The sequence below is a fragment of the Pleurodeles waltl genome, chromosome 1_1 (assembly GCF_031143425.1).
Source record: "Pleurodeles waltl isolate 20211129_DDA chromosome 1_1, aPleWal1.hap1.20221129, whole genome shotgun sequence".
Lineage (NCBI taxonomy): Eukaryota > Metazoa > Chordata > Amphibia > Caudata > Salamandridae > Pleurodeles > Pleurodeles waltl.
Window position 1 is genome coordinate 782,623,994 of NC_090436.1, and position 72,089 is coordinate 782,696,082.

Genomic DNA, 72,089 nt, shown 5'->3' on the forward strand with positions numbered 1-72,089 from the left:
AAAGTGGGTTCCTATGGAAACTAAGCGAGGGTGTGGGGGAAGGGTATTAAACAGAGTGCAGTCTGTTTGTTTACATTAGAGTTGTTTAGACTCATTATGTCTGAATGACAGTTTATTTTCCTAGTCAGGAGTTTCCTATGAAGTGTAGTGTGGTTGTTAAGTATTGCAAGTACTAACCTAAATATCTTTTTAGACCCCCAAACTTATTAGTGAATTTGTCACAAAGTTACACGTGGGACCGCACTGAGGGGCATGATGAAATCGTGAATACACTCATATACCGCATCATATTTGGCTTCTTGACAGAAGTGCAAGAAAGGTTAATATACACTAACTGTTGAGAAATGGAATAACAAAAGTACAATATGAAAGGGACATTTCAATTTGCTACCTTTGACAGTATTACCGAGTACAAAGTTGAAAAGGTTGCCATTAATGGTTGCTTTGTATGAGAGTGGTGTGCCATTGTCATGCGTAGTTTTCACATTTTCTCTGAGAGTTCAATCTATCCAAGAAGGTGAAAAAAATCTGACCAACCAACTCAATTTACAGGTATGTGAATCAGTGTATTTAAACAAAATGTGATTGAAAGGGTATATGTGTACATGAGGTTGATAAACGTTGTAAAGAATATACAAAAGAATTGTGACTGCATGAGGAGATCTGAGTGGGTGTGTGAGTGCTTTTGTAGGTTTATAAATGAATGGGTCAGTGTGTTTTTGGGTGTGTGAGTATGTGCCTGAGGGTGAGTAGCAGCCCTGCCAAGTTTCCCAGGTGCATAGGTGATGTGCTGCCCTAGTTCAGGTGTTCTCTATGAATGCTCTGACATGTAGTATTGTTTCTTCCATTATAACATGGGAATATAAATATCAGAATTCAAAGAAAAAGACCTGGACTAAGGAATATATCATGCATGGATCTGGGAAACTTGGCAGCCATGGAGTAGGCGTGTGAGAAGTTCCTTAATTATGTGTTGCCCTTGAATTGATGAATGTGCCCATGTTGTTTTTCTATGTGGTCAACTTGGCATTAAAAATTCTTTGATATGCTGTGGAATTCTAGTAAGTTCAAGTTACTGTTTATGAAGGGTGTAGGCAAGTCCTAGGGCAGGATGCCTTTTATATGGTATATGGTCTGGGAGTTTGTCAAAACAAACTGTTGTATTATTTGTAGCAAAATGCTGTGACGTGCTCTGAGATAATCAGGGGCCTTGTCTGCACCAATACAAAATCACAAATAATTAAAATAGTTTACTGATAATACCATACCCTTCCTCATGAAAAACTGCTCTGCTAAGGAATTTTACCTTCCTCCTACCCCCAAAGACTTTTATTTGTTCTGCCCTTGGGATGCACTGAACACAGATTACCACAGTAACTTCTCTATGGAGTCAACACAAGAGCAACAGAAGAGAGGCCTACAGCGTGCACTGGCTACAGCAGGCAACGTAAATGCTTTGTTGGGTTGAGACTGGAATAAAGAGAAGCAGCTCAAGACATGCTTTGATTGCAGGCAGCTAGGGTAAATGCTCTGTAGGGTCCACCAAAGAATAATAGAAGAGCAGTTCATAGCATGCTCTGGTTATAGGCTGCCATGGTAACATACTAGAGACAGCCTTTCAAGGAGTGGCACAGAAGCAGCCCAGGGCGTGCACTGGTTATAAGTAGCCGCAGCAGGGTGTTGTGGTGTTGGTTGTGTCGGTGGTGGTGATGGTGGGTGCTGATGATGTGAAGCTGTCGTGCATGTGTGCGATCTTGCGGTGGAAATAGTTGGAGAGGGAGTTGCAGAGGTCTTGGGAGTGTGGAGGGTTGATGGTGCAGGATTTGGGTTTGGTGAGTTCTTTGATGATGGCAAAAAGTTCCTTGCTGTTGTTTGTGTTGTCTATGCGTTCTTTGTAGAAGGACCGCTTGGTGGTCCGGATGAGTTGGTGGTGTTTGCGCATGGCTGTTTTGAGGGCGGAGAAGTTGCTCATTGAGGGTTCTTGGCACCAGCCTTTCTCAATTTTTCGGCATTTTCGTTTGGAAGAATGAAGTTCGGTGATGCACCAGGGTGCAGTCTTGATGGTGCAGGTGTTGTTGTTTATTTTGAAAAGAGCGAGGGAGTTTGCGCAAGTTTCTAGCCATCGTGTGAGGTTGAGGACGGCGGCATTGGGGTCATTGGTGCTAGGAGGTGGAGCTTGTGCGAGGTTGGAGATCAGGTGTTCTTTGGAGATCTTGTTCCACTTGCGGTAGGGGGTAGGATGTTGCTGGTGGTGGGTTTCAGGAAGGAGAAGTGGACGCAGTGGTGGTCAGTCCAGTGGAGTTCGGTGGTGTGCATGAAGGTGATGTGGCTGCTGGAGGTGAAGATGGCATCTAGCGAGTGTCCGGCTGAGTGGGTGGGTGAGGTGACCAGTTGCTTGAGGGAGAGGTTTGCGAGATTGTCCAGCAGGGCCGTGGAGTTGCAGCCGTGGGTGCTTTCCAGGTGAAAGTTAAGGTCACCAAGGAGTATGTAGTCTGTGGAGGTGAGGGCGTGGGAGCTGATAGTGCCGGCAATGGTGTCACAGAATGGGGGGGTGGTCCTGGTGGTCTGTAGATGAGGGTTCCTCTTAGGGTTGTGTTGGCGTTGCTGTGTACCTGAAAGTGTAGGTGTTCTGCATTGTCTAGGGTGTTGTTGGTGTTGGTGGAAATCTTGATGGAGTTTCTGTGTATTATGGCGATACCTTCTCCTGGTCTGTTGGTGCGGTCTCTACGGGTGATTTTGTAACCTTCTGAGATGGCTATGGCGATGTCGGGTTCTGATGAGGAGTTCATCCATGTTTCAGTGAGGAAGGCGATGTCGGGAGAGTTTGTGGTAAGCAGGTCCCAAAGCTCGATGGCGTGCTTGTGGACAAGCGGGTGTTAAGGAGGATGCAGTTGAGGTGATTGGGGGGTTGGTGTTGTTGTGGTGCTTGTCGGTGTTGTTGGTGTTGGTGTGAGTGCAGGAGAAGTGGCATGAGTGGCATGTGAAAGGTCCGTGTGTGTGTTTGGGGTTGGCCTTGGCGCAGGCGGGGTGCTAGCCGGGGTTGAGAGCAAGGAGCTCTGAGGAGGAGTAGTGGCGCTTGGGGGGGGCTGGAGGAGCGTGGACCAGGAGAACGGGCGCTGGGCGCGGTCCAGGCATGGACGGGCGCAGACAGGCTTGCCTCTGGCACGTCCCTGGCATGCCAGTGGCGCGGCCGCTCAGCAGCCGCCATTAAGAAGGTGAGGTGGGAGGGAGGAGCAGCTGGGAGGCGGGAAGGAGTGTCCAATGGGAGCACGAGAGGGGCGGGCCGCAGGGGACACAGCGGCTGGGTCAGAGTAACCGGCGAGAGCCAGAAAAGAAAAACGGGCACAATTTAGAGCGCATAATATGAAGCAGTGCAGAAAATGGGCACAGTTTAAGATAAAAACAGTGAGTAAAACGAAAACAAAATTACAAGAAACGAAATACGAATTATAGAAAACGAAATACACGTTACAAGCACACTAGACACGCCTACCACTAGGCACCAGAGATGAGGCGCAGGAGGGTGCCTGCGGGTGGTGGAGGGCCTCAAACTTCTTTTTGCAGCAACTGCGGGGTCAGGGGCACGGAGGCAGGCTGGTGGAGCTGAGTGTACTCCTGGTCCAAAGCAGGTTAGGAGGTCACACTAGGCGCTGCGCAGCAGCTGCCATTAGGAAGGGGAGGTGGGAGTGAGGAGCAGCTAGGAGGCGGGAGGGAGTGTCCAATGGGGACGCGACGGGGGGGCCGCAGGGGACGGAGCGGCTGGGTCAGAGTAACCGGTAAGGGCCGAAAAAGAAAAATGGGCACAATTTAGAGCACAAAATACAAAGCAGAGCAGAAAATGGGCACAGTTTAAGATAAAAACAGTGTGTAAAACAAAAAAACAATTACAAGAAACAAAATACGAATTATAGAAAATGAAATAGATGTTACAAGCACACTAGACACGCCTACCACTAGGCACCAGAGATGAGGCGCAGGTGGGTGCCTGCGGGTGGTGGAGGGCCTTGAACTTCTTTTTGCAGCAACGGCCGCCATTAAGAAGGGGAGGTGGGAGGGAGGATCAGCTGGGAGGCGAGATGGAGTGTCCAATGGGGGCGTGAGGGGGTGGGGACACAGGAGACGCAGCGGCTGGGTCAGAGTAACCGGCGAGAGCCGGAAAAGAAAAACGGGCACAATTTCGAGCGCAAAATATGATACCAATTACAAGAAACGAAATACGAATTATAGAAAACTAAATGCACGGTAAAGCACACTAGACACGCCTACCACTAGGCACCAGGGATGAGGCGCAGGAGGGTGCCTGCGGGTGGTGGAGGTCCTCGAATTTCTTTTTGCAGCAACGGCAGGGTCAGGGGCATGGAGGCAGGCTGGTGGAGCCGAGTGTACTCCTGGCCCAAAGCAGGGAGAAGTGCCTGTAAGTGATGCAGCTAGTTCCTGAAGCTTTAAACTGTAATTTGGATTGTATGAACTGAACTGGCTGGGTCCACAACGAAGTTGTCAAGACTCCAGCTGGTGGCTGAATGGTCAGGCGTGCCCCATTCCCGAGATGCTATAGAAAACTGGAATTTTATGCAGACATTGAGCTACTACTACTAGGTAAAGAAAGTTTCTGAAATTATATTATTTAGCACTATCCCACAGATTCAGATAATACTGTTCCTATCCCCGGTGCCCTTCAGACACCATATGGCACTACTTATTATACAAGGACATGTTCTCATGAGAAACTACCCAATAGATGAGGCCTTGGGAACATTCACTTTCAATGAAACGGTGTGCCACTGAGCTCTAAAGAAAAGAAACACCATTCTGTACTTGGGAAAGTTGTATTACATCTCTAGCAGTGTTTCCAAAGTTATTTGCATACCAATAATCTGTGAGACAAGGACAAAAAGAAATTACACGTTGAAAAGATGGTTGCAGACAGCACAAACCATTTTGAAATTGAGGCCTACATTAGCCAGTGTTAAAATAAATACAGTCAACTTCACAGACATATTATTCGTTTATGTTTTAATATTATAATCTATTTAGTCCACTTGCTGCTCCTTTTTTTGCAGCACATTTATCTGGTGCAAAAATGAAACTATTCAGCCTTGTTGCTTCAGTGTGTAAGAAGGGTGAGGAGCATGTCATCTAATTCTCTGCAAAATTTCCCTCATCCTGCACCCTCATTTCTTTTTATCCAGAAAGAGGTTTGACAAATTATATTGACACGTACAATTGTTCCTTTTTAACCGACGTTGTTACCACTGAAAACACACCATGTGATTTTGCCCCTGGGTGGGAGCAAAGCCAATCTGCCATTGTAGAGTTTTGCCATCAGGTGGCCCCCTTCCATCGTCCGGTTTATTTGACACTGCCACATTGAAAGTTAGAGAAGGTTTGAGGAGCAAAGCAAAAGAAGTGCACAGTCCCATTTGTGTGTACTGCACAAGCAGGGTGCTTATTTGCTTTTGAAATAAAAAGGACTTCTGACAGGTGGTGTTTGCACAACATAACATTCAGGTTCCAAGATATGTGCATTTCCTTTCTAAAGTAGGGGACAGGGACAAATCAATAAGTCTGTAGAGTACACAGTGTGATGCCTGTACTTAATAGAACTTCAATTATCAACCTCTTTAGAATAGCACTACAGAAGAGGATCCAAACATTACCCTACTGAAATATTCTGATAAATATACCAGCAGTTATCATAAACTTTAGGTAAATATAAATGGCATAGCAAAAAAAGGCATACAAATTTAATCAAATGTAAATAACTAGAGGGCAGCAAGAAGAACCCTGTGGTTTCCTGAAGACAAATAAAAGTTATAGAGTGAATACTAATCTATACGAGGTCACCTTGGTATCTCTCATGGTCATCTCTCAATTCTTCAAGGGAATTATAGGGACCAGTGAAAGACCACTTGAGCAGCAAGTAGCTGGTTTCTATCTGACATACAATTGAAACTTCATCCTTTCATTCCTTCCTTCCACATCTTCTCCTTGCAGAGACATCTATAGGTTCTTCATTCTTATCATGACTTGATCTGAAATGTCTCAATCATTCTCTCTTATGGTGTGCATGTTAAGGATATTGTTCAGCAACCCTCTGAGCTAATAAACAGTGGTGTGTTGGGAAGGCATACAGACCTCTGGATCATTAACTAAGACTGTTCCACAATTCTTTGTGCTTCTCCTGTAATTGACAGTGATCACATTTCAAATCATGACTTATTAGAAGGATTTTGTGGTGGATGTGTGAGAGATTTATCTCTTAAAATGGCCCTGTTTTCATAGTAGACGCATCTTTTTAATCAGGATGACAGGTCAAAATATATTTCAAAAACATCTAGCAGGGAAGGCAACAAATTTCTAGAGTGTGTATTACTGGTTTGGATGTAGGTGTTATCTACTGTCCCCTGGAGAAGATATTGTAAACAACAATGCCTTGAGCTTTTACTTTTTTTAGTTATAATTTGATTGACAGACATAGCAGCTTAAAGACAAGCAGAGACAGAACAGGGGTCTGGAATTCCCCAGAGGGTAGGTGTCCGTGTCCCACATCTGCCCCCTGGGCCTGGCATTTTAGGAAACAAAGCATACTGGTGAGTATCACAACCACATGTCTCATTTTGTCCCATGGAACACTTATCAATGTGGCACTGTCAAAGGTATGATTCATAGTCCAGTGGTTCGCATGGCCATCTTTGCCAAACTATTACCCAAAAGTGAAGCAACTATCATTGTACTCTAAAAGTATTTGAACTCAAGAAGACAGTCACAAACCAGGTTGTTTTTAGAATTCAAGATGAAGATCAACAGACCCTTTTTAGTAACAGCAAATGTTATGACTAGGCAGAAGCTGCCTACATCAAGATGATCAAGGTAAACTATTTATGAGAGGAAATTCTAAGGCTTGATGGACAAAGATAGCGAATGTGCCATTTATCAAAAACCTATGGATTATAGAGTAGACTTGGCAGGCAGACGCAATAATGGTAGGTTACGGTGAAGGTATTGTAACCTGGATCGAGTGCACCTGTGGTACATCACATGATGGTTGCTAACATTAGAGTTGTGAGCTGCTAGGTACTGACATTACTTATAAAATGTGTTTTAATGACATCTAAATAGTTGATAGGATCAATTTTAGTGAATTGGACTTTGGAGTAAAGTTAACTCTTTTGGTTTAGAAAAAGGTGCAAAATTCCATGCATCCCTTTTGAGAACCAAACTGTTGTGTTTTGCAGCATAAGCATTGCCATCTGTTTATTGTGTGATTACCCATCCCACCCCTCGTTTTTGCATGAAGTAAAATCACCAAGTTATTATTAGCTATTATTATTATTAGCTATTATTCCCCCTCTGCATTGTGCACCATGGTTTTAAAATATTTTAGCTTTTTAATACATCGAAGTGACTAGTTCCCGAGATTTAATGTGAGATTTTAGTAGGCAGAGAAGAATCTCAAGGACAGGTGACAGAAAGCTGGGAAGCAGGGAGCAATCATAGAGAAAACATAAAAATCCCACAATAGGAACATTCATTCGTAATTCACTGAATGCTCTGGCCCCAGAGCAGCACAAGTTTGCGGCTGCGCTGTGGTCAACGCATTCTACGCAATACGGAAAATTGTCCCTGCTTGTGCTGGTGTGCTAAAGGAACTATAACTCGTGCCCTCGCCATGCACTGCTCATTACCTCACATATTACGTAACTCATGACATTTACTGTGACATCATTGATAACATCACTGACATTCTTGACAACAAAACTGTGCATGGCACGAGCATGAGCTAAAGTCACTTTATGAAACGAGTTACAGTTATTTGAGGTAACTATGACTGGTGAATTTCAGTGTATTAGAACTTGTAAGATGGTACACCTAACTATAATGTCCTGTTAACACGTCCTTCTATGACAATTTATTACACATTAGGACTCATTTTAGGCCAATAAATCTTTTGACCCAGTTGAGAGACACCTAAGGACAAGATAACTAATCAATATATCAATCAATACGTCAATGATGTCATCAATATTTATCACAACAATACATTTCACTTTAGACAAAGTCATTAATCAATTCAAGACACTACCATGACCTTGCAGTCATGAATAACCACACCAGTTTAGTAGAATTTTATGAGTTTTTTTCCCAATTAGTTACAATTATAAAAGTAGATGTGTTAATCTCAAAACCAAGAAACATAATAGCATTGTCTCGATATGGCAACTTTGATAAGATTTCATTAAGGCGAGAATCACAAATATCAAAACATAACACGGCGTAAACATAAATCAACTTTAGCAGAGTATCATCAGTGTGTCAGTTCAACAAAACATAGATTCAGTTGTTTGTCTATTTGCGTCAGTTTTAGTGAACACCTGTCCTAACCACTGATTAGCATTAGCATGTTGGGCTTCATGCAAAACAATTTAGAACACCAATTTGGAAAACATCTAGCTATGGTCCCTGTCAAAAGTAAGCAGTTGGTACCTAGAAAGGAAAAGCAAACAGACAAATTACAATTTCATTGTCATAGTTACCCTCCAAGGTTTAGGTCAGCAATCAGGTTCAGTCTTCGTCCTCAGGACATCAGTCGATTCGCCATCAGTCAAAACTCAGCTCCTGGGCAAGAGGGGGCACTTCCCTCAGAAGGAGGTAAAGTGTAAAATGGGCAATTCTAAGAAAAGGATGGTTTAAGTAAAGCCAAAGTAAGTCACCAAATAGAGTGACAAAGTTTCTGGATAAAATCAATAGCATTCCCTATCTAATTCCAAATGGCTCCCCGTGTCATGGGTTTTTATCCCTTTTTCGTAGTACATTCCCCTAAAATTTTATTGGTCATACCTCACTATCTTCACCCAGTTAGAAAACAGATTATGTCATTAATCTTTTACCCCATATTAGTTTACAGGCCTTTCATTTGTCCATTTAATTGACGTCTTCAGAGGTAGCACGTCCGGTATGATTTCATCCTTCTTTAATTTTTTGCACATCTTTTGGTCAGTAGCTCCATTGTCTTCACTGGTTTAAACGACCTTGTACATTACATTAATCTACACTGTTGCATTTTGACTAACATTTTCTACAAGCAATATGAATTTAATGGGAACGGATCTACTATGGTTACATTCATCCTTCTAGTTTGAAGAAAACAAGAGTTCATGTCCTTTTGCGAGTCAGCACACTGCAAGTTAGGAAAAATACATTTAATATGAGAGCCAAGCAGCTAAGCTTCGGCTCATGATAACTTAAGGCCTACAAAATGTATTAGCACAATTTCAATAACGTAATCATTAATAATTAGTATAAAACGTATTCAGTATAATAATTCATAAACATTTAGTTATTTTATTATCTACGTATACATTGGCGGCCACTCCCGGTGGTCACATTTCAAGTGCACGTTTAAGCAAAAATTCATTACTACAGTTTCTATGTGGCAGTATCACACATTAATTCATAAGCATTTCATGGTAATATAGATTATATAAGCTACGCTCTCTCTGTCCCATTAACCTTTGTTTTTTTCAGTGAATGTGTATATCCATATATGTGTTCACAATTTCATGAATAAGTTATTAGAGTTTCCAGTAAAAACATACTATTGCTAGACTTGGGAACAACGTGATATTAATTATATCAGTTATTTTCCAGTTTACAGAACACAAACAGTGACTATTATTTATCTTCCCCAGAGTGTTAGTAGTGACAACTGAGATAGGTATAATATGCATAGAGAGACATAGTTATATGTTATTTTTGAGATACAAATGGTTTGTATATTTAGTTTTATGTACATTTCGGTTTCATAACAAACTACAAATAGTTGGTTACTCATTGCTAGAGTTCAGGTATAACTATTCACAATGCTAAGTACCTTAAGTTCTCTGAAATACAGAGCACTTAAGATATCTATCTTTTACAGGAACTCACTGTGTAAGAACTCACTACATTCTGCCAGGGTCAGACTAGATCAAAAAATAGACCTCGGCACCACAATAAAAGTGGCCCCCATTAGCAAAGCATACAGCAGAATATCAGGCAATTCAACAGTAAAAACCATCCCACAGCTGCTAAAAAAAAACCAGGCCCAAACACTGATCTGTCAGACCAGTCCATCGGGCACTGCCTGACTGCTGTCTAGTCCAGTCCAACTAGGCATTCTGCAGACTTCACTGACCAGCTGAGTGTCGAGGCAGAAAAGGTGGAGTCCTGTGATTTCTGTTTTCTCTCTTATTCCATTCACTTTCCACACATTTGTCACTGGTCCTCCTAGTTCCTTTTATGTGATCAGTGGCGGAAGCTTCGCTGCTTTTGGATCATGCTCATAAGGTTGGTGCTCATCTGACACTTGTACTGTGTTCAGGTCAGTGGAGTAACAAAGGCCCCGCGGTGCGTGGGGACCTTCAGCACAGTAACATGGCCTGAGAGCTCCTGAGTAAATCCGGAGGGGGGCCCCCTCCATATACTTTGCAGAGGTCTCCCTCAAGTTTTGTTACGCCAGTGGTTGAGATGTCCACTAGTTAACAAGCATCCCTCTACTCACCTTTTGGGTATAGACGTTTTTCCATCTAGCTCACACAGTCTATGTTGATCTTTAGTGCCACGTGCCTAGATACTCTAATCAACTTTGCTTCGACCTGACTAGTTCTTTCTATATGAATCCTCGGTAACTGTTTATTTTCCCGGGTGCCCAGCTATGTTCCTTCCTGGTCCTGTACTCCTTCTCTTCCCCCTCTGCATTGTTATTTTAGGTACCTTAGTCCCCCTCGTCTGAAAGTCTTTAGTCCCCTTGCAGTTAAGCAGTTCAGAAAATTTTGTGAATGGCCAACTTGACGAGCCAAATTAACCTAATCCCCTGCTTCTGTATCCTGTTCATCTCTGTAGGGTTTTATTCTGGCACAGTTTTGTGTGACACAGGATCCTTTCATCTGTGTGGCATCCACAAGGACACTCATGCACTGCTCTGACAGGGACAGCTAACCACTACCTGACAGGTGCACAGCGAGTTCAACAAGGTCATAGTATTCAATTCAGAAGCGCGCATTCGGCCACCACGGGGATGAACGATTCATGCCTATTGAAACTGCGACCGCTCATGGTCTGGAAGTATAAGAAACACCAAGTTTATTATTCATTGAAAAATGAAGCACACTGGTGTACTGGCCCATTGTTCCACTACCCTGCTGCTGCGCAAAACGAAGGAGTCCCTTCTAGTCCCACGCGCTAACCAAACTACAACCTGAATATCAGCCAGTAATTCACCGTGGCTTGCTGTTCATACATTTACGTACTCCCCGGAGTATTTTTTTAATTCGGTTGTGTTTTGAACGTGGATGTGTTTACCTGCGCTGCTCGGGCTCTTCTCAACTGTTCTGGGAAGGCATGCAGCCTCGATGGGGCACTCAAACCCTGAATTTCATTCCTTCATTCCTGAGCATAGAAACTCTCTAATTGTTTCTTCTGCTGGCCTTTGAAGGCGCTCCCCAGTTAGCTGGTTTTGTCCCGGGCTTGAATAACCGCAGACATTCCTCCTCTTTCAGCTCTGGGGGTCTTTGTTCCTGCTAGAGGCCGGTCAGTCGGTGGGCAGGAAGCGGCAGAGGCTCTTCAGTCGAGTCCCTCTCAGCGAGCAGATGTCTTTGAACGACCTCTTTGCAGGGTCTCTCCGGAGACAAGAGCAGGTTACCCATTGGCTGCGCGCCGCAGCCTCGCGCGGATAAAAAGAGGGGAACCTCGGTAAAGAATGCATTTTTGCCGCGCAGTACGTTTCATAAATTAACAAAGCTGTGAAAATGCATATTTACAAAAAGACATTTATGCTTGATTTTGGTCATGTGTTAAAAAAATATTCGCCGATCCCTAATAGAGTGTTTTTTTTAAACAAATGAGGTGCAAAAGGCCTGCTAAATTAGGTTTCTTTCTGCGATCTGCACCTGGTGCTTGTAGGAGATACCCTTCGTGTGCTGCTGCTGCAGGGCCATCTGCATGCGAATCTGGTCAGCTTGTAAATGATGTCATCCTAATTAGCAAGGGTTAATGTCTGCTTTCCTGCAGAGGGCTTTGGTGAAGCAATTACCATCCTAGGGGGGTCAACAGGCTGCAATTACATGGCTTTCACAAATTGAGATAAACATCTTTTGAATTCTCCAGGCAAGACAATCACATCTCTAAACTTTTTCTTCTTGACCTTTCACAGCGAAGGATATTTTGACAGGTGATCGCAACCTTATTTGTATTTTTCTTTCCAGCTCAGCCTAAACCCTCACTCTGTTGCAGCACACTCAAATCCATTAGCTAAAACTCTCAGGAGAGTCATAGTGATGCAGCTGCAATGAGAGTCTGTTTGAGAACAAAAAGAAAAGATGTCAAGGTAAAAATTAAACATCTATTTTTCAGTAATTAATCTGCCACTAGTTTAAGAAGAACTACAAATCTTTACATGGTGTACTTTCCACAGAAATAGTCTTGATTTACATACTGGTGTAATGCCCTCTTATATATGGTCAGAGGTGAGTCAATGCAGGAGCCTGAGGTACTAGAGCCAGGAGGCTACTTTAGGGATTATTTGTTTCCACTCTTACAAACATGCCTTGTATCTTACCAGAAAACTGGTCGATCTAAATTGATCGTGTCTCCAAGCCAATATCACTGCTGGAGATACACCAGCCAGTCGACCATCTTCTGTTGGTGTCAGGCAGTCTATGTTTCAGGCAATAAACATCAAATTATGAGCTAGTGCTTTATCCTCTCATATGAAATTTCCACAGAGGAGCTGAGAATGTGATGATCAAAGAGGCTTCCCACAGAATCGAGCAAACTCTTCCAAGTTTAGGCCACCATGTCAGAACCACTTCTATCCATAAGCAGCCAATCTGGCGTGCAGGAGTCAAGATTAGGCCCTTTGCACTACTGACGCCATGCGCACAAGAAAGAAAACAGCTGAGGCAGTGAGACACTGAATACTTCCCAACTACCTACTCACTTTTGAATGCAGATGGCAATAATGACTCCAAAATTCCTCAGAAAATAAGGGAATACAGTGAAGTTTTGGTTCATAGGGATTCATGTTCATTATTTCGCAAAACAAAAAGCCAAATGTTCCTTTGTGTAGGTTTAAATGGATAATGTTTAAACAGAGAATGGCCTAGCTGTCTGTCTCCATCCAATGAGGATCCTTTGTCATCCTAACATATGCTACCATCTCATACATGTTTAGGTCGAGCATAGCAGCGCACATGCGCTGCTTTTCCAACCTGTTGGTATGCATCTGGATTTCTTACAACACCCACCTCACGCCCATTTAATTTTATTGTGTTGTGTTCTTTACTTTAAAATTGTTGGTACTCACTTAACATGGCACACACTTTTCTGTGGATTTGCATGCTGCTTGTGCAATAACTACCAGTGGGTGGAGCAGAGAATCTTAAGGAACTGTGTTTTGACTTAACCAGAGCAGGTTTATTGAGTTGGCAGTGGAGACCATCCTCCCAAATTAATACCCCATTTCTGACACCCATTGATTTAGGACGAGAAGGTAAAACCAATATTGGCTTCTGCCCTTTGATTTTGACTGGATCTCAGTAATTCCAAGGCCCAGCAGTTTCACTGAGTGCCTGACACAAAGAGAAGTGGGAAAATATTGTCATAAAACACAGGAGCAGAATGACAGCTGCAAGAACAGATGCCAGATGAGATATGATAAGGGAGCGTCAGTGGCATAAAAAAACTTGCAAAGCAAGTGCACATTTTCAAAATAAAAAATAGGATGCCCTAATGCCAGGGAATCCATTATGTCATAAAAATGAGGTTTTGGTAAAAGAAAAAAGCAAGTGCAGGCCACGTGTATATTTTATGCTTTCAATTGCCTTATTAGAAGAAAGATGCAAATTATGCCATTTGTATTGTATGAACAGTACATGAGCATGCACATCATAGTAAAAAACCCATCAAGCTGGCATTGTAAGGCATAAACACAGTCCAGCTCAGAAGCACTCGTCTTTGACGTTTTCCGAGGTGTCCCAAATATGGGACAGAATCACAGCACCACCTTCTTAAGAGAAAAAAAAATACTTTCTGAAGAGAACTGGAATTGCCACACAACGGCACCCTGTCTGGTCGCAACAGTCATGATCTTCGAGATCTACAGAAGGTCATGTCATATTCAGTAGTTCAGAACCATAATGGCAGCACCACATAGTCTACGTAGCAAGACATAAGTATCAATATTTCAAGAACAATAGTTTTTATCTGCCCCAGTGGTCTGTATAAAGCCAAGTTAGGGCCTAATGTATTAATGTCTTTTAAGTTCTAAGAGTGATCACAAAAAGCAGTATCCACTGTCATTAAACACAAATGTTTACTATTGTAACATGCATTTCGCGAGTAGCTTGCAGTCTGAATGCACTGCAGCATAAAAGACATTAATACGACGGATCAACTGCTGAATGGCACGAACATGTAACAAGAAACAGTGGACCAACCCCAACTGAGACCCCTTAGATACAAGTAAATAACAGATCCATTTGCCAATTATGAACACAATGAATAAACAAATTCATATGGCTGCTGAAGCAAAGAATAGTGTCGTACTTCCGTGCCACATTGTCCATCTGTAATGGTCATTTCAATTACAAAGGTGTTGTCTGTAATGGCAGGCGCTACCACACCATGAATACTCCACTCTACGTCACTCCACTGTACTCTGCACCATTCCACACCACTGCACACTACTCTGCACCACTCCTCTCCACAGCACTCTGCACCACTCCACTCTATGCCACTGCACTCTACACCACTTCATGCTATGCCTCTCTGCTCAACCCTATACTACTGTACTTAATGCCAATGCACTCTTCGCCACTATACTCTACACCACTGCACTCTTTGCCTATGCACTCAACAACAATCCAGTCAACGCCACTCCAATCTACTGTGCACAACTCCACTCTATGCCATTTTACTCTACTCCATTCTGCAACACTGCACTCTACACCACTGCACTCTATGCTGGTACACTTTGTGCTAATGCACTTTACTCTGTAACACTCAACTCTATGCCCCTGCACTCTATGCCAATCCACTGTACGGCACACTAATCTACACTGCACCACTACACCATTATACTGTACATCATTACACTCTATACCACTGTACACAACTGCACTCTACCCTGCATCACTCCACTCTATGCCACTTCACTCTACTCTTAAACAATCTACTCTTCCGCACTGAACTCTACACCACTCTACTTTTAACCACTGCACTCTACGCAATGCACTCTACACAACCACACTCTATGTCACTGTACTCTATGCCACTGCACTCTACTCTGCATCACTGTACTCTATGCCACTGCTCTGTATACCACTCTACTCCACTCTACACCACTGCACTCCCAGCCATTGAACTATACGCCATGCTGCTCTGCACTACTCCACTGTAAGCCACTGAATTATATGGCACTATACTCTACTCTGAACCGCTCGATGATACTCTACTCTGCACCACTCTATGCCACTGCACTCTATGCCACCTGAATGTACTCTGCACTCTACACCACTGCACTCCCAGCCATTGAACTATACGCCATGCTGCTCTGCACTACTCCACTGTAAGCCACTGAATTATATGGCACTATACTCTACTCTGAACCGCTCGATGATACTCTACTCTGCACCACTCTATGCCACTGCACTCTATGCCACCTGAATGTACTCTGCACTCTACACCACTGCACTCCAGCCATTGAACTATACGCCATGCTGCTCTGCACTACTCCACTGTAAGCCACTGAATTCTATGGCACTATACTCTACTCTGAACCGCTCGATGATACTCTACTCTGCACCACTCTAAGCCACTGCACTCTATGCCACCTGAATGTACTCTACACTCTATACCACTGCACTCTATGCTACTCTGCTCTACTCTGCGCCACTGCACTCTGCATTGCTCAACTCTATGCCACTCCACTCTGCACCACTCTACACTTCTCTACTCTATGCCACTGCACTCTACTCCACTGCACTCTGTGCCACTCTGTGCTGCTGTACTCTGCACCACTCCACTCTGGGCCACTCCGGTGTGCACCACTGCACTCTACTATGCACCACTCTAATCTACACCACAGCATTCTGTGACACTGCATTGTACACCACTGAATTCAATGCCATTTCACTCAATGACACTGCACTCTACAGCACTATACTCTTCAACATTCTATACCGATGCACTCTACACCAGTGTACTCTATGCCACTCCAGTCTATGCCACTCTACGAGACTCCACACTATGCCACTCTAATAAACAACACTCTCTGCCACTCCACTCTACAACACTCTACTCCACTCTTCGCCATTCCATTCTGTGATGCACCACTCCTCTCTCCTCTATGCCACTAACTTGTAGCCACATTGAACAGCAGCCATGCTGCCGAACAACATGGCCAAAACACATTGGCAAAGCCAATAGCTCTTGCATAGGTGAGACCCATTGGTTTTGCCAATGCAGTTCCCTTTATGATGGTTTTTCCCTCTTCCTCTTCCTTCGTTTTTCCACTTTGTATGTCTTCATCTCGCTTGTTCTTGGTTAATGTCTGATGCAGCATAATAAGTGCTGGTCACCAAAAATGTGTACTGGTGGCTCCTACCTGCAACTACCGGCTCAAATGAAGCACTGGCTGTGGGCTGTAACCAATGCACGGGTCAGATGTTACAGCGCGGTCCAGATAAAGATGAGTGACACCAATGAAGATATATTAAGTTTGTTGTAAAACAGGTAACAATGTCAGGATGCGACTGAGAGAGCCTGGAAGTACACCTGAGATAAGGATCAGTGGTGGTGAAATGCTTGTATACCTCAATCGTCCGCAATATATACTGCTGCCCCAATGGATATCGGTTCTTTAAGAGCTGATTATGTAAATCCAAACAGTCTAGGTTAATTGGATGCAGGGATCTGGTTAGAGGTCAGCCACTAAACTCACAGATACCAGCGACAGGTGAGTTCCATAAACTCTTGGGATAAATATACAGAGGTCCCACTTTTTGTCAAACTATTTATTTTCCAGAGCAAATTAGATTTTCTCCTCTCCAAAGTCAAAGTAGCCAGGTAGAGCGGTCTGGTGTAGAGTCTGTACCCTATTTAGTGGTGCTAACTTGCCTATCTGTACACAAGACAAAGGTAATGTCCCTAACCATGTGTGAGCATAAAGGGTATATCTGTTAATTTGGGAGACCTAAGTGAATATAGGGAGGGAAGTGGGCTACATCTCTATTAAAGATTTTTGGGATGTCGGTGATCACTTCCTGCCAATATTATTTCAGTTTGGGACATCGCCACAAAGAGGTGAGTTATTGGATAAGGAGGTCTTCTAATCTTTCATTAGTGCTGGAGTGTGGTATCTATAGGGTGATTTTTGTAGTATTGGGGGCGTAGGCCCTCATGTTAAGTTAATCACGACAAGGACACATAATTATGGTTATGTGAACTGGCCAGGGGCACGTGCGGGTGACACCTGTGATGGATGGGTGTGGTGTGATTGTGTAAACCAGCCCTCGAGGAGTGGCTGGTGGAAACACATCATTTCAGAAACACTCAAATGAATCCTGTCGGACGCTACATCCCTCCCAAACTTTATTCAGAAAAAGAACAATCAAGTCCAACCTGTGGGGAAGAATAAACACTAAAACAAACACCACTGAGTCTGTACAGGCAGTCCACCGGACATGATGCATGGACAGGTGCAGCTGGGGGTACCCAGCATCACGGCACACCTCCGTAGTTTAACCAGACTGGGCACAAATGGCAGTGTTGAAGAAATCCAGATGAGGTTACAGTTCTCTCAGGCACTGTTGGTCCTGTCCTACCTGGTCTCACCGTGTTGGAGTCTATTTACAATGTCCACTGGGATGTCGCATCCTGAGCAGTGGTGAAGTCTAATTACAGAGTTCCCTGTGGGCGCATCAGGAGGGGGTGGGAAGTCCACTGCAGGGATCTCTTTGAAGGCGTTCAGGCTCCATGGATAGCAAATCCGCAAAGGCAGAGGATGACATAGATGAAAAGGTGTCGACCTTGAAGGCCTTGGTTCTTCTTATGGTCTGCTGGTGGAGCAGCTTCAGGCTTCCCTCTCGTGCCATGGCTCCATCATGCCAGATCCTCAAGCCCTTTTTGCTGGGCTGACACCGGATTGTGTGAACTGTGCAGGGCCTATTGCAGGCCGAGTGAAGGCATCGCTGAGTAACAACCAACAGGACCACATCCAAGTCACACTTGGAGCTGCAAGGGTGGTTATCACAGGGCCTGTGTAGTCTGCCCATTAGGCCTGGCAGGTGCACTGACCTTTGTCCAATAGTCTTTGGGTGACCAGTCTCCATCTGTGATCCTCAGTTCTTCCCGGTGCCTGTCATGCAGCTGCTTCTGACACCTCTCTCTTGTCGGGATTCCCCTCTCACTGGAATTTCCTTGAGGCCCTTGCCTCTGGATTGCCACAGGACTGCGTGGGCTGTGCTGGCCTCTCGTAGGCCGCGCCAAGGAGGTTGCTGCAGAACTCCCAACAGGGCCACGTCCAAACCTCGTATAAACTCAAGAGTGGGTGGTCCAATGGTTGAGTATGCTCTCTCCAGCAGGCCTCTTGTTCACAAGGGCTTATGGCAGATTTCCAGGTGGTCAACCTCTCATGGTGCCAAAGATGCCTTGTAAACCTCTGGTCTTTTGGCAGACATGCCGCTCCATCCTGTTGGTGCAGTGCTCCTTAGGTGGTTCGGGTGATGCACCTGGTATTGATGACAATCTTACCAACTAATAGTTTGATCAACAGGTGTTAGCGTCTTGCTTGGACCAGGGATGACTTGAGGGACTTTGTAACCACTTGCGGTTCTCGTTCAGCATGTGCATTTATTGCAGATATGCCATCTCTGTCAAGCAGCTGGTGACAGGTGTCTGGACGGTCGCACTGTAAAGTGTGGGGCCTGGACGCAGTTCATGCTTGCTGGTGGCTTGGTCCACCTGTGAAGCTGTCTCCAGTGACGTCCGTGCATCCCAGTGGCTGGCTTGTGTTGATGGATGCCCTCTCCGGTACTAGTATGAGTTCTCAGTCCTATCACTCTTCTGCGCACCTATGGTGTTCCTGATCTTTTGTGTGTCAGGTCTGTCAACCACTTTTTTGGTCAAAACCTTCTTCATGACATGGCGTCGTGCCACTTTCTTCTCTCTTCTCGTTTCCATTTTCTTTAGCGAGGTGGCGTTGGGCCACAGGGTCACATGTTGCATCACATGGACCTCTCGCTGGTTGTGTGCTGCACCTCAGATGGTGCATTGACTTCCGTTGCAGACTCTCGCAGGCTTTGTCCTGTCAATAGGAATTGATTCCTTTTCCTTGTGGACCTCACGCAGGTCCTGTCCCTTCCTCAGGAATGTTCTTGGTGATCCGCTCCCTGACTGAACGGTCCCCATTTTCTTCATCCTGTCTTCATTCGAGGGTGCAGTGCTTGCGCCTCAAGATGGTGCTGTTGCAGTGCTTGCTCCTGCCTCCGTTCTGGTTTGCTTGGCAGGATCAGTCACTCCTTATGACTTGCTCAATGATGTGCTAACAGTGGACATCTGGTGCTGGGGTGTGGCCAGCTGGTGCAGCCTTGTTCGAATTGGCATTGGTTCTTGTCCTCTGGGGCTCTCTCCCTGGGCTCCTGCCTGTGCCGTCAGGATCACTGGGGCACCCCTCTGCGCACCTCTCACCCTGCGCTGTCAGTGCTTCTTCCTGGGCACCCTCTGCTAGCACCACGTATGTCCTTTCCCTAGGCCTGCGGTGGTGGCCATTTACCGCTAGAGGCATGCAGCTCTATTTTCTTCATGTGGCAGCTGCTGGGAGGTGCACGTCGTGCACGCCCTTCTTATGATTTACGTGAGGATGGCTGCCTACTTAGGCATCATGACATGGGCTTTCGCTGGAGTCTTGGCAGCTTTTCATGCTTCTTGTGGGCATCGTTGTGGGGTTCACAGACTCTCCCTTCCAGCACTAAAAGGCAGCCTCCCAGGGTGTGTCAGTTTGATGGCCAGTCTCTATTTCGTCCTGCAGGGAAAAGTCAGTTTATTGCTGCTGGAGGTAGCAGCTAGCCGTTAGAGGAGCATGCACTGCTGTTCGCCAGTCTTTTAAGACACGGCAGGCCGGTTTGGGCAGGCAGCCCTTCATTCGCCAATGCTCTCCCTTCCTCTTGGCTCTTGACAGTTTGCCACCAGGGGGCACACAACATCTGTCAGCAGATCTTGAAGCCGGGATGTATGACGTCGTTCTTCTCATAGGCCGCTGTGCTGCCCAGATGAAGCTATGCGGGAGGAGAGAGAGGCACTGTAGGCTATTTATTTGTGGTGGACGGCTGAGCTGGCCTGAATTTTGCAGATGCAGTCTTTACTGTGTCCTGGCGCTGTGCAGAGAGCTGCTACCAGATGGCATTGTGGCCATCTCTCTTCCCTGGCCACTACCGTCTCTCATCTGACCGTGGACCTTGACAGTCACTGGGGATGCCGGTATGGGGCTTCCTTCTCTACTGTTGCAGTCCTTTCCTTTCCTCAGTGCCCGCTCCCTGGTAAGTTCAACTTTATCTCCACATACAAGGCCCACAGCCAGTGGCGGGCATCCACACTTGTCTTGCCTGCCGACAGGGCCTCAGCAGGAGTGCCTCTACTCCTGCACCACTGCCGGCCTGGCTCTCCCATTCACATTTAGCCAGGGTCAAGGCATTGAGGACATCGCATAGTATGGTACCCGGTCTTCTTTTACCAGAGGTACCATCAAGAGAGGGGGCTTGGCTCACAGCCTCTCCAGGGGAGCGCTTAGGCACTTTTGAGAGTGGAGCTGTCTGCAATCATTCACCTCCCTTTTCACTTCTTTTATGCTGCTCACACTTTGGACGGCAACTGGTGCACCGAGGGGTTGGAGACAAACAGTCTCCATTCTCACTTCCTTTGTAGTGCTGGCAGCTGGGCGTTGTTTCATCTCCACACGTGGGCATTGGTTTAGGGGGTCACTCTTTGTTCCTGCCACACGCTTCACTCCTTTTTCTTCTCCAGGGCTGGTCAGCGTGCTGGTTTTCGGCAGGCAGGGGCTGCAGGTGCATGCTTTACGGATGGCAGGTGTGGGGGCGCCTTGTCCATTTTCCCCTGAAGGGGCGACAGAACGGCCGCCGGCTCACACGTGGGTCAGACCCACTCATCGCCATTGTCGTGTTGGGGGCCCTAGGCCCCCATGTTAAGTTAATCAGGACCTGGACACATAAGTATAGTTACATGAACTGGCCCAGGGGCACGTGTGCCCAGCCTCTTTTATTGGCAGTGTCACCTGACCGGTGACACCTGTGATGGATGGGTGTGGGGTGAGTGTGAAAAACAGCCCTTGAGGATTGGCTGGTGGGAACACGTCATTTCAGAAACACAAGTATGAGTCCAACCAGACTCTATAGTTTTAGCAACGTCTCCTTACCTCAACACTGGTAGCATAGGTGTGAGTCCTATAGAAAATGCCCTACCATTATTTATCTGTGAGGGAATGGCAAGTTCTGCCTCCCACCTCCTCTAGGCCGGTGTCTTACCCGGCAGGGCAGTCTGATTAAAGAATTTACATTATATTTTTTGTCATTTTATTGGTAAGGACTCATCATTTGAATGGTGTGAGTGGTGTGCTGGTATGTGGTTTAATAATGGCATGCACCACCCAGTACCTGATGTGGAGATATCACCACTTTTCTTTCTCATGGACCCCAAATCGCACCCTGATCTGTTCAAACCACATAATGCCTATCTGATCAAAGAAGTTACCCAATTTCCTTATAGTTATCTTCATGCCATGCTAAGTGGTTTTCGCCTGTTAAAGATTGAGTGAATTTGGGGTTGCCGATCAAATGGGTAAGAGTGGAGGCATAAGAGGTCAGACCCCCTAGAAATTGAGACCTTGTGCCAGTCCATCACAGAAGCCCTGGTTATAGGGGTGGAGTACATCCCCTATGGTCTATGCTTTTTGTGTAGCCAATGCACCCTCTAAATGTTGATGTTTGTAGTGTATTGGTTGATGAAGCACCAGTGCATAGTATAGCCTCTCAATATCTACTTCTGGAACCTAGGACCAAGACCAAATGTATCAAGTATTGAATGCTTAAGGCCAGTGGGTGAGATTGAACTCTTTCTCTACGTCAATGGAGAGGAAGAGTGCCAGCTTTTTGGAGCAGGATACCCTATTGACTGTGTGTAAGATAAATTTTGTGTTGTTGCTACAACTCCTCTGTGGTATAAAACCAGATTAGTCAGGGTCTAGAAGGCCTTGCTGTAAAGGCCAAGGTGCCTGACTGTGAATAGCTTGCCATCAGCACTCAGGAGGGCTATTAGTTTGTAGGAGGGGCTTTCCAGGCTTGATCATTACCCTGATGATGGCTTCAATCATGGTGTCTGTAATTGTTCCTCTATTTCTGAAAGAGATGTACAGGCACTGAAGCAGCTGAGTTAGGTAGGATCAGAAGGTCTTATTGGAGGCTGGTGTGAGCCCAACTGTGCCAGGTGCATTATAGGTTGGAATTCAGCTATACAAAATCACCTCCTCTGTTTGGCTATCAGTCTCCAGTGTGGCTGTGTGATGGGATAGGAGCACCGTGGTGTGGACTGTGGAGAGGTACGTTTCTGTATCTGGCTCAGTAGCATTGCCTGCAGAATAAAGATTGCCATCAAAGTAGTTGAATGGCCTGGAAATGCCTTCAAGCTGCCAGCCTTATTGCCCCTCTATAGTACCATTGCTTATGCAAAGGAAAGCATAGTCTGCTCTATCCATATCTAAAGCCTTAAGTTGTTTTATAGCTAGTGAAAGCTGCCTCTAGATTTTGTGTGCCCATGTCTGCTTGCGTGCAGCCTTTAGCTCCCATACTTTCTTTTCCAATTCTGACTTCTTCTTTCTTCTATCTTTGTTGTATCTCGCTGCTCTGGCTATAAACTCTCTGTGAATTATTGCCTTAAGGGTCTCTCATAGGGTTGACTTAAGACTGTGAGGGGTGCTGTATGTACTCTTGGAGTTCCCGCAGTATCTCTTCCTTGATGGGAACGTTCTTAGCTTAACGTTCAGCCACCAGCTGTGGCCGGTGAAGATGTCAATGGAGATAGGTGAGTGTCCCCAACAGGGCAAAAAAATCCCATATTGGTCTGAATGGTGATTGACTGGTTGCAGGGTAAGCCTAGTAAGTAATCTAGTCTGGCATATGTTTGCCGAGAGGCAGAAAGGGAATAGCCCCAGGTAGTGGGGTTCTGGAGGTGCCAGAAATAAGCTAGCTCCACTTGTGGCAGCCATTTGGCTCCCTCAGCAGATAATGAGTCTGGCAGGCCTACACGCTGTGCTGATCTAGGTAGTGTCTGATCCAATATGATATTGAAGTCACTGCCCACCAATATATCACCGCCAAAGGAGGCATGACTAGCAAGAGGCTCTCATGTAGGAATTTCATTTGGGCATCATTTGGGGCATAAATTGTGGCTAAGGTGAAGGTGTAGTTGTTTATGGAGATCTGGAGGGATAGCAGTCTACCTGGAATCTCTGCTGGTGTGTTTTATACAGTGCCAATACATTTGTTATCTAGTACTGTAGCTACATCAGGTTTCTTACTGGGGTTAGTGGAGAAGTGTTGCCCAGTGAACCACTTTGATTTCAGCTGGCTCCAATTTTGTTTAATAAGATGTGTCTCCTAGAGGAGACATATGTTGCTGTTAGGGTCATGGAGCATGGTTAATAGGGCCAGTCTCTTGAGGCCCCATACAGTTAGACACAATACATTAAGCATTGGAGGTCACGTGTGTTGTTCTAACAAATTGGGCAATCCATGTTTGTAGGATGAAGTAGTCTCTATAGGTGCCTCAGTTCCACCGGGGGAGTGTGGGTGTGTATATGGAGCTCTGGGTTCTGAGGGAATGAAGTTGAAAATGACATAAAATATCTCTTGACGTGGGAGTAACAACAACATGTTGCTTTTGACTAAAGTGTACACCAAAACCCAAGGGATATACATTTTCAGTGTCAGGACCTGTCACCCCTTCCCAACTCAGTCATGGTAGATGCAATTGCTGCTGGTCCCAGCCCATTCCCAAACCATTCATGGTCAGGGCCCACAAAAGCTCATCATGGTATTCAGTCTATATACATCATGGGTTTGTAGTTATCTCCAGAGGTTCTGGCTCTGCTTCATTTCCCTGGAATTGAGGGATCACTGCATTCCTTCTTCTTAATGTCTGCTCTTCTCCATGGAGGCCTTATGGGTGTTTTTCTGGATGACTCTTGTTGTCCAACGTCTATATTGGCCACTGGGAAGATGCTTTTGCTCTTGACTATGCAGTGGGGGATAATCATTTGCCCAATCAAGACAAAGCAGGTTGGTTGATTCTGCTGGAGTAGAGTTGAGTGGTTTTCATTGTTCAAGATAAAAGTAAGTTGCAAGGGTCACCCCATTTGTTTTTTGTGTCTAGTCCTGCAGGTGGTTGGTTATATTTTTAAGTGAGATTCTCTTTTGGAGGGTGAGGGGGGACAAGTCTTGATAGCATCAGATTTTCACCACATCAAACATGATTGGGCCCATACTACTGACGGCAGTCATGATATTTTCCTCTACTAATATTCCAGAACACAAGTTAAGTTGCATTGAGGACTGTTTGACGAATTAGAGAGGCACCTGTTCTGTGGGTTTGATGTAGGTGGATATCATTGTCAGACAGTCTTGGGAGCATTTGCTTGAAGAGCTTGGTGACATAGCTTTCAGGGTCACCCTTTTCTATGTTGCACGGCACACCTCTGATTCTAATGTTGGAGCTATGAGGTCTGTTTTTGAGATCCTCTAGGTACACATGCGAATCAATATTCTGACCTCATATGTCCAGCACCTCTCAGCAAAATGTTTCAAATTCCTTCTCTCTGGTATCTCTGCAGTCCTCTAGGGTTGATACTCGTTGGCCAAACCTGTCCCAGTTCTGTTATGTTTTTTTGGTAACATCAGCATGTTGGGCCGCAAAATTGCTGCGTAGTTTGTTGAAGAGATCTTCCATTAAAAAAACGTGCAAGGGGGAGCTCAAGTGCTCGGTGTTCAGGGGTGATTGGGACAGGTACTTTTTCTCTGAGCTTTTTGGGTCAGATTCTTTCAGTGGGTCTTGCCTCCTGGAGGTGTATTTTTTTAGCACCTCTTTCAGAGTAGTGTTATTTTTGTTTTTATGGGCCACCATACTAACCCTGGGGAGCAGAAGTTGGGGCCTGCTGGGAGCAGAATGGCTGGGTCAACAAAGGGACTATGCATGGTGGGCCTGGTGAACGCTTTTCTTGTCTGTATCTTTTACTGCGAATGGACACAGAAAAATGGTGTTTGGAGCGCCGTGTCATTTACTTGCGGCCACCTCCACCATAGGCAGACCACTAGGGGTAAACTGTCCGAAAGTGGAGCCAGTCACTCAGCTAATCTTCTATGCTGAATTGCTCTTAACCTGGGTGTGGTATTAGGCGCAAGTTGTGTGGCCCCCATGGGCAGCCATTTTCCTTTCAAGGTGTAAAATTCTTTGTAACCACTACCTGCATGCATCAATCACTTTTGGTGTGACTGGTGAGGTAAAGGGGGCCCATCCCCCATCAGAATGCTTTTGTGCCCTCTGGAGGCGATTCTAATGCAGAGGAAGATTCTAGCCTTCATAGGCACTCTTTGCTCGTGGACGGGCCACCTGGATCCAAGCCAGCACTACCCGTCCATCCACAGCCTGTGCAGTTTACTGAGGGCCCCTGCTGGTATGAGATCCCAGGCGCACTCACCTCCTGCTAATGACTTGGGTTTGCTGGTCAGCATCTCAGGGGTGAGTCTGCCTGAAAATGCAAATGCTAGTTCAGTTTGTCATAGGGCAAGATGCATGCTTTAAAAGTGGGCTTTCAGGCCCTGCCGGCCCTAGGCTGCCATCCAAGCTAGTCCATTATATAGCAAACATTGTAAGGACTTGGCACTCCCACACATGGGGCCACTGTCTTTTCCATTCTGCTCGCTTCTCACTTACTGTGGTGTCTGCGAGGATACTCCTCTGCATCTCTAGAATGATTACTTTAGGGTTTAAATGCTTGTTCAGGTGTGGGGGTGGTGAGAGGCTTGCTTCTGAAAGGGCTGTCAGTCACTATCAAGCTCGGGTCGCAGCCCATGACTGCCTTAACTCAACGCAGTCACCATCTTGAAATCTCGGTTTGGCCATCCACAAAGCTGCAATGTTGTCTTTACTGTTTTCCTCCTGTTTGTCAACATCTCAAGGCTGCTCCCTAAGAGCTCGGGACCTTCACCGTCACATTGTGCTGGCATGGCTGGTGGATTGAGTCAGGAGTTGGAGCCAAGAGAAAGACTTCCTACTCACGTCACATAATTGCACATTGAGAGGATGAAGTGGAAAGGAAGACTAGATCCACCAAGCAAAGGAGATACACACATGCACATTACTAATTAAAGGAGAATTGGTTTATGCAATTGTACATAGTGGATAAAATAACTTTTCTTAGGTGCCTGTGACCCCTTTTGTGTGTGTAAGGACATTTGTTAATCATAGGCTTACACAAAGGGAGTCTTAGTGGCAGCCACTGTAACCTCTGAGTGCCAGTAGTTGAGAATGAAAGACACAGTAAGTGCAATAAAAATAGCCTTGCTTTTGGGTGGGCGTGATCTGATTTGTGAAGATGGCAGACTTACTGTGAACGTGCTCCGGGTCCTCTTCCGTTATCCTCCACCATCCGCACTGCCTGGGACACCTGATGACCCTGTACTAATGGCCTGTCCTTGTGAGAGGTGAGTACTCCAAATTTCCTGGCGCCTCAGACCCTGTGAGCTGTGAGCTGATTTCAGCCTGCATCAACACCAAGTGGCCCATCCCAGCATGGCATTCAGATGTGCAGCCCGATCATTCTGGCTTACAGTGCCCACTGTTGAGGGGAGCACCTGTGCATAGCTCACAGGCCAGCGGAGGCCAGGTGAATCCCCAGTGCATGGAGCGAACAGGCACTTTCCGGTACAGGGCTAGCCTGGTTGGTGGCCCAGCCGCTGAGACTCTGGAATTCTCTGGGTAGCGGCACCTGACTGCAACAGTGGAGCCACACAACATGATGGGATAGGCATCTGGGGTTCCCCTCCCCCTCAGGGCTTGTTCATACTGCACCCAGCCTATCACCTGGCCCACAGTATACAGGCCTGTGACTACTCGTGCTCCCCCTCACTGGGCAAGCAGGCCACAGGGCAGTAAATCTACCACCACGTATCAAGGGGCCTTGACAAGGAGCTGGAAAGTACTTTAGGTCCCCGGGGCACCTCCATGTGAACTCAGCTGTTCTGGCATAGACCCTCCCATGGCCTAGGGCCACTCAGGCCAGTAGAGATTGCGACAGCATTCCACACTTGAGTGGCAACTGCCTTTGCTGCACCGGTTCTGGTTCAATGTGGGACACTTTGTGTTAGTATGGACCAGACTGACTGCACTCTGGGACCTGGCCTAGCCATAGTATCACCTAGGCCCCCTGAGACTTGGCCTGAAGAATCCGACTGTCCTGTTGGAGACACACTGATTACCTCAGTCACCAGGACTTCCCATGCCAGTCTGCCTCTGAACTCCACTGTGGGAAAGGTATATGCTCCGGCCACCTGCCTAGTCACAAACTAAGATGTACAAGTGCACAATTGTGGCACCAGGCAGTGCAGGTCCCCCCTGCACCTCACTAGCTCAACAGAGAGCTCTTAAGCCATCTAACTTTGCAAGCCACCTACAGGCAATCCAAGCAGCAAGGGAGGTGGTGTAGACAACGGTAGATGAGATCAAGGTTGTTATCTTCCTCTTACGTCAACATATCAGAAACGTCACCAGCCAAGACATTGAAGGCCGAAAGCTACATATCCTCAGTGGAAGACAATATAAATACTCTTAAAAACAAGTCTCCAAGCTGTTGTCCTCCACATTGGCACTAGAAGAAGGGGCTGGTTTGTCAGGAACTGCCAACACCAAAAAGCTTCTGGAAGAATGGCTAAGATCTTGGGTTCCTAAGGACACAGTATTGTCGTGTTTTGTGGTGGAGCAAGCCCATAGGTCCTTGACCCAGAGGTCCCCACATGGATCCCTGGCATGCCCACTGATTGCCAAGATTCTTAACTATTGAGACAGGGATTTCACCCTTCAGGAGGCTCAGCGGTCACACCGGCCTTTAATTTCAAGTCTCTCAGATCATGATTTATCCTGACTACTACCGGGGGTTCAATAGTGCAGACACTCTTTTGATGAGGTTAAGCAAAAACTCCAAGCATTTAATCTGCAGTACATGCTTTTCTTCCCAGTGAAACTGAAGGTGATTTCTTTGAAACACCTCAACAAGACTGGGAATAGGTGGCGAAGAGAAAGGCTCTCTGCCAGACCGGTGGGACTGGAGATAGCACAACAATGATACCACGGAGTTCCCACCTCTCAGACCCAAAACCATCACAAAGGAAGACGCAAGATACCCCAAGAATCACACACACTTCTGCAATTGCTTGGACTCCATCGGCTCAGAAGGGGAACGCACTGCCACCCATTAAGAGGGGCAATCAAATGCAATGCCTGCACATCAGAATTATTTGAGGGTTTACATTATGTTTGATTTAAAGGTGACAGATGCTTTGGGGGTTGAAGTATGGGGAGGGGGATTTAGAGAAGAGGGTTATGTTATTTATGTTTTTCTGTTCTACACACCACCAGACTGGTCTTTTTTCACCTGGAATGTGCACATCACCAACACAGTGCCTAACACTACTTCTAGATTGGTCCACACATGGGCCAGATTGAAAGCTTGCACTTTTGTTTCCTCTCTTGAGATGGGCCCTTTCACCCTGATGATGTGGAATGTAAATGGGCTGAATGACCGCATTAAGAGAGGGGCAGTACTCCACTTGGCACATGGTCCTGTGGTCCTACTCTTACAGGAAACCCACTTGTAGGATACTAACTGCTCGTTTCTGGTCCATCACAGGTAAGACAGAATTTATCACACAGGATTTATACAGAGATCCAGGGGAACAGCAGTGTTCCTACATAAAACATTCCCACTGGTCGTCTCACAAGCTCACTTAGATCCATTGGGGTGATATGGCGTGGTAGAGGATACCGTTGAGGGCCACGTACCACTTTATTATCTTATACGGCTCGCCCTCCTTTGCACAGCACACCGTGGAGGACTTGCAGACAATTCTCCTCCAACTCCCCACGTGACCACTTTTATTGGAGGTGACTTTAAGAATATCATGGTTCCAGTGTCTGATTTCAAGGGCCCTGGTATGGCCCACGGCGAACGGTGGGTGGTTGCAGTGCTGAACTGAGGGCTTGGGCTTATGTGACTCATTGAGTGCATGGAACCCCAGGATGCAAGCTTACACCCACTGTTCTGCAGCGCATAAATCCCTGTCCCTCATTGATCTAATATTGCTCCCAGAGTTCGATCTCCCATACACCACTGGCTTGCAAATAGTACCTCGAGGTATCTTAGTCAGATCATTCCCTGGTGACCCTTACCTTTGGCCAGCAACACATGGGTCCTCACCTGATGTGACGGCTCAACACATGGCACTTAAAATAGGGAGAATTCAGGAACTTCGTTGCCAAGGAATATGGAATAGGAGACTACTATGACCTTAACCGAGGCCACAGTGAACTTTCCTGGCACAATGTGGCTGACCAGCAAGGCTAACCTTCGAGGATTAGCATGGTCTCACCTGAAAGGGAAAGATCCACCAAACACCAACAAATGACCCAAATTGAAGCCACTATCCTCAAACTAGAACGTATTGGTCAAATGAACCTGATTGACTCTGAATGTCACAGATTGGCGTGAGATTGTCCCCTCAACAACTAGCCCTCGATGAAGCCTGCCAGTGCTGGCTAGTATTGACAAGATGGGTCTACGAATGGGTGGACAAGTTGGGCAAGCTGCTCCACTGGATAGCGACTAAGGAGTGGCCTCTAGGATTATCACCTCAATAAAGACCACAGATGGGTCAGTGGCAAAGACAGCCACAGCCATTGCAGCCCCATTAGCAGAATAGTACTGTGAGCTATCTGCCCTGCAAGAACAGCCCCCAGGAGAGGTTCTCCCCACTGATGACTGACATCCCCATGCCAAAACCTACAGGAGGAAACAGGGCCTCCTACTTTGTGCAGAGTAAGAGTTTGGACCTCCCACTCACACTTGCAGAAAACACCCTGGCACTCTGCGACATGAATTCCGGACTCCAAGTCCGGACAGCTTCCCCTGGAATACTACTGATATTTCCAGATCCAACTGACAACTCCTCATCACCTCAACTTGTAAAAAGAGGTGATTGATAAGGTACATTTTCACCCTGAGCTTCATTTGGTTACTATAGTAGTTGACCTAAAGCCAGATTGATCACCGGACCATTGTGCATCTTATTGCCCCATATCAATTATTAATGATGAAATAAAAATATATGTTCAAATATTAGCCAATCACCTGCTTACAATGCTCCTGCAGCCAATTTACCCAGATCAATGTGGGTTCATGCCCAACAGGAGTACTCAGCATTGCCTCCGTGGAGTACACATAGCTCTGACCCGCCTCTCAATGCTTGGGAATAGGACCGCTCTTCTCCTTCTAGATCTTGAGAAACCATTTGACTCCAATAACTGGGCCTTTCTCAGTGAGGTTTTGGTAAAGGTAGGTCTAGGCCCTAAATTCCGGTTGTTCATCCAGATGCTATATTCCAACCCTAGGGGCTCAGGTCCACATTAAGGGCTCTCTCTCAGCCCCAGTTGCAATAGGTCATGGCATCCACCAGGGTTGCCCCCTTCTCTCCACTTCTCTTTGCACTAGCTAAAGAGCCTTTCAGCCTTGATACAATGTTATCCACAAATATGGGGATTCGACTGGGGTGTGGTGACGGAGAACTGTAAAACCCTATATGCGGATGACGTCCTTCTTTATATCTACTAACGATCCCACATCTACTACAGGTACTCGCCCTGTATGGAGACGCATCAGGACTCTGAATCAACTGGCCCAAGTCGGTCTTGACCCCACTGAACGGAGATGATTACTAGGCAGAGTGGCAATCACATCTCATAATTTGTAGACTTAGGCCCAGATTTATGGCCTTTTGATGCAGGGCAGCACAGCAAGTCACCTTGCTGTGCTGTCCAACATCAAAGGGAAAGGGCAGGAATGTGCTGTATATATGCAATATGGCACATTCCTGTCCTTTCCCACTGCAATGGGGCCATGTTGGCTGCCTAGTGCCAATGCAAGCACCCTTACACCATGGTGCAAGGGTTTCTGCCTTGTAGGGAGGATAGTTTTTGTACAGAAAGGGGCACCTTCCTGCACAAAAAACAATCCTGAATAGGCGCTTTCCTCTTTCTATGTGTGTTGCAGAATGTAGCACATGTAGAAAGAGGAAAAACGAGGAGAAATAAAGATATTTCTCCTTGTTGCACCTTCCCTGGGGGGACGTAAGGTTTTGGCACATCACAGGTATACAGCCTCTTCTAAATTTGGGAATGCATCAATTCTATGGGTCTTGTATGGGAACACCCACTGCAACACCCATGGAACGTCTCCCTTGTGCATAGTAAGGCAAGGCAACGATTTGCGCTGCCTTGCCTTACTCCATATCTATGAGGTCCACATCTATGAGGTCATTCAAAGCCATGCAAAGTAGCTTTGCATGGCCTCATATATATGGTGCAAAGGTTCTCTCATAAATATGCTCCTTAGTTCCCTCTACCTGGGGATGCAGATAGCACTCATACCCAACCTCAGCTGGAGTTTTTTTAATGTAACGCCTTTAATATTCCAGCTCACGACAGATCTCAACCAGTGGGCGAAGTTCCCCTTAACGTCCTGGGCCATGTAGCCCTGTTGAAGATGACTCCTTTGCCCCACCTGCTATACCCACTACAAAATTATCCTTGGCACCTGCAACAATCCTGGTTTAGCAGCCTCCTGACCAAAATATGCTCATTCCTATGGCTTAACCCCCACCTCCTCCGCATTGCTTTTGGCAAATGCACACAATCACCCTGGAACAGGGGAACAGGCATGATAAGACACCCACTTATATTATTGAGCGGCCCACCTGCTGGTGGTCAATGACTGGTTAAACAGAGGATGGGAGGCTTAGGCATGCTGGCTAGAGGTGGCCCCCTTGGGGCTAGATAACATCAAAGTTATGCCCTATAGGAATCCTATTCCCTCCCACCTTCCTGAACACACTTGAGTGGTCCTGTTGACATGTCACGCAGCACTGAGATGGACAGGTTGAGTCAGGAAGATCACATGCACAACTCTGCTATGGATGGGGCAATGACGACGACGCACATCCTCCTTACCGGGTGATGGGATAAAATAAGGATCATATGGCAGGAATCTCACATCAAAACATTCTCCACTATTCAAGAAGAATACAACTTGCACAGATCCCAGTTCCTTAGATACCTACAATTATGCCATACCTTTGACCAGCACTCTGATTCTCTTGTGAGCGTCCCTGAATACAGCCCCCTTGAATTCCAAATTCTGGGAAGCCCAACTGAAGGGAAAGGTATATATGTGATATGCAAATTCCTTTTTATGTATCTCCCCAGACCTGTTCACACCAGTACAATCCAAGTGGGAAGATTGGCTGGGCCCCCTAGACATTTCCAAGGGCATATCATTAAGGTTTAGACTTATCCAACACCAATTCTTACATATGGCTTACTTCACACCAGTGTGGCAGTAGCACGCAGGCAAACTGGTGACGCTGGCATGCTGGCACTGTCCGAACTACAAGCTTACTTCTTTTACACAGTATGGGATTGTCAGATGACTCCCTTCTGGCAAACCATTTTTATCTCACTATCTGTTAGGCCTGTTAGCTCTCGGAGTGGTTTCCCCTGTCTTTTGGCTTCTGACCACCTGTTTTTGACCATATGCTGAATTTTGTTTTTGCTGGCTTTGGGACTCTGGGCACTTTACCACTGCTGACCAGTGCTAAAGTGCAAGTGTCGTCTGTCTAAATGGTATTGATGATTGGCTTATCCATGATTGGCATATTTGATTTACTAGTAAGTGCCTAGTAGAGTGTGCCATGTGTGCCCAGGGCCTGTAAATCAAATGCTGCTAGTGGGCCTGCAACACTAATTATGCCACCCACATGAATAGCATTGTAAACTTGTCTCAGATCTGCCACTGCAGTGTCTGTGTGGGCAGTTGTAAACTGTCATTTCAACCTGGCAAGTGATCCCACTTTTCAGGCCCAAACCTTCCCTTTTATTACATGTAAGCCACCCCTAAGGTAGGCCCAAGGAAGCTCCATGGGCAGGGTGCAGTGTATTTAAAAGGTAGGACATGCACTGATGTGTTTTACATGTCATGATAGTGAAATACTGCTAAATTCAGTTTTGGCTGTTGCAAGGCCTGTCTGTCTCATACGGTAACATGGGGATTGCCTTGAAATCTCTTTTAAATGTAGTTTCCTATTGGGAGCAGATAGCGATTGGAATTTGCGGTCTCTGAACTCACAATTTAAAAATACATCTTTTGGGTAAGTTTTTTAAATTGTAACTTTGAAAATGCTACTTTTAGAAAGTGGGCATTTTCTTGCTTAACCATTCTGTGCCTTTGTCTGGCTGTGGAATACACATCTAGGTCAGGATGACAGTTGGGTTGTTTGTGAATTCACGCTAGGCAGTCACACAAAGGGAGCTGAGGTGTGCTCTGCATATCCTGATGAACCTTCCTGAGCTAGGGTGGTGGGAGGAGCTGACACTTGCACCTGAATAGGGCTGCGCCTGTCCTTTCATAAAACAGTCTCCAACCCCCTGGTGTGTGTCTTGGGACAGGGCAGAATCTTGTGCGCTACAAAGACTTTTCTTTGATGTTTGCCTATTTCAAAGACAAAAATGGGTATAAGTACTGGACCTGTGACCCCACAAAGTTAGACTCCTTCTGGGCTGAGGACATTCTACCAGGAAGAAGAGCTGGATGCTGTAGGAGGGACTGCCTCTCTGCCCGTTGCTTTGCTGTGCTGGCTTGCTGCTTGCTGTCCTGGGACTGGAAGTACTGGACTTTGCTTTCTACATCCTGCTTCCAAAGGTTCTCCAGGGGCTTGGACTGAGCTTGCCTCCTGTTAAGAAGTCTCAGGGACATCAAAGACTTCATCTGCCAGCACCTGGGTACTCTTACTGAGAATCCTGACTCAGCAAGTGGTGCCAAATCCAGTTTCTGGGCCCTTGGGAGTGAGTTCTGATGTGACCAAGAAGAAACAAGCACATCAATTCCAGAGCGACTTCGGAACCATCGCCACTGTCTGACTCTGTGCCGATGCCTGCAACAGGAGCTGCAGTCCCCGGTAAGTGCAACGACCGATGCCGCAGGCCCAATACCGCTATAGTGCCTCCGAAGTCCCACCACAACATGAGTTCGGGATGCCATGTCACCAATGTCTGTGACACCCAAATCTGACTCTGTCGCAGCACCTGTGGCCCTGTGGTGTGATCATTACACCACAAAGTAGATGCCTCACATCTTGACCTGCTGGATTCTTCGGCCTGCCTTGTCGTAAGGAACTGAGGCCTCACCACCGACACCACATCACCTCCCTTGCAACAGTTAGGAACTGACACCTGACGTCCTCTGCCTAGCAGTAAGAAACCAATGCCTCATCTCCCCAGTAGCAGTAAGGAACTGACTCCACACCAGCTCCAGTGAGGCCTCACCTACCCAGCTCCGTGCAACGTATTTGTTTTCTCATTTTCCACAGTACTGTACCTGGGGTCCGTGATCAGCCGGCACTCCCTCGCGTGTGCCATTGGACCATTGGGAACGACTCCGTCAAGACATCGTGTTAGCCCTAGTTGGAGCGATTGTGTTTCTAAGTGCTATACTACAATTTAATCTTTAAAAATGTGTATCTTTGCTTATGTTTGATGGATCTTTTGTTGTTTCTGACTTGTTTTACTCAGACAAGTATTAGCTATTTTTCTAAACTAGTGTGGAGTACTTTTGTGGTATTTTCACTGTGCTACTGTGTGTGTGTGTGGGTGTGCACAAATACTTTACACATTGCCTCTGAGGTAAGCCTGAGTGCTCATGCCAGGCTACCAAGTGGGTGAGCAGGGGTTATCTTAGCTGTGTGACTCCTTTACCCTGACCAGAGTGAGGGTCCCTACTTGGACAGGGTGCAAACCACCGCCAACTAGAGACCATATTTCTAACACTATACAGTGCAATTGGGAGGCAGATAGACCTCTCTCCTGTGGTGGCACTCCTAGGAGACATTGATTGGATCAGTGACACAGCCAGGGGACAAAACTCTGGTGGGGATTGATATCGTATAGGCTAAATGAGGCATCACCAAATTCTGGAAGGCAGCTTCTTCCCCTTACTGGCTCTTTGGGAGTGTGTGATGGACTGCTGCGCAAAGCAGAAAGAAGCCGTCTACATCATCCGGGGCTGCCCCAGAAAGCATGAATAGATATGGGGCAAATGGCTGGTATACCATGAGCTGTGCTTAATTCAAATAATTGGAATTGTACTGTTAGATGTTCCTCCATTACATTTTCAATGCTAAGGTGCTCGACTTTGTATGAATGTGGTTGTTGTCAAATAACATTAAAACTCCGTTATAAAAACAAAAATAGCCTTGCTTTTGTTGTTGGAAAAGCAATGACATATTCTTTCTGCATTTGAATAGACTTTCAATTTGGCGCATTATTTCAAGACAACTGCTCTATAGTGTGAGGACAAGGTCTGAAAAAGACACAAACACTTGTCTTCTTCCAGTGAAATCACAAAACCTGCAGAATCATTGACATGAAGAACTCAAGGATCCTGAAGACCCATATGCGACTAGTTTTTTAAAGGACATTTTTTGTGGTGTTGTGCATGCTACCACATACTGCACAAATCACCTTCACTCTCTTGCTTATACACAGTCAATGAATGCATCTCTGTAGCAGTGCCCCATGGAGTGAATGAGCGGTTGCATTTTGGATGAATTATAGAAGAATCTTTGACTTTACAATGCATTTAACTACCACACATGGCTTTTCCACATAGTTTTTAATATGCACATGCCTTCACCACACATGCCTTTGCAACGCATGGTAAGTATATGTAAGGTAAGTATATAACCTCAAGGGGACCTGCTTCCTCTTGCACCAAGAACAGTTGGCTGACTTCCTCTGTGGCTATGGGGATCCAACAAGCTGCAAAAGGCCTTTCTTCTGAAGTGCCTTTCTGATCTTTACAAATGGGACCTGAACTGGACCTTGCTGGTGGCCTGTACTGGAGTGAGTCCTGGCCTCTAAGTGCTGTCCCTGGGTCCTAAGAGCCTTAGAGGAGACCCAGGGGATCTGCTTCAGAAACCCTGAAATGTTCTGGACTTCCAAGACCTCTGGAGCCTTTAGGAGGTCCTTGCGGCAAAGGCGTCCAATTTTGATGCTACTTACTTGGATACAGCCTCGGCTTGACCTGCTGGATGATTTTGAGCATCATAAAAAGCCTACTTAAAGGATGGAATCCTTGACAGGGATGAACAAGCGTGGTGTATCCAACCTGCACTCCATTAACACAGGCCTGAAATCATGCTTAGGTCCCAGTCTAGGGCTACCCTAGACTATGATTGGCGTTTGGTGCTTTTTGGTGCTATTTTTACTTAAAATGTAAAAATTAACATCTCCGGTTCCCCTTATTGGACTTTTCTCATTCTAGTGTTAATCTGTTTATTAAATTATACTCTATTTTACTCATTCAGTTAGGGATTTGTATTCTTTGGTGTTTTGACTTTATTAATGTTTTGCTAGTGCATAAGTACTTTGCACATTGTTCTAAATTAAGCCTGTATTATCTGTGCAATGGCTACCAGGGTGTTGAGTTCAGGTTAACTTAGTGACTTAAGGGTTCACCCTGACAAGTTAATTTCATTATTCCTTCAGGTGCACAATCACCCACACCAAATATTAATCCATTCTCTTACACCTTTATCAGTTGCCCATTTCTCTTTGACCATGGTGATGGGCAGCACTCCCCAGAACCTCATGAATTATCTGTGGACTAGTTGTAAGATGGAGTAGGGAAGAACAGTGGCAGGAACAATTTTCATAATAAGTATTTGTCAAGTGGTATTACAAAATTCACTGAATGAGCAAGTGTATCCTTTAAGCAAAATAGAAAACATTTATGTTAAAACTGGCTTCAGATGACATTATGAAGCACATATTCCTAAATATGTTTATTTTATTCTTATTACGAGAGACCAATTAAACATAGGCTGTAGAAGAGTACAGAATAGTTAGCTGAGTTTTCAGATCCTTTTGGAAGGCTAGACAAAATGTGGTACAAAATTAGTATGTTACAGACTGATCACTTATACTGAGCACATTTGCAATTGAAATGATGTATTAGTGATCATAATTTCCATTGCAGGCTGTGTTTCTTGGTGCAGACAAAACTGAAAACACAATGGCACACAGCCTTCGTTCCATGTCCCCTAGCACTGCATGTAATATATGTAAGTCACACCTCTTGCAGGCCTGGTGCAGGTGCAAATCTTTAGGATATCTGGAACTAAGTTTGGATCTACCTTTTTTAACTCAATAAATTAAACATGACCTTCTGCCTATGCCATCTGCTGGACAAGCTTGAGACCCACCTCATGCTTTAACAGTTTGCTAATTTCACTCACTTCTAGCCATACTATTTGATGCAGTGGCATGGCATGCAACATTGTGAAAGTGTCACACAGTCCCTACTTTTCAGGAAATATATGTCACTCTGCTCTCGCTTCACACAACACACAAAAAATCTCTAAAGGTAGTGCATCATGCTACTCTAACATCCACCACTGGGAAGATGACAGTAGGACAGCAAGGTATAGTTTATACTGCCTTGAAATGTAGGGCACATAAGAGCTTGATTCAATGTGGTGAGAGGTGCACCGTGACCATGCGGTTTGGAGGAATTCATGTCCTTGCCTCACAATAAAAACAGAAGAATAAAAGAGAGTGAGCTAAAACTGTGGAGCTGACAGCTTGTACCTTAATATATACTATTGGCAAAGGTAGAGATGTACAGAAATGATTTGCGGTCAGATGTATCAAAGTATTTTGCTTTTGAAAATGGTGCGAATCGCAAAATTCCACCGTTTGTGAATCCAAAATAGCCTTTCTGAATGTATGAAAGGCATTCACAGGGCAATTTTAAGGAATCGCAAAAACAGCGATTCCCTAAAATTGCAACTCCATTTTGTGAATCGCAAATTGCAATTTGCAAATAGGTAATCGGAAAATCAATGCATGAACCATTCACAAATTCTGAATGGACACAAAATGCGGATTTTGCATGTGGAATTTATCACCAGCTCAAATCAGGTGGTAAACAGGTGCAGCCTATATAAAGAGGCCCAGAGTGCATCAGCTATTTTCAACAATGGCTGCACTCTATGTCATGGTGAGAAGGATGAGGATCCTGACAGGTTTGAGGAGAGGGAGGAAGAGGCAGGAGCACATTTTCAGAGTGCGCATAACATTGTTTCACCAAACAGAGGAGGAGATTTATGAGAAGTATAGGTTGAATTCTGCCATGATAATAGTAGAACTAATAGCAGATTTGCAACCACAACTGCAGCGACACACACACAGAACCAATGCAATAACCACTCATGTGCAGATGTTATGCTCCCTGCACCTCTTAGCCACAGAAAGCTATCAGGGAGTAATAGCAGCAGCTGGAGGTGTGCCCCAAAGTTTGTTCTCATGCTTCTTCCATGCATTCCTGAATGCAATGTTAACTAAAATCAATGAGCACATCAAATTCCCCAACACCCCACAGGACTTGCAGCTCACAAAATTAAAATTGTATGAGGTAGCCCAATTCCCACACATCATTGGCTGCATTGATGGCGCACATGCCACAATCTGTCCACCATCTGACAATGAGTATATCTACAGATATAGGAAATGTAGCTATTCCATGAATATACAGGTCATCAGCAATGCCTCACACATCATCACAGATTTAGTGGTCAGATTCCCTGGCAGCACACATGACTACTATATATTCAGGCATAGTGGAATCTACACATGATTACTTGGTGGAGAGTTTGGAGAAGGATACCTACTTGGTAATTTAGCACAGAACAATGTTGCATAGTGTACAGGTAAGGTTAGAGATGACAATGACTCAATATTCACTTCTGTCATTGTCCTTCATCCTCATACCATACCTCAATCCAGCTACACTAAGTGATCAGCATTGCAATGCTGCATATAGGAGGACGCCATGTGTTATTGAGACGACTTTGGCCTGCTGAAGGGTCACTTTTGATGCCTGCACAAAAGTGGTGCTGCAGTACAATAGAGTCTAGAGACCTGCTGCAAGATTGTGGCTGCATGTGCTATGTTGCACACATCACAACATCAAGAGGCATACCCCTGGAACCCTCCGATATGAAGTATGATGACCCATTACCACCCGTCACCCAGCAGATGGATCAAGAGAAGCAGAAGACAGACAAAGACGTGTAGAGATTACGCATGATTATTTTTAATGTATGTAATGAAGAGACCACGTATTGTTCCTTATTGCTACAAGTATCACATTTATTGCCTTAACTTCAGGTCAAATGTGTGGGCATACAATGTAGGTAGTCAATAAACACTATCTGTACTTAAGTCAAATGCTTCACCATAAACATCATATAAGTAGTGCCATGTCACAAAACAACAAGCCCCGGAACATGTCCCCTTTACTTTTTGCGTCCATACACTCAACTGGAACTGTCAGTGGGCTCAGAGGCATCTCTTGTTGAGGCTTCTGAGATAGCACTGTGTCTAGAACTGCAAAGCTTATACTCCATCACAGGTGCAGTCACACTACTGAGGTCAGAGAGCTACTCACTATCCCGACCACCTAGGTCACTGTTCCCAGCGATCCGGGCTGTCTGCATGTTCTCCAATGCATTGGTAAGCTGCACCTATTCACGTGCAAAGTCTCCACTGCAATGTGCCATCTCCACTTGCATGCCCACTGCACGTTGTGACAGTAAAGCAGTTGCATTTGTGAGGCAATGGACTGATCTGCTAAACCCATCCAATCCACACATCAATTGGTGATGGTGCCTACGGTGGGTGACATGGTCCTGCCGCATAACTGTGCAGAGTTCCTTAATGGCATTCATCTTCTCCCTTAAATTGTCTGCTGTTGCTTTCTGTCCTTCCAACACTGTTGTATTCAGCTGGCACATGTTGTAATTGAGAGACAACAACTGCCTGTGCATTGATGTCATGTCCTTGCGTTGTATGCGCTGCACCTTCAACATTGATGGCTCCAGACCTCCAAACATAGATGGGCCCTCACCTTCCTCTGAGCTCTGTCTGACATCTGCTCTATGTCTCCTTAAGGGAGTGAATTGGTGCTAGAAAAGAGACTGACATCTCTGGGGTTGTCTATCCTCAGAAGGTGGTGTATGCATGTCTTCTGTTAAGTTTTCAGACTCCAGATTAAATTCAGGGAGTGGTTGAACTGTTGCCCTGCGTCTGGGTTGTGCAGGTGTTATGGACACAACGTTGTCGACCTCAGAGTGTGGCTGGCTTGCCTCATTCCCCCCAGTTTCTTTTTCTGCTGCCTGTGGTGCAGGGACATCTGCAACATCAATTAGCAATATTTCAGTTACATATCACTGTTGCATGTCCCAGTTCACAGTTTCATTTTGAAGTAAACAGTTTCCTTGACATAGTGTTTCTGCTTGTCATTTGCCTTGCCTATCTATGTGGAGATGCACAGTGAATGGCATGTGTGGCATGGACTATTTTGATCAGTGAGTGCTAACATTGATTTCTCTAGGGAACAAATTAGCCTGCATGTATGGCAATTCAAATAATTGTTGTCCTTAACCTTTGCTTGTGCCTGGTGTGGCTGAGGTGTCTATGTCAGCGACACCAACTATGGCTTCAAGTTGCAGAGTTGCCTCCACCATGTCCTCCAAGGGGGTGGATGGTATTTAGATGGATGGTCCTCTGCCGGTGCTCCTTGCCTCTTTAAGCCTGGTTGCTACCCTCTCCTTTGCCCGTGTACGTAAATCATACCAGCGCTCTCATATCTCCTCAAAGGAGCGCTGCACCACACCCACTGTGCTGATCTTCGCCTAGATGTCACTTTATAATTTGCGCTTCTCACTCTCTGGGATAAGAAGTGAGTTTTTCCTGAAAAGCTTGTAATGGCTGTTTACCACCTCTTCAGTAAGCACTTCCAGTTCCTGCTCACTGAACTTCACCTTCCTCTATTTGACTCCAGTATCCTTAGCATACCCCTCAGTGGCCATGGTGTGTTTGGGTCCTGGCTGACAGGCCTGAGTGGCTCCCTGATGCTCAGCTCACTGTGTATGCCTCCCCCTGTGGCTCAGAATTCTAGAAACAGCATGGATTGACCCACTTCCTGATTGCGAGGTCATCAAGCTGCGCCAACATATAAAAATCGCAAACTGCGATTCCCAATTAGCAATTCACTATTTTACCAAATCGCTATTTGTGATTGCAAATTTTAGGTAATTGCAAAATAGTTTGCGATTACGGTGTTACATCGCATTGAGTGAATTCCAAATAGCAATTCTGTAAAAATCACTATTTGGTAATCACTATTGCAGTGCTTCATACTGTTAAGGCTGAGCTTGTGAATGAAATTATTTATTGATTATTCATATCTCCTGAGTGTTGAATTTGCATAGTAAATGTAATGACGTAGAGAAAAATAATGCACACATTTGGAAGTGCGCACACAAGAGTGGCTGCCAATTTTCACGAAGTGTACTTATTTATGGCTTATTACTATCAAATGTTGAGCTTATATTTTATTAATGTAGTAATATGTCAAATTAAGGGTTATGCATTATGTGTTAGCTTTATTAATCGTAAGGCCTTAACTTAGCGAGGTCTTGGCCTAGTTGCACAGCCTCATGTCAAGCTGCATTTCTTAATCGACTTATAAAATGGATGCTTAGAGAATTAAGGGCCATATGTACGAACACATTTTCCCATTGTCACAGAATGGGAAAAACCCTTTACTACATCTGGCCCTAAATTGTGATTTTCCACTGTGCTGACCAAGTGCTCATAGCTAAAAGTCTTTCTCATGAGAACTGCTTGCAAGGGGATGATGTACTAGCTAATGAAACAATGTTGAATGTAATGTGTGCTAGACTGACTTTCCCAGGAGAAGACAATGAATTCACTGACTGGAGTATAAGCTGCAACAATATTGTTAACTGATGAGCGCAAATGACGAGAACGGAAGAACAGGAGCCAATCATCGATATGTGAACCATGTACTAGTTGAAGTATACATTTGAGGGTTTCGTTTCATTGGAGTAACTACAAACATGCGGTTCTTGAACCAATAGGGACATGTTAAGTAGTTTTAGGAAATCTAACTTAGCCAGACTGCACCGAGAAGAAGACACCATTTTGCTCATTTTCCTTCCTGAGAAGAGACTTGCTTAACTTTATTGCTTAAAGAGACTTCGCTTTTTCTGAACTTTGATGATGAATCCTGGTGCCTCGCTGACCAGACTGATGTCCTGATGACGAAGATTGTCACAGCTTGCTGATCCAAACTGAGGAGAGGTATACTGGCTATGATACTGTTTGCTATGTCTATTTTCTTTTGTTTCTAGGTACCACCCGCTATTTTGATAGAGCCATAGTTAGATGTTTTTCCAAATTTGTGTTGACTAAATTGATTTGTGTGAAGCCCAAATATGCCATTCTAATCTGATGTTAGTTAGGGTTTTCACTGATGATGTTCACTGCATGTAATAACAGTTGATGTCTTTTCTTTGCTGAATCTAAATGTGTTATATCATTTGCACAGTTATTCTTGCTATTCATTTGTACAGTAAATTTAGAATGTGTAGTAGCTCAAGCTTTGACTAGATTGCGATCTTTTTCCCGCTTTGGTCAGCCAGTGTTGTTTCTGTATGTTTATCATTTGATTTTGAGATTAAGTTACGTAACAGTAGCATTGTTAATAGAGGGAAATAAACATTCTAACCTTTACCAAAGGTGTGGTTATTCATGACCGCAAGGTCATGGTGTGCGGCAATTACTGACTCCTATTGATTACAAATTATATTGATTGTTGTTGGATATTGATCTGTATTGGTACGGGATATATGGTGAGAAAACCTCAAAGCGAGTCAAAAGGTCCATCATCCTATTCACGTCTCCTTGTAAGTTTACTTATAAAGGTCCGACGCACTAACAGAGATGGTAGCAGACTGATGGTTTGTCTCTTAATGAGCCCATCATAGAGGCCCATTACATGTTTTGTCTCCTTAAGAGCCCAACATAGAGGCCCGGTACATGGTTAGTCTCCTAAAGATCCCCATCGTAGAGATTTTGAATTTATTTTGTTTCAATGATACAAAGTGGAGAGAAAATGTGTCCCTAAGTACTTAAAATGACTTTCCCAGAATCTTGGAGCTTGCCAATGATTGCTTGAGGATGTTCTCTGTGTTCTAGTAACGGTGTGAATGAAGTAGGTGTCGCGCTTGCACAGCTTATGCAAATCGCAGGTGAATTGTGGCATTTTTGAGGGTTTAGGGAGTTTGCGTACTCCAAATGAATTTGTAGAATGAGTGTGCGTACTCCGAAGTGTGAGAGTAGGGAAGTCATCAAACTTCACATGTGTGTGGCGCTTTGTGCAAAAAAATTGTCCATGTGGTTGTTGGTATACGGACCCTGCATGGTTTAAGACTCCGGAGTATACTGAGAAGTGTATGAGACACCGGGTTTTTGTTGTAATTTGTCTGGTTTAATAGGTCAATCGGGCATGGTGTGAGTTAAAGCTAGTGAAATAATATTTCGACTGAGATCTGACAAACCCTATGTGCACCAGGACAGACCCACTGATCACTTGAAAGTGAAATTTGCGGGTCGAATTTTGCTTGGGAATCAGGGAAACTGAGAAAGAACTTGTAGCTGTTATAGCAAAATGCCATCAGTGAAAAATCCGTAAAGTTTCTGAAGCGATTGTGTTACCTTACCTGTAGTAAATGGACAAATTGAGTTTTGATTTTGTTTAGTGCTCGCAATAACTTTGCATTCGTTTTGTATGAATCTGAATATTGGAGGAAAAGCCTCAAGACTTTGTCAGCTACAGTACGTGTGAGTGTGACGTCATGGGAGCCGTGCTGGGATAGGTTAGTTAGTGAGAAGGGTTGCGCATGGATTGGCAGCCGTGCATGAAGCACAATCGGTTGAGAAGGTGGGTGAAGAGAATTCTGGGATTAAAAGTCACTTCCTGATTTCATTTAGAGAAACGCAAAGGTTGAAAAGATTAGATTTTTCGAAGCTTTAAAGAGTGCTTTAAAGGGCGATGGGTACATTACCACAAGCATAGGGGATTTTGCACTGCCAGAAGGCACACCATCTTACATTGTAATCAAATAAAAGGGCATTGCGCCCTGATTTTGGTTGAAGCAATGGTGCAAAGTGACAGAGAAAGATGGGAGTTTAGCATTTCCTGTCCATGGAACATTTAATTTGAGGAGTTTAGAGAATTTGAGGAGGGTACTGTATGAGCTGAAACCCTCTCCGAGACCAGCACAGTTCGAGGCATTAGCAATCTGGGAATTAGTAGCTAGAAAGCAACAGAAATTTGAGAGGTGGATGAGAAAGGCAGAAAAGACACTAGCGGAGGCTAGATGGGACGTTGGTCTGAAATTGTAGAGAAACAAGACTTTACAGGAGATTAAGATGTTTCCCGCAATTACACAGGGCAATGAGAGAGAAGGAAGGAAATCCACTAGAAAGACAAACAGAAGCCCTTCTGAGAGTGGAGAGCGGAGATCAGGGGAGGCCACAAGATCTTTGACATTGGAGGAAGAGTCAGACGATGATGAGTTTATTTTACAGTTATTAAGAAATCGTCCCCCACTGTATGCAGCACAAGGGACTGGTCCGAGCACTAGTGTAAATCCTTCACCTCCGACACAGATTAATGAAACAAATAGTCTGGTGCAGGTTAATCCTAGCCCGACACAGAGCCCAATGCAGAGCAGTCTTGGTGCGCATACTACTCCAGTAGTACAAACTCAGGCGCCACATGTGAATGTCCCGAGAATTTACCTTGATGTACCCATTGTGGAAACTGCCACACACCTAATAGTGACAACAGGACAGGTTTTCCCAAAACCGATGTTGGTTCAGACAGAGCCAGCTCCACTTTGACTGCCTTAAGTGCAGTCACAAACAATGCAGAAATACACTCCGATAACAGGGACACAGTCAGATATGTCTGTACTGATGAACCAGAATGCGGGAATTACACTCCCACAGAACCTGAACAAGCCCAGATGCTCTACCTGCACCTGTTACTATTGGCCCAATTGTACCCTTATTTGCACAGGAGAATAACAGAGCAGGTGGACAGGGAGTCCTGAGTCAAAATTCAAGGAGGAGAGGACTTAATGAAAATATCCGATTAGTCTCCCCAGTGGGACAGACCTTTGACGGATCAAGATCTTTGCTAGACCTTAGCCCTTTGGGAGTTCCTCGGTATACTGTCATAGGGTTGAATGTTAGTCAGAACCTGAAATTATTGACACCACAGACTCCAAAAACAGTAGTGCAACAGACTCCACATGCCCAGGCCAGCCACATTTCATTGCAGGGTTTGACTGTCCAGCAATTGACTGAATGATTAGACAAGCTGAATACTCAGCGGAGTGCCCTAAGGGAGGGGAATACTTGAACTACACAAGATTAGGAATGGGAGCAGGTGAGCTTATTGAAGGAACTATGGGTGTGAACAGACTAGAATTCTACACAGAAGCAAAGTTGAGATATCTGTGCCTGAAAATTATAAGGGAAGTGAGCAATGTGCATCAAAAGCTAGCAGACCAGGCAGAGAAGTACGGCACAGAAATAGAGAAAACAAAACATTTGAAAAGGAGTTACAGGTTAGATTTTGAGACCAAAGATTTTTAACACATGAGATCTGCTGGAATGAAGGCACACCTTAGGGAGTTACTTTAAAGTCCCCAGACCTTGGGAGCATTAGACAGACGGGAAAGCAGATGGCTAAAGAAAAGAGATAGGAGAAAAGGAATTTTGCGGATCTGACTGCAAATGGGCAGCAAGGTAAGGATCCAGTGAAAATTTTACCAATGAGAAAGATTCCTGGAGGGAATTTTGTCTATGTCCCTTGGAGCAGAGGTGACATTCTGTCCTTTATGAATGACTATCCTAGGTTGAGAGAGAAGCCAGTAGAATGGTACCAGCAGACAGAAAGATTTGTGAAACTTGCAAAATGTCTGTGGGAAGACTTGAACACTCTCTTAGAGATAGTAGTTCCAGCTGATTTGTGGATGGAGTGCAAGAGGAGTATAGATTGGCAGACAAAGAAACAAGAGAGAGATCAGGTTACAGGTGCGCCATATCCTGAGGTAATGAAATATTACTACAAAGTGATTGAATTTTTGAAAACGAGAATTTCCCCAAAAAACATTGATCAGCAGAGAATAGACAGGACAGCTCAGGAAGCAAAGGAGTCAATACGTGCTTACTATGAGAGATTGTTGCAGGCATTTAAGCATTACAGTGGTACAGCAATAATTGAGCCGAAAGACATAATTCATTTTGTGTTCAGATTTGTGGAAGGATTGAGACCTGAAATTAGCCAGGTGATTAAGAATCATTTGATTTGCTGGCAAGCAAAGCCGATTGATGAGGTGTTGCAGTATGCAAAGTATTGTAGTGATGAGATCAAGTTGAAGCAGAGAAAGCTGAAGGAAAAGGCAATGATGATGCAGGTTAAGGCTGCACAAACAGGGATGCAGGGACGTTTTCCACCGCAGCAACAACAGCAGCCGCAAGAAAATGTGGTATTTCAAAATCAGATGAGAGGTAGAGATCGCGGAGGAATTATTAATGTAAATCGTGGTCCAAACTTGGGTACTGTATAGGTTCAAAATGATGTGCAGGGATTGAAGAAATTGTTACCTTCTCACACTTGCAGAGCGGTCGGACATTGGAAGTGGAAGTGGCCGATGTTGGTACAGGAAGGTGTCATTCAGCAAACAGGTGACATCAGCTCATTCCAAACAATGAGAGGACCGAGAATGAGAGGTCATAATCAAAATATTTAGAATAATGGGAATCAAATGCAAGGTGTTCAGCCCATGCAGCAGGTACAAATGCCACGTTTATACATGACACAGATGCAGCCAATGCAACAGCAGGTTCCCATGGTACCTAGACAGCAAATTCAAATACCTCAAGCCCCAGTGGAGCAGCAGAAGGTGATGATTCCTCAACAGGTCACAGGTCAGAGGCTTAACTAAAGTAATAACACAGTACACCAATTCCCATTAACCAGTGAGAATGAAATAAACGATGATTGGGTGAGCGAGGGTTCGGATGAAGAGGAGTGTGTGTTTGCAGCTTCCTTAGAAGTAGATCAGAATGGTCCCTATGTGAAGGGAAAAGCCGTGGGTCACAGAGTTTCATTCTTGGTGGACACAGGAGCTACACGCTCTACAGTAAGAACTGTAGAAGTTCAGAATTTGCTCCTTTCTGGAAAGACAGTCCAGATTGTAGGAGTAGCCAATCAGTACTTGACCAACCCAATTACAGAACCAGTGCAGGTTAAAGTTGGCAACTTTCAAGGATTGCACAAATTTGTAGTCTGTAATTCAAGTCCAGTATCCCTACTGGGAAGAGGCTTGCTGTGTAAAACCAGGTGCTCGATTACTTGCTCAAATTACGAAATCAAGATACAGACGAATAGTGATGAAGAAGATGACCTGGTACCAGAGACAGAGTGTGAGACCATAAGTGAGTAGTACCCCCTGATTAACTTCTTTCCAGTGTTCACAGTGAAGGAGCTTCCTCTTTATTTACAGGGAACAGTTGAAGAAAAAGTGTGGGATCTGACAGGGAAAGAGATTGGCCTGATAAAGGGAGTTGAGACAGTTAAGGTTCCTGTAAAGCTGAATGTAATTTTTCCCCAGATTCCCCAGTATCACATGCACAGGATATTCTTATAAAGGTTGCTCAAATAATTGCAGAATTTGTGGACCAAGGGGGTCTTGGTTTTTTAGCTGCTTTGGTCAGCCAGTGTTGTTTCTATATGTTTATCATTTGATTTTGAGATTAAGTTACCTAACATTAGCATTATTAATATAGGGAAATAAACATTCTAACTTTTCCCAAAGGTGTGTTTATTCATGACAGCAAGGTCATGGTGTGTGACAATTACTGACTCCTATTGATCACAAATGATACTGATTGTTATTGGATATTGATCTGTATTGGTACAGGTTATATGGTGGGAAAACCTCGAAGCCAGTCAAAAGGTCCATCAACCTTTTCCCGGCTCCCTTGTAAGTTTACTTATAAAGGTCCGATGCGCTAACAATACATCTGGCCCTTGCTGCGGAACAGTGAATGTTAGTAATGGTAAGGTGGGGTTAATAATCGTAAGGTGGGGTGACCATAGTCAGATGTGGAGGTTGGTGGCAGCCACGAATCTAGAATCTGACGGTATATTTTTGAATTCTCTCCCTACAACCTTTTAAACATCAGACTCCTGAGAGGACACAACACAATCATGACTGAAACCCGTTTTAGCTTTTTCTCCAGTACATGTTTACCTCTTGCTCCCGAACAGCTATCTCGTGTTGTTTTACTCTTTGTTTCTTTGTCAGGTTTCTTGACGGGTTGCAGTGTTTATGTAGTTAAGGATGTTTTGAGGCAGCCTGATACCACATGAAGATATCACCCTGAACATTTTCCATGTTTGAAAAAGTTTTTTCTCTCCCTGCCGTCTACCCCTCTCTGTTTTATCTGTCTTCTTTTTCGGCTTGCTAGGTCGTTTCTGTAGCTGGCCAGAAGGTGGTGCTAACAGCTTATACTATGCCCTTGCATCTCCCCCTGAGCCTTGTTTCAAAACTCACAGGGCTTCTAGACTGTGTTGACTGTAGACCCGTGAGAATTAAAGTGCATTGTGAGCTAAGGGCCCGAAGTGCAGAGAGGTATGTATGACTGCCTAAGGCATCAAAGTGCATGGTTCGTCCAATACTTGGAGGCTGAGGCCCTGAGAAGGTAGCAGTCGGCAGTGCTGCATTGTGTATCCGAACTAATGTTTTCCATGGTGCTAAGGAATGACGAAAAGGGAATGTTAGGTGTTTCAACGAGAAGGGAGGAGCTCCTTGACAATAAGCTTTGGCAAAAGCGATAGATCTAGCGTTGGCAAGCCTGTGCAATTATTTTTTTAATTAACTTTTGCAAACACATGCCACAAAAATAAAGCGAAAACTGTAAACATGCCACTGTTTATAGCTTGGTGGGCAAAGGCGTGCGATAACAAGGTTACCTGTTTAAACAAATTAACCATCGCATATAATGAATTGAACAATGTAGGTGCATCCTGGCAGGAAATTGTTCTTATAATAGGTATAGAAACAAATTCATTTTTGATGTACATCACAGGAAAATATTGTTCTTATTGGCACAAAGGAAAGGTGCTTTCATCTTTGTCTTACTATAACCTGAGGACATACATATGACTATAGAAACAAGCATTTGCAATGCAACGGGTCTCGCGTTTGCTCGTGTTAGAGCTGATAGCGTTGTAAACTCCTAACCCGACTTTTCACTCGTAATGAAACCTATCGGCAAAAGTGCACTTATGTAGGTAACCGGAAAAAGTGCAATTAACTGTGTAACAGGGTCGATATTATGTAAAGCGCTCGACTTCTGCCAAGTGAGATCGCGCTGGGAAAATAGAGAAAAATTTGTCCACGACGGAAAACAGCGAGCCTCGCATGTTTTCTGTACTTGGTCGATGCGCTCGACGAGGGCTATCCACCGGAAAAGGCATGACGTATGCATGCCTTCCACTAATGAAATCAAGCAGATTCTAACAGGCAAGCCCACGAGCCAATGAAAGACACTGACGTGACGTGGACTGGGCTCCGAGACCTTTTTAATTCCTAAAGCGTCTCGCTTAGCGAAACGCATGCGCATGCGCATGCGACGCAGGCTCTGACCCTAAAAAGAAAAGAGTGGGGAAAGAAAAAAACACTGTAAAGTATAGACCTGGCACTGAAGTGTACTCCTTTCTTTTTAGATAGCTTGCAAGACTCACAGGCCCATACTTAAAGGAAAATGAGAGAGCGCGACGCTGCGCCAAAATTGGCAGTGCTGCGCTCCGTCATTTTCACAGCGCAGGGATGAGCCGTATTTAATTGAATACAGCACACCCCTGTGTTGTCCCCTGCGCTGATGCTAAATTTAGCTTCCAGCACCAACGCGAGCATCCTTGCACCATCGTGCAAGGATGTCTGCGTTGAGGGGTTCGATTTTTTGTGGGAAGGTGTTCCTTCTTGCACATAAACAATCACTAATGACGATTTGGCACTTCTGTGTGTGCTGCAGAATGCAGAATGCAGCACACACAGAAGTGCCAAAGTGTCATTTTGAAATGATTGTTTATGTGCAGGAAGGGACACATAGAAAAAGCAGAAAACGAGGAGGAATAAAAGTATTCCTCCTCATTGCTCCTTCCTAACACGACCCTTAACGCCACCTTGTAAATAAAGCGCAGGGTATAGCGCCACCGAGGCTTCACAAAAAGTGACGCTCTGGTGGCATAGGGGCTCATAAATATGCCCCTCAATGCGATAGCCAACAGCTTTCTGCTGTTGTGGGCAGAGGCAAAATGTAATTGACAGATGAACAGACCGATGAATGAAGATGATATTTAATGAAGATGGTTTCTCCAAGGCGCTTCTATGTATATATGCATTTTTAATTTATGATTTTTACTTGAAGCAGTTTCAAGACAGGCATGAAAAGTATACTACATTTTGCTTGAGTGACCTCTCCTCTACCAAACTTTTCTTTGAACAGTCTTACAGCCCCATCAGTTGAAGGAATGGATGACAGATATAGACCCTCATTCTGACCCTGGCGGTCGGTGATAAAGCGGCGGCCAAGCCGCCAACAGGCCGGCGGTCTAAAATATGCAATTCTGACCCTGGCGGGAACCGCCAACACAGCCCGCCAACTTAACACTCCGACCGCCACAGCGGTACAAACAAACAGCGCGGCGGTTCCCGCCAACAGCCCGGCGGCAGACAATGTACCGCCCACCCTATTACGACCCACCAATCTGCCACCTTTTCCGGGGCGGGAGCACCGCCGATAAGAACACGGCGGAAACAGACTACGAACGGGAAAACGCTCACCTCTACGCACTCCACGCGAGATTCCGGCAGTATGGAGCCAGAGTTGCAGGTCATCCCCGCACTCCTATTCCTGCTCATATACCAGGAGCACGCCCGGCGGCGCGGAAGACATCGGTGAGTACTGCACCTACGACACAGGGGAGGGAAAAGATTACCGGCACACACCCACCCACCCACACCCACTACAACACACACATCAATGCATTCCCACAGATCACTGTCACAACCCACAAACCACCCCCCTCCGAAATAATGCAAAGACCAAAAGAAGAGATCATAAACGGGCAGATATATTGAAATATGGACACAAGTAATCCCAATAAATAAATAAACTATGTACAAAATATATACAGCTACTAAATGTAGTCCAACCACTGTCCGTGGATCACAGGGGTCCTGTGCAAAGGGGCAAGGCCCAGTCCCACGACAAGAACTCCACGGAGAGAACACTGCAGGGGCATCAGAAAGAAAATAGGACAGGCACCTCAGGGGGAAGGGAAGGGGGGGCACCTCAGCCACTTGAGTACACGACGCCAGATCCACGAGGGGACTCCATGACCACTGGCCCATCCTGGGGAGAGCAAAGCCACAGTCCAAACAGTCCATACAGTGGGTGGCCTGCCCAATGGGCCATCCTGGGGAGAGCAAAGCCACAGTCCAAACAGTCCATACAGTGGGTGGCCTGCCCAATGGGCCATCCTGGGGAGAGCAAAGCCACAGTCCATACAGTCCATACAGTGGGTGGCCTGCCCACTGGGCCATCCTGGGGAGAGCAAAGCCACAGTCCAAACAGTCCATACAGTGGGTGGCCTGCCCACTGGGCCATCCTGGGGAGAGCAAAGCCACAGTCCAAACAGTCCATACAGTGGGTGGCCTGCCCACTGGGCCATCCTGGGGAGAGCAAAGCCACAGTCCAAACAGTCCATACAGTGGGTGGCCTGCCCACTGGGCCATCCTGGGGAGAGCAAAGCCACAGTCCAAACAGTCCATACAGTGGGTGGCCTGCCCAATGGGCCATCCTGGGGAGAGCAAAGCCACAGTCCATACAGTCCATACAGTGGGTGGCCTGCCCACTGGGCCATCCTGGGGAGAGCAAAGCCACAGTCCATACAGTCCATAACAGACCCCACTGCCACTGGAGGAGGCAAGTTGGCCAGAGGACATCCTGCAGCCCTGCCCGAGATAGATCCTGCCCTGCCACGTCTGCCAAAGGGCCAGCGGTTCTTGCCTTGAAGGGCCCAGTTCAGCGCTCCTTGCCTTGTAGGGCCCAGTTCAGCGGTCCTTGCCCTGAAGGGCCCAGTTCAGCGGTTCTTGAGACGGCGGGGCCCAGCGGAGCGGTGCGTGAGACGGCGGGGCCCAGCGGAGCGGTGCTTGAGACGGCGGGGCCCAGTTCAGCGCTCCTTGCCTTGAAGGGCCCAGTTCAGCGGTTCTTGCCCTGAAGGGCCCAGTTCAGCGGTTCTTGAGACGGCGGGGCCCAGTTCAGCGGTTCTTGAGACGGTGGGGCCCAGTTCAGCGGTTCTTGCTCTGAAGGGCCCAGTTCAGCGGTTCTTGAGACGGCGGGGCCCAGTTCAGCGGTTCTTGAGACGGCGGGGCCCAGTTCAGCGGTTCTTGAGACGGCGGGCCCAGTTCAGCGGTTCTTGAGACGGCGGGGCCCAGTTCAGCGGTTCTTGCTCTGAAGGGCCCAGTTCAGCGGTTCTTGAGACGGCGGGGCCCAGTTCAGCGGTTCTTGCCCTGAAGGGCCCAGTTCAGCGGTTCTTGAGACGGCGGGGCCCAGTTCAGCGGTTCTTGAGACGGCGGGGCCCAGTTCAGCGGTTCTTGAGACGGCGGGGCCCAGTTCAGCGGTTCTTGAGACGGCGGGGCCCAGTTCAGCGGTTCTTGCCCTGAAGGGCCCAGTTCAGCGGTTCTTGAGACGGCGGGGCCCAGTTCAGCGGTTCTTGAGACGGCGGACGGTCTATGGCCAACTGCTAATTGCCTGGTGGTGCCCTCCTGGGCAGCGGGGATGGTGCTCCTTCACTGCCCACCTGGGCTGTGGGTGGTGGGGCCCTCCTGGCCAGCTGGGCTGGGTCCTCCCTGGGCAGCGGCTATGGGGGTGGTGGGCTCTCCCGGGGCAGCTGTGCCGGTTCCTCCCGGGGCAGCGGCTATGGGGGTTGTGGGCTCCTCCTGGGCAGCAGGCCTGCTGCCTGACCTCTCCGACTTGCTGCCCTTGCCCTCCTTAGTCGTGGGCCTGTGGCCCTTTCCTCCCTTTGGAGCTGTGGCTGGTGACTGTCTCTGGGTGGTGTCCGGGGGGGATGTAGAAGGCGGGCTCCTGCGGCGACCCTTCCTCCTTCTGCTCCTCTTCCCAGGGGGTGGGCTGGCTGTCCCCTTGCTGCTGGGCGAAGATCCAGACATGCGGGCTGGCGGGCTCCAATACCCCTGCACCCTTGTCAAGGGGGCTGCAGGGCTGGTGGTGGCTGAGGTGCTCTTCTTACCCCGACGAGAAGGAGGGGGGGGCTCAGGGTCAGGAAAGAAGTTAGTAGTGGCGAGGAAGAGCTTCTTGGGACAATGGAGAGTGGTAGGTACAGTGGGAATGGGAGTGGAGGGAGAGGATGTGGTTGTAGGTGAGTCACGTTTGCTGTCTTTGGGTGCAGGTGCAGGAGGGATAGGCTGTCTTGAGGTGGATGGCTGTTGGGTGGGTGGGTGGCTGCGTTTGTGTGGTGTGGAAGAGGGGGTGACAGACACAGTGGGAGAGGACACAGGGGACGTGTAAATGGCAGTGGGGGTGGTGACTGCACGTGTGCGGACTGGAGTGGAGGGTGTGCTGGTGATGGAAACACTGGCTGATGGTGAGGTGAATGGAGGTGTGAGTGTAGACGTCACAGGGAGGGAGGAGGGAGACGAGGAGGTGGGGGTCACAGAGGTGGTAGTGACTGTTGGCATGTCTGCATCGGAATGTTGCGTGTGTGAATGTCTGCGTGATCTGTGGTGCTTATGTTTGGATGAGCTTCTCTTGGGTGTTGAGGTGTGTGCAGGCTGGTCTGATGGTGTGGGTGGGACAGGCAGAGGAACAGGAGACTGGGAGGAGGGAGTTAGTAGAGGCAGGCAGGAGACAGGGACAATGGCTGCCGTCAGTGCTGAGGCCAGAGCCTGGAACGATCGCTGATGGGCAGCCTGACCCGAATGAATGCCCTCCAGGTACGCATTGCTGCGATGAACCTCCCTCTCCACCCCTTGGATGGCATTCAAAAGGGTAGTCTGCCCAACAATGAGCGTTCGGAGGAGGTCAATGACCTCCTCACTGAGGGCAGCGGGGGTAACAGGGGCAGGGCCTGAGGTGCCTGGGGCGAAGGAGATGCCCGGCTTCCTGGCAGAGCGGGCACGGGGCGAACGCTGAGGGGCTGCTGGGAGGGCGGAGATGGTGCGCTGGGTGGCGGCTGTACCTGTAATGGCGGGGGGCACGGATGGTGCCACCCCCGCAAGGGAGCCCCCTTCCGAGGACGTGTCCGTGTCGCTGCAGGGTCCAGTCGTCCCCGTCGTGGAGCTCCCCTCGCCCTCCGTCTCACTGGTCCAGTCTGACTCTGTGGCATGGCCCTCCTGGGCCATGTGAGATGCAGCTCCCTCCTGCCCCGATGCCACTTCTCCTCCGCCTGATGATGCTGATGCACACAAGCACAGAAAGACAAACAAAAAGGGGGGGGGAGAGAGAAATAAAGGGATATTGAGTACATGGATCTCCGGTACAGTTAGCGGACATGACAGACACAGATGCCCCCTGCACTAAGTTGCGCACTTGGGGTCCGCTACGCATTCCGTGGAACATGCCCTACACGCCTAGAGTTGACAACTGCACCCATGGATGACACGACCCAGGGATGGCTGTACTGACAAACTACTGAGGGTGGTGGCTGGGGACACAGGGGCTTACGGGGGTGCCCAGCCTACAGATATCGCCCTGGCCTAGGGGGACCCCCAGCCCTCCTCCCCCACCCAGACACCTCCACTGCGCGACAACAGAGTAGATAATGCTTGTACTCACCCCCTTGTGTCTGCTGTGCTGCCCTCACGCGCCCATCCAATTCAGGGTAGGCCACCGCCAGGATCCGGAACATCAGGGGGCTCAGTTGACGGCAGGCACCCCGCCTACGTTGGGAGGCCATCCCCAGCAGAGACTCGGCGGTCTTCTTGGTCCCGCGGCAGATGTCCTCCCACCTCTTGCGGCAGTGGGTGCCCCGTCGATGGTGGACCCCCAGGGTCCGGACTTCCTTGGCGATGGCACGCCAAATCCCGATCTTCTCATGGGCGCGGACCTATGTGACACGTACAGGGAGGGAGAAATACCACGTTCAAGTTTCTCAGCATTTTCCTTTCCAGTGGCCCAACGCCCCCCATCCCCGCCAGGCCCCACGCCATGCCCCCCGCCAGGCCCAACATGCCCCCCATCCCCGCCAGGCCCCCCGCCATGCCCCCCGCCAGGCCCAACATGCCCCCCATCCCCGCCCTGCCCCCCGCCAGGCCCAACATGCCCCCATCCCCGCCAGGCCCCCCGCCATGCCCCCCGCCAGGCCCAACATGCCCCCCATCCCCGCCAGGCCCCCCGCCAGGCCCCCAAGCCAGCCAGTGGCCCCAAATCCAGATTGAATTAAACTCACTTGTTGGTCTGGAGGACCGTAGAGTAGCGCATACTGGGGGAGGACCCCATCCACAAGTTTCTCCAACTCCTCTCCAGTGAAGGCAGGGGCCCTTTCCCCAGGTGCAGCAGCCATTGTCCCTTCCAGACCGAGGTCACAGCAACACTTGCAGTATAGGTCCTCTCCTGTGAAAGTTCAAGTCGCAAGTGGATAAGTAGATAGAAAATGGCGGTCACGTCCGCGTCGGTGCGTACCGCGGCGGTGCGTCCCGCCACCGCCGGCGCCCTTCGCCATTGGCTCCTGAAACCCATAGGCTTCAATGTTAACCAATGCGGCTTGGCGCCGCGGTCTTCGCCCGCCGCCCGCCGCGGTGTGCCACGCCAGCGCATTGACCTCACATCCCATTGTCACACTTCACAGGTCAGGCAGCCGCCATTTCCAGGGCCCACATGGCTCAATTTCAACTGCGTCACACAGGCCTAGGCCTTGCATAGCCACTCAGACACGCCATTCACTGCATAGAGAATCGTTTACTGTGCTAGCTGTGAGTACGTACCTGTGGGTTGCTTGACTGTGTGCTCCATGTTGTCCTTCCTAGGCACCGTCCGCTGGGTTGGGCGAGGAGACGGATGAATCCTCCCGTGTACCGACCGCTGGTGGACCTGTCGACAATGGAAGAACGCCACATTATCCTGACCTACCGTCTTAACCGTGCCACTATCCATGAACTGTGTGCCCAGCTGGAGCCCGACCTGATGTCCCCCATCCGCCAACCCACAGGGATTCCCCCTCTGGTGCAGGTCATGTCAGTACTCCATTTCTTGGCAAGTGGGTCATTTCAGACAACCGTGGGAATTGCTTCTGGGATGTCTCAGCCCATGTTTTCGAAGGTGTTATCCAGAGTGTTGTCTGCCCTGATGAAATCCGTGAGGAGCTACATCATTTTCCCTGAGGTGGGCGAATTGGCTACAGTGAAGGGTGATTTCTACGCCCTTGGACATATTCCCAACGTAATTGGTGCCATTGATGGGACCCATGTGGCTTTGGTTCCCCCAAGAGACAGGGAGCAGGTGTACAGGAACAGAAAAAATTACCATTCAATGAACATCCAGGTGGTGTGTTTGGCTGACCAGTACATCTCGCATGTAAATGCCAAATTCCCAGGGTCAGTGCATGACGCCTACATCCTCAGGAATAGCAGCATCCCTTACGTGATGGAACAGCTACAGAGACACCGTGTATGGCTAGTGGGGGACTCTGGGTACCCCAACCTGTCGTGGCTACTGACCCCAGTAAGGAATCCCCGGACCAGGGCAGAGGAACGGTACAATGAGGCCCATGGGCGTACTAGGAGGGTGATCGAACGCACCTTTGGCCTCCTAAAGGCCAGGTTTCGCTGCCTGCATATGACAGGTGGATCCCTAATGTACTCACCTAAGAAGGTGTGTCACATCATCGTGGCCTGCTGCATGCTTCACAACCTGGCTTTGCGCCGCCAGGTGCCTTTCCTGCAGGAGGATGGTCGAGACGGTGGTGTTGTGGCAGCGGTGGAACCTGAGGAGAGTGACGAGGAGGAAGACGACGGGGCTGAAACAGACAACAGGGACAGAATCATTGAACAGTACTTCCAATAGGACACAGGTAACATTTCAAAGATAATTTAGTAAATGTTAACTACTCTCCAGCATCTCTGCTGCCTGTCTATTTGCCCCAGTGTATGATGACTGAGTTTTGGCTTTTCCCTCCCTATTTCAGATCTGGGGTCCCCACTACGAGTCCTGTGCTTCGTTTCCCCATGGACTACAGCTTTGTGGCAGCTGTTTGTTGACTTCACCATGTACAAGGACATATTTGCACTGTCATGTCAATTACAATCTATTGAAATCACAGCCAGACTCCTGATATTTTGGTGCACAATAGGTGTTTATTTAAGTGCTCAAAATGGGATGGGTGGTTTCAAGTGGGTGGGGGCTATGGTGAAGGAATGTCCATGGCAGAGTCCAGAGTAACAGTCACACAGGTGCATTGTCCAGAGGCCTGTGGAGAGATGGAGCATGGGCAGTTCAAGGATGGACAGGGTGACAATGTGGGACAGTGGGATGACATCAGGTGGTATCCTTTGCTGGCGGGGGTCTTGACATCCTACTCTGTCTTCTTGCGAGATCTCAGGGCCCTCTTGCGGGGTGGTTCTTCTCCTGCAGGAGGTGGGGGTCTGGTGGGCTGCTGCTGTGCGGGGGCCTCCTGTCCACTAGCGCCGGCGGAGGTGGTTGGCTGTTCTTGGTCCAGGCTAGTGGCAGGGGCCCTTGGGTGTTGTTCAGTGTCCGCCCTGTTGTTGACGAGGTCCTGCAGCAGCCCTACCATGGTAACCAGGGTGGTGTTGATGGCTCTGATGTCCTCCCTGTACCCCCGATAGTGTTCCTCCTGCAGCACCTGGATCTCCTGGAACCGGGCCAGTACCGTCGCCATCGTCTCCTGGGAGCGGTTGTATGCTCCCATGATGGTGGTGAGGACCTCGTGGAGAGTGGGTTCCCTGGGCCTCTCCTCCCCCCCCTGTCGCACAGCTGCCCTCCGAGTTCCCCTGTTTCCCTGGGCCTCTGCCCCCTGGCCGGTGTGCCCACTACCACTGCCCCCAGGTCCCTGTTGTTGTTGGGGTGGTGGGTTATCCTGGGTGCCCTGTAGTGGTAGACACACCGCAGATTGACGCGCCCTGGAGACAGAGGCATGGGCCCGCTGGGTGGGAGCTGTGCTGGTGTTCCCAGAGGGGTTTGGGTCTGTAGTGTCCTGGGCCTGTGTGAGGGGAACCGACTGTCCAGAGGTCCCCGATGGTCCGGGCTGGTCATCGGTGTCCAGGTCGACAGAGCTGCTGTCATCGCTGACGGCCTCTTGGGTGGGGGGTGTGGAGAATTCTGGCCCCTCCGCCGCGGTGTGTTGACGGTCGGGTCCTGCAGGGGTATAGAGGTATGGTTATAGTTTCAATGTGTGGCATATGGGTGTATCTGTGGGTTCTCGTGTCCCCAAGTGCTGGCATTCGTGTGTGGGGGCTTTGGTGAGGGTGGCTTGTGGGGGGGATGTGTATATGCATTGGGCATGCTTTGGTGATGGGTGTCCATGCTTAGTGGACGCATGCAGGCCTAGGTTTTGGGATGTGTGGGTTGTGATGGTGAGACATTGGCGGGGAATAGGTGTGCTGGGGGTGGGGGTGAGGATGGTGGTGGGGTGGTGAGGATGGTGGTGGGGGTGAGGGTGGGGGTGACGATGGGGGTGGGGGTGAGGGTGGGGTTCGAGGATGGGGGTGAGGTTTGGGGTCTGATTTGGCATGCAGGTGGGGGGGGAGCAGTATTGAAGCTTCAACTTACCAGTATCCATTCCTCCGCCGACTCCTGCGAGGCCGTCAGAATGCAGGATGTTCAAGACTTCCTCCTCTCATGATGTGAATTGTGGGGGTTGAGGTGGGGGTCCTCCGCCAGTCTTCTGCACGGCGATGTTGTGCCTGGATACCATGGAACGCACCTTCCCCCGTAGGTCGTTCCATCGCTTCCTGATGTCTTCCCGATTTCTGGGGTGCTGTCCCACTGCGTTCACCCTGTCGACAATCCTCTGCCATAGCTCCGTCCTCCGGGCAATGCTGGTGTATTGTATCTGTGTGCCGAACAGCTGGGGCTCTACCCGAACGATTTCCTCCACCATGACCCTGAGTTCTTCGTCTGTGAAGCGGGGTTGTCTTTGGGGTGCCATGGGGTGGTGTGTATGATGTGTGGGGTGGAGTATGTGTATTTAAGTGAGTTGAGTGTGGTGGTGTGTGTTGTTTTGTGTGTGGATAGTGTGTGGGTGATGGTGTTGAGTGGCTGTGGCTGTTATTTTTTGGATGCTGGTGTCTCGCTCTTGCCTTCTTGACGAATGTTTTAGCGTAGGGGTTTGTGGGTGATGTGGGTGTGTGTTTTATATTGTATTGTGTGTGTGGGAGTGGTGTGTGTATGTGTATCAGGTGTGTGGGATTCAAATCGTCCAATGTGGATGAGTTTTGTTCGTTTGTGTGTATTCAGACCGCGGCGGTGTGTCCCGCCAATGGAATACCGCGTTTGAATGCCCGCCGCGTGGATTCGTGGGTCGTAATGGGATGGGCGTATTTCTGTTGGCGTGACGGTGGAGGTTTGGTCACCTCCACCTTTCCGCCGACCGCTGGTCTGGCGGTCTGTTGTGGCGGTCGGATTTTCGGAGGTTTGCCTTCTGCGGGTCAGAATGACCGTGGCGGGTTTCCGCGACCGCGGCGGGATTATGGAGGATTTCTGACCGGCGGTAGGCGCCTTTTACCGCCGAGGTCAGAATGACCCCCATAGTGTTAGCTAATTTTGGGCCGGATGTATCAAACATTTTTGCGATTGCAAACGGCCCAATGGGCCATTTGCAATCACAAAAATACGTTTTGGTATGTAACAAGTCCGATTTGCGACTCAGTAACTTGTTACTGAATCGCAAATTGGATTTGCGACTACATACCGATTCGGTATTAGGAAGGGGCAAGTCAAGGTCGTCCTTTCCTGATACTGAATCGCAGAGGTATGTATGATTGTTTTGTGACCGTGAATGCGGTCGCAAAACAATCACAGTTACCACCTACTTCAAGTAGGTGGTAACCCATGCGCAAAGGGGAAGAGGTCCCCAAGGGACCCCTTCCCCTTTGTAAATGCATGCAAAAACTTTTTTTAAGAGCAGGCAGTGGCCCCAAGGACCACTGCCTACTCTTAAAAAATGGAAAGAAACCTTTTCATTTTTCATTTTTAAACGCATCCCGTTTTCCTTTAAGGAAATTGCAACCTACCTCATGAATATTAATGAGGTTAGGTCCATTTACGAGCCCTTGCAAATCGCAGTATGAAACTCCTGGAGTTTCATACATTCCAATAGCGATTACTTAATTGCAATTCGCTAAACATCAGAATTAGGTAATCGCTATTGTTAACAATGATACATCTGGCCCTTTATTCCCAGGTAATCAAAGCTATAGCCTGTTTCAAGAGATGATCCACCAAGAGTCATACCACCTCTCTTTGACCTGTGGGACTTTAATACCATAAACTTGGTTTTCAGGGAGTTAATCTCCTGCCTCCGGTTTTCACAGTATTCCGCAAACTTATTTAAACGTGATTACAACGCAATGGGTGTTTTCGAAATTAGGCATGTATCATCAGCAAATAGTAATTAATAGTACTTTTACCCTCCAGCAGTTTGGGGGAACTACTGTTACACTCTACTAGGTGGTAATTAACCCCACAAATATATAGAAAGAGTAAGGTGCTATTATTCATCCCTGTCTGACACCCTTTATACAGTTATACAGTGATACGGTCTAATAGCTCTCCAGTCCTTCTCCATCTTACTTTGGCATAGTTCTTTGTATGCAGACATAACAGGATTGACAAGATATTAGTGGGGACACCCATATTCTCATGTAGCTCTCACATCTGGCTTTGGAAAGGTCAAAATGGTCTCTTAAGTCAACAAAAGTCACATACTGGTGTTCTTTCTTTAAAGGCACATATTTCCAACATAGTAGTACAAAACGATTGTTTGCAGAGGATTGCTCAATGCATATGGCACCTGTTTGTTGATCATCAAAAAAAGTTAATTAAAAAAACAGCAATTGCGATGCTGTAATTTGAAAAACAAATGGCTTTTCTGCCACTTAGGTGCACCAAATTATGATAGGGTCATGGATACGTCTGTCTGTTTCGTCCACCAAGGGATGTCTGTCCTGCTACATATTTGGTAAATGCTGCATGTATCACCACATTATGGTATGTGATTATTTATCAAGTGAGGTATTCTTTCAGATTGGACTATCTCCATAATTGATTGCTATTTTTCAGCAGCACAGCCATATGCAGACATTAATCCCATGAAAATAAACTGCATGATCATGCCTTAAATTGATCCTGTCATAGAAATTTGTACCAAATACCCCAATGTGTCTGTTTAGTAACCTTCCAATAATTTACCTGTATTGAAACAGCCCTCAAGGGAAATTTTTCCAAGGGTCACATAATTTCACTTCCAGTAATAGCATCAAGGTCAAATGTCACATGATATCACATTATGTGATGTCACAAGGGTAAAATGTAACATATTACTCTTTTCAGATGCAGCTAGAGAGATAAGGGGAATTTGATGTCACCTCTGCAACCCCCTGCCATTTTGGCTCATCAACACCTATGGATAGACACTTTGGTGCTGCTTCAAATTGCAAACAATAACAGTAATGGTAAGTGTGGACACACAGAGGCAGAAAACTGAAAATTACGAATATGGATTTATCAAAAGATCTAAAAAAAATGCAGAGGCTCACAAATTGGGTCTTGGTATGAGGGAACAGATTCGGGAAGATAGTTTATGATGCACTCTGCGATAATACAACAATAACAACTTGAGGATATATGAAGGAAACAATAGCATCTGTATGAAAAAGGATGCTATTTTGCTCACAAAAGCACAAACTGCACTCTCACATCAATTATGCGCTCTTGGGAAAAATCATACTGCGTATATTGAAGTCAAATTCTTGACTACAGCATTGAATGACCACTCAGCACTGCACATTGTGATGAAAAGAGAATTGCACAGGGTCTCAAGCTGAGGATTTCAGAAAAGAAGGGAGACAAGGGTTTCAATAAAGGAATTCACTCAGAATAACAACGGTGGCCTGGAATTGGTGCTTGATTTGACTTGTATTCCCCTTATCAGACATTTACCAAAAGCAAGATAAAGAAAACCCTAAAGGGGGAAGGAAGGAGGAAGGGAAAACAGAAAATCCCTCACCAAGGAAGAAAGCAGTAACAAGCAACAGAAAGATAAAGGGTGAGTGAGGGCCTGGTAATGTTCAGTTATTTACTGGTAATCATCTTTACCCTCCTCATCCCAGTCCTAACCAACGAGGTTTAATGCCTCACGGACAGCAGTAACACAGGAGTCCCTTCTCTATTTTTACTTTTTTTTTTAAACATAACAACTCTTCCCCGCCTCCTTCTTTATGTTTCCAAGCAATGCCCAACAAGGTGCAACCGGAGAGAGGGAGGGAAGGGGACTGAGAAGAGGCAGACCCCTAATAGGGGTAATGAAGATTACCAATAGGTAACTGAACATTACCCCCTCATGGCATCCTCCTTGTCCCAGTCCTAACTCACGAGGAAGTAACCAAGCTCAAATAAAACAAGGAAGTACCAAAAAGCGGTCTGCATACAAAGTCTATTTGGTGAAAACAAATAGATTCATTTAGAAGCAGTAGACAAGACAGCGGAACCAAAATGTCCTTCAAGTTCGTCACAAACTGAGAGATGGTAGTGAGTAAGGAAAGTATGAGGGGACGACCAAGTGGCGGCCCTGCAAATATCCAAAAGGGAAACACTCCAGCCTCTGCCCAGGAAGTGGACACCACCCTGGTAGACCTCCCCCGGACATCATCTGGGACCGACTCCCCAACCACAGCATAAGGTCGGGAAATAGCCTGCCTCACCCACCTACTAAGAATCGGGGTAGAAACCTACTGTCCCTTGGAAACAGAACATAAACCACAAACAAAGACTGAGAAAAGCTAAATAGCTTAGTACGATCCAAATAAATCAAAATAGCCCACCTGATATCCAGTGTAGAAGGAAGGGAAGAGGAGGAATCAGGAAAAACTGGCAAAACCACCTCTTGAGAAAAATGAAAAGAAGAAATCTTAGGTACAAACTTTGGGTCCATCCTGGGAGCCACCCGACCTGTGAAAAACATCAAGTAGGAAAAAACAGTAAGAGCCCCCAATTCACCCAAATGCCTGTCTGAGATTATAGCCACCAGGAAAACCACCTTAACAGACAACCAGACCACTGTCTAAAAAAGACTCCTGCAATCCCCTAACAACAATGGACAAGTCCCAAGAAAAAACCAGCCTGCGGTCAAGGGGTTGTTGCAACCTGAAGCTCATAAGCAACCTCAAAACCAGGGGAGACAAGGTAGAGAAGTCATCAGAAAAGGAATAACAAGCTTGAATTGCAGGCAACTGCTCTGAAAGAGTACTAGGAGTCCACCCCTTCAAAAAAACATCCTGTAAAGAAATCCAGGACTTTAAAAGGATCAATACGAACAGGATCCTCAGACTGGGCTTTACACCAAGTAGAGAAGACCCCCAATGCTTTCTATAAGATTTCAGGGTAGATTGCTTCCAAAAAGACTGAGGGGGTCATTTTAACCCTGGCGGTCAGAGACCGCCAGGGCTAAAGTGGCGCCCGTACCGCCAACAGGCTGGCGGTACGGAGACCCATATTTTGACTGCGGCGGTAGCGCCGCGGTCGCACCGCCGGGGCCGGCGGTTTCCCGCCGTTTTAGCCCCGGCGGTGATAATCCGCCAGGGCAGCGCTGCCCTGGGGATTATGACTCCCCTACCGCCAGCCTGTTTCCGGGGTTTTGCACCGCCAGGAAGAGGCTGGCGGTAAGGGGAGTCCTGGGGCCCCTGGGGGCCCCTGCACTGCCCATGCCACTGGCATGGGCAGTGCAGGGGCCCCCTAACAGGGCCACATGCAGCTTTTCACTGTCTGCATAGCAGACAGTGAAAAGCGCGACGGGTGCTACTGCACCCGTCGCACGGCCGCAACACCGCCGGCTCCATTAGGAGCCGGCTCCTATGTTGCGGCCGCATCCCCACTGGGCCGGCGGGCGTAAACTAGGTTTGCGCCCGCCGGCCCAGCGGGGATGTTGTAATGGGGACCGCGGGAGTGCGGCTGCATTGGCGGCCGCACGGCGGTCACAGCTTGGCGGGCGGCAGTAGCCGCCCGCCAAGCTTGTAATGACCCCTTGAATCTCTAGAGCAACTTGGGATGAACAACTCAACTGAACCAAACCTACCCATTCAATAGCCAGGCCGTCAGACACAACTGAGACATCATCTGGCGAGACAGCAGAGGAATCTGAAGGAGAGTGGTCCTGCGAGGGAGAACAAAAAAACGACCCCTAGCCAGAGACAGAAGGAGAGGAAACCAATGACGATGGGCCAGTAAGGGGCAATGAGGAGCACCTCCACCTGTTGCATTCTGACTTTTTGCTGTACTTTTTTCCAGAATAGGGATTAGAGGAAAGGCATACAGCAACCCTCGAGGCCATGGGATGGAGAAAGTATTCACTGTCCAGGCCTGCAGAGATGGAAGTTCAGTGAAAAAGTGAAGGCAAAGGGCATTACCTAGAGAGGCAAACATCCATCCAAGGAACACCGAACCATCTGCACACCTTGAAGAACAGGGGATAAGCCAAGTGATACATCACAGAGGATGGCAAGTTACAGCTGAAACTGTCTGCCCAAAAATGTATCTCCCCCTTGATGTGCACAGCCTTCAGATCCAGAACATTCACCTCCACCCATGCACAAATCTGAGCTACAACCAGATTCACAGACCTGCAATGTCCCCCCCCCTTGCCTGTTGAGGTAAGATTGGGCATGCTGGTTGTCTGTCTGGACCACCACATTCCGACATTTCAGATCCTCCTGAAAAACGAGCAAGGCTCTCAACACTCCCTTGAGTTCCCTCCAATTGTAGGATTGCTGACTCGCCCATGAACAGGCTGGGGGATGAGGACGCGTAATCCCCAGGGCAGCGCTGCTAGCAGCGCTGCCCTGGCGGATTACAACCTCCGGGACCGCCAGGCTGCAGGCTGGCGGCAGCCTGGCAGTGTCGGTGGTTTGACCACAGTCATAATGTCGCAGCCGGACCGCCACTTTGGCAGTGGTCCGACTGCGACCGTGACCCTGGTGGTCTAGTGACCGCCAGAGTCATAATGACCCCCATAGAGTTTTGGGTCAAAACGTCGACATGCTTTGATGTGGACTATTGATCATTGTATGTGTCTTCTAACATCATCATTTTGGATGTCATCTAAGATCATGAGAGCCCTTTCAGCCACATTTGTATACAATATCAAATGTATCACACTGGTGCATTTTGAATTCACCCTAGTCACCTTCACTGCGCCGCCACTGTACAGGAGCACAGTTTTTTACTTGAGGAGTTTTCTTTTCAAAAATATATTTTTTCCTAGATATGAAACCTTTTAATAAGAAGTAATGATTTTGTTTAAGTTTGAATAAAGATTATGAATGACTGAACAAAAACCTTACCGAAGAGGAGGGTCTTTATTTTATTACTTGCCGTGGAAGTCAAGGGCTACACTTCTCCCGCAAGGACCACTTGTTTGATGACACTTCTCATGAAAAGGCAAACAGTCCACATTTTTAGTGTTATATTGCACCAGAAGTTCATCATCCTCCAAACTCGGAGCATCAAACTCCAGTTAGTCCCTAATATGAGCTAAGACCTCCTTCAGTTGCTCAGGCTGAATGTACATGCCCTTACAGTCTTCATTTTCACCTGCATCGTTATCCAACCTTTGACACTTTGCAGGGACATTCTTCTCCTTTAAAGCAGAATCCACAGCCTCTTTAATGACTGTAAGCCTGCACAATAAATATGCAACAGTTCTTTAGGTTCCTGCTGCTCAGGAGGCTGAACATGTTTCTTTTTCTCTAAACGTTTGACCATCACAACAACCTGCCTCCAGTAAGCGCAGGAACATTCTATAGCAGCGCGTGTGCTTCCTGTTTTAATAGCCATCTCCAGGCAATCGGGTTTCATCTCGTGAGAATCCAGTTGTCTTAAGAGGAAGCAGTCGAGCTCTGCAGCCCTAGTCAGTGCTTGACATGCGCAGAGAACAGAGAAACTGTTACTCTGGCCCATATGGAACACGCACCCCGAATGCAATTGCAGCTTCCTGACCCAGATCAGCATGTGAACAGGGAGTGCATAAAGGAGCAGAGAAAACCACCCCACCACCTTCTCCAGCAAAGGTGGCCCATCGCACACACACAGACCACTGCATGTGAAAACAGTAAGCAAAAAACACCATAACAGTATAACTGAAAGCAATATTAAAAAATATAGAAGAGAACAAACTAGTGTGCTCACCAGCGCTGTGACAGGAAACAAAACAGGAGGAGGCAGGGGGGATGAGTCGTTATATAAAAAAAAATAGAGCAGGGACTTTTGTGCTACTGCTGTCCGTGAGGGATCAAACCTCATGGATAGGACTGGGATGAGGAGGATTCCATGAGGGGATGATGGATGAAAGGCCTAAGGACTTGGTATTCGGTGCTTACTTTTAAAAGCGCTGGCCACGGCGTCTGAGCAGTACTTTCAGCACTGGCACTTATTATTTTACACATTAACCACTGCCTGGAGTGTGTGTTGACCCTTTAGGAGACATGCAAAATACTCAAGTAATGGATGTTTAGAGGGGCGGCTCCTCCATTAGGGCGGAGGGGCAGTGGCAGCTGAAAAACCTTTACCAGAAAATTATAATAAACTGAGTTTATTATCGTTTTCTGGTAAAGAGGCAGGGCCACGGGGGTGACGAGCAGTGAGACTCCCCCTCACTGCACATCTATGTTTGGCCAAACACACATGCGCAGTAGGCTCTCTCCAGCCCGAGAGAGCATGGACAGGCTCCCAGTCTGCCTGGGAGCACCCTGGATGGGTGCTCCCAACCAATCCTGATACCGCAGGGCAGGCTGGGAGCCTTTGCCTGCATCATCAGCAACAATGCAAAGGAGACAGAGGAGCGACGTTCAGGTAAGTGTTTTTTTTTTTTATTTAAATGGATGTTTATTCCCCCATTCTCTGCACGCCGCCCCACCCCTTCCGTGCCCGGCGAGCCGCAACTGGATGTTTATACAGCTGAAAGAAATGGGGTATATCAGCCTATTTTGACAGATTTCTAGAAGTTTCAGGAAAGCAGAGGTTCTGGAACTCAATGAACATGGATTACGTTTAAAAGGGGCAGAGGCCCTGTGCTTAATGTCAGAGAAGAAAGACCAGTGGAGAAACCTACAGGTAAAGCACATAAGATTGGCCTGCTCCTGCTGCTGTCATCCCTTATGCCAGTACACAAATAAGCTGTCACACGTGGTGCCCAGCTTTGCACCATGGCACTCAGTAGAGTGTGTAGTCAAGTGTAGGATGTGTATTAGAAGCATATTCTTTCAGTTAAAATTCCTATGCATGGGCAATAGCAAAAGTGTCAGATGCGTTGGATGTTGGCTGTGCACAGCTTCTCACAGGCAATGCGTTGATTTTCAGAAGAAATAAGCACATTTCCCTGGTTTGTACCTGCTGCAAGTAGGTAATAGTTTTTGACATAAAGGTCCTCATTACAACCCTGGCTGTCGGTGATAAAGCAGCGGTATCACCGGCAACAAGCTGGTGGTAAAAAAAATTGAATTATGACCACGGCGGAAACCGCTCACACAGACAGCCACTTTAACACATCGACTGCCATGGCGGTAGCAACAAGCACTGCAGTGGTAACCACCAACAGCCAGGCGGAAGACAATGTACCACCCACTCTATTATGAGAGGCCTATCCGCCACCTTTTCTGGGGTGGTACCAACGACATCAAAAGCACGGCGGAAACAGAACACAGAAGGGAAACGACTCACCTCTGGACACTCAGGGAAGAACCACGCCGCCATGGAGCCCGTACTGCAGGTGTTCCCCATGCTTGTCTACCTCTCCTACACCATGAATACCAATGCCGGCGAAGAAGACCACAGTGAGTACTGCCTACTAGCACACAAGGGAGGGGGGAGGAAAAAGAGAGTGACACACACACACACGCAACACGCAACACCCCCACCCCCAACACCATACACACAACCAGATGCAGTAACATTACATATTCACACCTACCCCTCAGGAAAAATGCAAGGACAAAAGGAAGTGATTAAAGTGAGTGTAATAAGATAAAATACTAGAAATACGTCCTCAAAAATCAAAACAGTATATACGTATATACAAATGGAGGGACACTGCCCAGTCCACAATGTCCGTGGGCCACAGAGCCATATCACATAGGCCAAGGCCCCACTTGACTCCTGCATCAACACGGAGAGAACACTGCAGGGGCATCAGTTCGAAAATACACAGGCACTTCAGGGGGACGGGGGACGGGGGCACCTCAGCCGGAAGATGGTTTAACACCACTGGTCCTGGAGGGGGCAACTTGCCCTGTGCGATATCCTGGGGAGGGAAAGCCACAGTCTCTCAAGTGGGTGGTTTGCCCACTGGTTGGTCCTGGGGAGTGCAAAGCCACAGTCTCTCAAGTGGGTGGTTTGCCTACTGCTTGGTCCTGGGAAGTGCAAAGCCACAGTCTCTTAAGTGGGTTGTTTGCCCACTGCTTGGTCATGGGGAGTGCAAAGCCACAGTCTCTCAAGTGGGTGGTTGTTCCACTGCTTGGTCCTGGTGAGTGCACAGCCACAGTCTCTCAAGCGGGTGGTTTGCCCACTGCTTAGTCCTGGGGAGTGCAAGGCCACAGTCTCTCAAGTGGGTGGTTTGCCCACTGCTTGGTCCTGGGGAGTGCAACACCACCATCTCTCAAGTGGATGGCTTCTCCACTGGTTCTGGAGGGGGCTTTCTGCCCAGTGTGCTTCATCCTGGCAAGGATGGGGTGAGTGGATGCCTTCTCCACTAGTTCTGAAGGGGGCTTTGTGCCCTGTAATGCAGGTCTTGGGGAGTGCAAGGTCACAGTCTCTCACCCACACGATTTGCAGGGCTCAGGATGCATTACAGTCCATGGAGTCAGGACTACACACTGCCCGCCGGCGGCGACGGCTGCTCAGTGGTGGCAGTGGCAGTGCTGGTGTTGGGACTAGATGTGGTGGGGGGAGGCTCCAGCCCTTCTCCTGCAGCCTTGGACGGCTGTCCACTGGGGCTACTGCTGGCAGCGGTGCTGGTAGCAGTGCAGGTGGCGGTGATGCCAGTGGTGGGGGGAGGCTCCAGCCCTTCCCCTGCAGCCTCAGATGGCTGCCCAAAGGGACTGCTGCTGCTGGCAGTGGTGCTGGTGGCGGTGCAGGTGGCGGTACTGGTGGTGGTTATGCCAGTGGTGGGGGGATGCTCCAGTCCTTCCCCTGCAGCCTCGGACGGCTTAACTGCCATGGTTGGTGGTGGGGGCTCAGAATCAGTCCCAGCACCAGGCCTCCTGTCCTTCCTGCCTGCAGGTGCATGCCCTTTGCCCTTGCCCTTGTAAGCTGGTGGTGCCTCCTTGCCCTTGCTCTTTCCAGCTGGTGGTGCCTCCTTGCCCTTGCCAGCCGGTGGTGCATCCTTGCCTTTCCCCTTGGCAGCTGGTGCAGGTACACTGCCAGTGCTGATGGGTGGTTCCTTGGAGCCTCTAACACCTGCAGTAGCTGCCAACACTACTGTGGCCGTGGACTGGGTGGCTGAGGTGCTAACCTGGGTTCTGACCACCCTGGCCTGACGTGAAGGACGGGGGGAGGGGTAGGGAAGAGGTCAATGGCGGAGAGGAAAAGCTTCTTAGGGACACTGGAGCAGGAGGAGGGTGAAGGTTTGGGAGTGGAAGAAGAGGGAGTGGCTGTCTGAGTGCTTACATTTGTATACTTTGGGAGGAGGGGGCACAGACACAGTGGGAGAGGACACAAGGGACGTGTGCATGGATGTGGGGGTGGTGACTGCCAGTGAGGGGTGTGTAGTGATAGGCGTGATGGTGATGGAGGCAGTGGATGAGGATGTAGTGCATGCAGGAGTGAGTGGAGACGCTACTGGGAGGGAGGTGGACTACGAGGAGGAGGGGAACACTGTGGAGGCAGTGGATGTTGGTGTGTCTGCATCTGGATGGTATTTGTGTGAGTGCCTGTGGGATGATGTGTGGTGCTTGTGTTTGCCTGAGCCACTCCTGTGTATTGTCTTGGGTGCATGCTGGTCTGAATGTGTGCTTGGGATAGGACGGGGTTAAGGGAAATGGGACTGGGCAGAGGAAGTTGGAGGGGGGAGACTAGAGACAGGAACAATGGCTGCCATCAGGGAGGAGGCCAGAACCTGGATTGATCTCTGTTGGGCCGCCATGCCAGAGTGAATGCCCTCCAGGTATGCATTTGTTTGTTGCAAATGGCCTGCCAGCCCTGGATGGCATTCACAATGGTTGACTGCCTAACAGAGATGGATCGCAGGAGGTCAATAGCCTCCTCACTCAGGGCAACAGGGCTAACTGGGTAAGGGCCTGAGGTGCCTGGGGCGAAGGAGATGCCCACCCTCCTGGGTGAGCAGGCACTGGAAACTCGCTGAGGGGCTGCTGGGAGGACGGTGCTGGTACGGGGGTGGTGGCTGTACCTGTAGTTGGGGTGGCCACAGAGGTGTCCGCCACCACTAGGGAGCTTCTATCGGAGGAGGTATCACTGTCAGAACTGTCTCTGCCGTGGTGTTCCCCTCGTCCTCCGTCCCACTGGTGCCCTCACTGTCGGTGGATTCAGTCTCATGGGCCCTGTCGAATGCAGCTCCTGCCATCACCAGTGCCTCTGCTCCTCCGCCAGATGATGCTAAGGGGGGTCAGGGCTTGACGGGCACCCCTTCCTCATTGGGAGGCCATCCCCAGCTGGGCCTCCGCCATCTTCCTTGCCCAGCGTCTCAGGTCCTCCCACTGTTTGCGACAGTGGGTGCTCTGCCTGCTGTAGACCCCCAGGGTCCGCACATTCTTGGCGATGGCACGCCATATACCCTTTTTCTGAGGTGCGCTGACCTGCAGAGAAATAAACATAGTAAAATGGTATCAATCATACCGTCCGGCCTGTTACACTCATGGCCCACCATATCCCTTCCATCCCCTTACGCACAGACATTGCACACCATACATGCAGCACGCTGACCAGGACCCTTCAACCACCCTCCCCTTACACGAGGCTCTCACATACAGCACTCCATGCATTCATGCCCCATGCATCGTGCTCACAGTATACTCACCTGTTGTTCTAGAGGCCCATACAGCATTCGGTACTGGGGTAGGACCCCATCCACCAGTCTCTCCAACTCCACAGCGGTGAAGGCAGGGGCCCTTTCCCCAGTCACACGAGCCATGGTCGGTTCCAAACACAGGTCACAGCAGCACTTGCAGTGTAGGTCCTCTCCTGTTGAAGGTCAGGTAGCAAGTGAGTGAACAGATAGAAAATGGCGGTCACGTCCGTGGCGGTGCGTACCGTCACCGCCGGCGTACATCACCATTGGCCTCTGTAACCCATAGGGCCCAATTACAACCAATGAGGAGTTACACGGCGGTACTTGACCGCCTCCTGCAACGGCGCACAACGTCAGCGGCATTATCTCATTTCCACCTGTCCATCCACAC